The 53470-nt window shown below is 47.3% G+C and overlaps 1 protein-coding gene across 1 annotated transcript; it reads right to left on the bottom strand.

The window, feature by feature from the left end:
• Positions 1-10721: 10721 nt before the first annotated feature.
• EIF4EBP1 (eukaryotic translation initiation factor 4E binding protein 1) lies at positions 10722-32408 on the bottom strand. The gene is made up of 3 exons (XM_084879765.1): positions 32143-32408; positions 14060-14239; positions 10722-11168 (listed from the first exon to the last, which is right to left on the bottom strand). The coding sequence occupies exons 1-3, from the start codon at positions 32285-32287 to the stop codon at positions 11137-11139; spliced, it is 357 nt and encodes a 118-aa protein (XP_084735891.1). The 5' UTR covers positions 32288-32408; the 3' UTR covers positions 10722-11136.
• Positions 32409-53470: the final 21062 nt, after the last annotated feature.

Genomic DNA, 53470 nt, shown 5'->3' with positions numbered 1-53470 from the left:
CACTCGCCCTCTTGTTTAAGGAAAGAAGAGACTTTTTAAAAAATTATATTTTATTGATTTTTTTACAGAGAGGAAGGGAGAGAGTTAGAAACATCGATGAGAGTCATCAATCAGCTGCCTCTTGCACGCCCCCTACTGGGGACGTACCCGAAACCAAGGTACATGCTTTTGACTGGAATCGAACCCGGGACCCTTCAGTCTGCAGTCTGAAGCTCTATCCACTGAGCCAAACCGGTTTCGGCAATAGATTATTTGTTTAAAAAATGTTGGGCCCCGCCTGGGTAGCTCAGTTAGTTAGAGCTTCATCCTAATAAGCCAAAGTTGCAAGTCAGGGCACGTACAAGAATCAATGAATGAATGCATAGACAGATGTGTCATAGGCAGTTAGACAAGGGCCGAGTAAGGATGATGGGCCAGGGACAGAAGGTCACCAGGCTGAAAGGCCCTGGGTGCCAAAGGACAAATGCAGGGTGGGACCTTGCCCCCAGGGTAACCTTTCCTCCCCTAGCATACCGCTGGTCATGCAGTTTGGACCCCCTGGGGTCTGGCCGATGGGGACTGGACACGCCCTGGAGGCCTCCCACAGTCACTCCCCAGCCAGACAACTTCCTGGGGCCCCTCCCTGGCTGGCTGGCCCCAATTGGCCCAGATAGGGACTGTGCGAGACAGGCCATATATACCCTGGAGCCCTCCTGAGATTCCTCTTCAGCCCTGAACTTGCACTCTCCACAATCCAGGACCCCTTGGGTGAGGTTGGAGAGTGGTTTCTACCTGAACCTCACAGGACAGGCCAAGGGACCCCACTGGTGCATGAATCCATGCACTGGGCCTCTAGTATATTATAACTGGGTGTCCCCTCAAAATGTTAACAGCTGATAGTTCAATTTTGAAAATGAAATATATTTTAATAAAAACTACTTTTATAATATATTTTAATAAAAACTACTTTTATAATTATTCAAAGTGTGTGTATACATTTTTGAGAGGGAATCTATTGGTCTCCGGGGACTGGAGGAAAGCATGAGGAAGGAATAAGGATGTCATTTATCATTATTAAGGGGAAACAGGAGACCAAGGGAAAACATTGGTGGCTCACAGTGAAGGCCTGGCTGAACTCTGAGACTGTACATCTTTTGTGGCTCCAATTTATAACTTCCATGCTTCCTTCCAGCAGCACTAAGCTGCGTAACTATAATAGCAAAGATGAATGGGACATTCATCTTAGTTTTCAGTTCTGCCAGGCAAGTAAAATAAGGGCCAAGATCAAAAGCAACCAAAGCTGATAGTCAGAGAGAGTTCAGATGGTTAACCATGGCATGTGAGAGAGCAGAGGCACAGGAAAAACTGGAGAATTCAGCGTCCAGCAGTCCCGATGAGAAGGTAGGAACTGGGATGGAGAGAGGTTGAGGTAAGAGAAGAGAATATTTGAGTTTTGAGATTTTAGGCTAAGATAGAACCAGACCTCATTTCTGGGATGGGAAAGACAGGAAGACAGGTATCCATCCACCCAACGGGGCACCTTCTGAAGATAAGTTAATTGAAACCACTCATAGAGCACTGGGCAGGAAGTTTAGGATGGACAGTCAGGAGAAACATTCTTGGAAGCTCTCTGTCCCCAGCGGAGGACTCAGCTTGCCAGAAAGCTGACTGGATGCAGCTGACAGCTGCAAGCTAAATTATTTGCCTGGCTGGTGGTGAAAATACAGAGCCCATTCTCCTCTCACCCTCAAATATAGCATTCAAATGCTCACAGTTGTTATTCTTGAGTGGTGGGTTTATAAAGACTGCTTCTTATTCTTTCTCTATATTTTCCAAGTGTTCAACAGTGTACACGTGTTGCTCAAATGAGAAGTAAATAAAATCTTTCAAAAATTGTTCTTTGTCTTCTCCCTCACTTTTTGCTACCATTTTCACTTTTGTTTCTTTAAAAAAAATTTTTTTTTAAAGAGTTTATTTGAGCTAAACTGATGACATATGCCAGGGAGCAAGATCTTTAACTGCTCCCTCGCTGCTTCTCAGTTCTACTGCCTCGCACTATTTGTAGTTTTATCTCCTCACCAGGATTACCCAGTTAGGCTTTCCTACTCCAGTCCCTCCTGGCCAGTCCTTCGACACTTCCGCATCACCTCACCTTTAGGAAGTTCCTTATTGCCTTTCAGTGAGAACTCAGACTCAGCTCAGTGGTCAAGAGTGCCCAGCGAATGGCCTCCCATTCTCAGCACATCCCACCTCCTCCTCAGCTCCCTGGGTTTGGGCCTGCTTCCCCGCTTTTTCCCATCTGGATTGTGCCTCACTCCTTATACCCATCCATTATGTAGACCCCTTTAAAGTTACCTCCTAAGGAAACCATGTTTTGTACAGTTTTTATGTGAGTGTATAGGCTTCTGTAGTCCTCAGTTATAACTGAGAACTTTTTTCCCCCTGTAGACCCAGATGTCCATAATCCTATTTGGCTCACTTGTCTGAGGATGAATGCAGTCATCATTTCACTCATAACAAATCCTGATGCTTATTCGTAATACTAGAGGCCTGGTGCACAAAGTTTGTGCGCAAAGAGAGGGGTCCCCTCAGCCCACACTGCACCCTCTCCAATCCAGGACCACTTGGGGTATGTCTGACTACGTGTTTAGGCCCGATCCCCGGCAGTTGGACATCCCTCTCATAATCCAGGTCTGCTGTCTCCTAACTGCTCACCTGCCTGCCTGTCTGGTCACCCCTAACTGCCTCCCCCTGCCAGCCTGATCACGCCTAACTGCCTCCCCTGCTGGCCTGGTTGCCTCCAACTGTTCCTCCCCTCTGCTGTCCTGATCATCCCAACTGCCCTCCTGCTAGCCTGGTCGCCCCCAACTGCCCCCTGTCTGCCAGCCTGGTTGCCCCATGCAGCCTGCTGTTCACTTGTTTGGTTGTCCCTCACTAACATGCCCCCTGCCAGCCTGGTCACTCCACACAGCCTGCTGTTCAGTCGTTTGGTTGTCCCTCACTAACCCCCCTGCCGACCTTGTTGCCCCACATAGCCTATTGTTTTGATACATCTGGGTGTTTCAGTCATGACGGCCCTGGATTTTTATATATTAGGATACCTCTCTGAGAAGTTCAAAAGCAATCAGCTTCCTACTAAACACAGTGCACTTTTGCCTCATTTTCTTTGTGCTATTCTTTCTAGTAGTAGTGCTAACTTGTTCCTCTGTAGTTTGTGATCTCCCCAAACTAGGGCTGACTAGATAGAGGAGGTGGACCAGAGGGCATACACACATCACAAGGTGCCCACACACAAAACCTCTTTTGCCTCTGGGCAGCGCAAAAGAGCTGACCTGGGTTAGATGCCGTCTACAGAGGAAAGGAGAGATGGAGTCATGCTACTTCTCCCCCAAATCAGACCAGCACCACTAGAACTGAATTTATCAGTGAATTGAGTAAGAGTGGCAAAATTCGTCAGGCTTACAGAGTATTTTGGTGTCAATGCCGCTATGGAGGACATCGGAACGTTCCAGTACACTGTAAATGTCCCTTGTCTGCTGGGGAGCTGGGAAGCGCAGCTGTGGATGGGCTTCTTGGTGGTTCTTGAAGGGCTCAGAAGCTGCAACTATCCAGGAGTTGGGGGATTACCTAAGTGACTACATTCATAGCCATGATACCGATCAAATCTGAACCTACCCTATAGAAGCTAAGGGAGGCGTTTCTATCAGTTCAGAGCCCTCACAGTCCTTTAGGAAGGCAATCTTGCTTCTCCCATGATAGGGTGGAGTGACTAGGAAAAGATTTAAATGCAAAATTATGGTGGAAGTTTGAGTTGAGAAGAGCCCTAAAAGGGTAAACTCAGATGCTAGGTGGAGTTCTGTGGTGGATAGAGCCACTTGGTGAATTGAGGGTCAGAGGGCAGTATGGCCCTAGGCATGGCTGTTTGGCTGGAGGGAGGAGGCGGGGTTCTAATTGGCCTGACTCAAACCAGGAAGCAATGCAAGTGTTCTACGCCCTGGGTCTTCCTGCAATACCCCTCCGGCCACCCTGTCTGCAAAGCTCCCTCAGCATTCCTCTCAGAGATGAGGGTCCAGTTGCAAATCCTGAGAACATGCGGAGAAGTGTGCTCAGGTCTAGGATGCATGTGGCATCCTTCCCTTTCCTCCACCTAAACGTGTGGAGTGGAATAATTGTTTCTGAGATGTATGCTTCCTTCCTGGTTTTAAGCAATGCTTCCAGCAGGAGGCAGCACTACGTTGAGTATTCTAACTAGAAATCAACCTTCATTCCTCTTGAGAATTTAATAGTAAGGGGTTAAGGCTCAAAGGGCTTCCTTTATTTTATTTTAAAATATTTATTGATTTTAACACAGGTACATTCAGTTTGAAATTCATTTCAATTGTATTTCTTTGATTTGTGGACTTTTCTGTATGTTATGCTTCAATAAAAAATGTATTACTAAACAAACAAACCATATATATATATATATATATATATATTTTTTTAGAGAGTGAGGAAGACCACTTGCTGAGTCTATTAACAAATCCAGCTTTTCCTGAAGTATTGGGGGGGGGGGTAGAGAGAAACATGTATTTGTTGTTCCACTTATTTATGCCTTCATTGCTTCTTATATATGCCCTGACCAGGGATCAAACTTACAACCTTGGTGTATCAGGAGGATGTTCTAATCAACTGAGCTACTTGGCCAGAGTCAAAGGGCTTCCTTTAAAACTGGCTTCCCTAAGGGGAGTGGTGGATGCGGGAAGAGACTGAACATAAACTGTGCACCTATGGATGAGGACAATGGGGGGTGGGAGGGGTTGGAGGGTGGGGTGGGAACCGGTGGAGGGGGGAAGAAATGAGGAACCTTTGTAATAATATGAACAATAAAGATTGATTTAAGAATTAAAAAAATAAAAATAAAATTAAAAAAAATAAAACTGGCTTCCCTGTCCTAGGGTCTCTGAACAGCTGGGGAAGGAAAGATCGCCCTCCACGTTGGCAGGGGGGCATCCTCTCCCACTCTCCTTGTAAGATACGTTGAAGTCACACTCATTCAGGGAAACCTAATCTGTAGAGATTGAACTTTTCCCCAATTAACCTGCATGTCCTTATTTTCTCATGCATATTTAATCTATTGCATTTGAGGAGACTTTGCTCAAGTTATTTCCAGAAACAGGTGTTTGCTGCCTGTCAGAGCTCTTCTATGCAGGATTAATTGTCCCCACAGCAAGGAGCACATGTCCTCTGCTCAGTGGGGGCAGGGAGGGTTGGCCATGCTAAATTCTGAACTGCATTGTGAGGAGACCAGGTTTCTGATTTCAGCAATGAAAGCTGCATGCACAACATAGGAATCACACGCATGGCTTCAATTCTTAGAGATGTTACACCAGCTTCTGAAAGGCTTAGTTTTGCCCGCTGCTCTCTCTAGTGCATAAAACAGTGCTTGCCCATAGGCACATAGTAGGCACTAAATAGTGAGAAAATGCTATCACTCTTCTTTCATTCCTTTGTCTCCCTACGCCCCACCCCACTAAGTCTAAGCAACCCAATGAACATCTGAATGACTTTACTTTCTTCCTCCTGACTTACCTTAACCCCAATCTATTACTGCCTTGCTCTAATACCTGCAACCAACATCCGAGTTGCCTACAGCTCAGAATCCAAACAGCCCAGATCTCAGTTCCAACACATGTGGTATAATGAGGATGGACTTTCATATTGGACAGATAGAAGCTGGAATCCTAATTCTGATATACACTGACCGTGGACATGTGTAACGCAGGAGTAAAAACACCTACTTTAAGTGATGGGGCCATAAATAAGATGGTAGTAAAGCTCCAGAATACAGAAGGCATTCATTCAACCACATTTCAATAACCTAAACCTATATGGCACACTTCAGTCTCACCCACACTATTCATTCCAGACAGCACACCTTTGCTCTGGCAGTTTCCCCTACAGCCTCCATATCCTTTGCACTCTTCCACTGCTCCTCTCCTGCTGACCTGTCACACTCTCATGCCACTTAATCTGCCCTTAATCATGCCTCCTGGGATTATTTTTTTCTCAGGTGTTTGTCTTAAAATGCTCATGTGTTGCCTTAAGATCTAGCTTAGCATCATGCTGGGTGTGAAGAGGTTTAACAAAGGTTTGTTAAATCAGAATGAGTTTGGGTATATCTGGAAAAGACCGCTTGCTGAGTCTTTTAAAGAACTCAGGTTTTCTTGAAGTACTGGTTTCAGGCCTTGGGATTTCTTGGTTGGCTGCGTGTCCTTGAGCTTTCTTTGTTTCAACAATGATGAATAACGCACTAAAGGGTGCCAGTAAAAAGATGGCCTCCTCCATACCTCACCTGACTACCTGGGAGCTGGAGGGCTGCCCACAGCTGTGCCAACAGTAGTGTGGAGGTTGGAAAATTACTGGAAGTTCAGGTCCTATTTTGCACTCATGCTCACTGGGAGCATTCCCCAAAGTTTGTTTTTGGCCTTCCTACTGTTTACTCTGTGTAGCTCCCAAATTGGCATTTCTTTCTGACCTGTTTTCTGAGGCTCACAGACCAGAAATCTCTGACACATCTCTCCTCCTATCTCACCAAGTGCTGTTAAACCTCCTTTTCCAAAGTATCCTATTGCCATTTCTACCAACCTGGTTCAGCCTCTTCATTTATGTAGGGAAAACCCAACAGCTTTGACATTCCTCTAGCTCAGTGGTCGGCAAGCTCAGTCAACAGAGCCAAATATCAAAACAGTAGGATTGAAATTTCTTTTGAGAGCCAATTTTTTTAAAACGTCAACTTCTTCTAACGTCACTTCTTCAAAATAGACTCTCCCAGGCCGTGGTATTTTGTGGAAGAGCCACACTCAAGGGGCCAAAGAGCCGCATGTGGCTTGCGAGCCGCAGTTTGCCGACCACGGCTCTAGCTAAACTGTTCTTCTGGCCACTGTACCTCAGGCCGTTCCTGATCCAGGAAGGCACTCTCCAAATTAAAATCCTGCCAGCATCTGATTTTCTTCACTAGTGGCATCAACACAGCCTCCTAGCCTTGGACAATCACATATTGTCTTGTGACATTTCTGGGTGTCCTTTTACTATTCATAGAACCTTTCATCTCCAGATCAGGTTGTAAGCTCCTTGGGAACATAACATAGCTTAAAATACTTCTATTTCCTGGTTCATCACATGTGGCTGTCCCACAGACTGGGTTTCCTGACTGCAAACAGTGCGTTCACTGATGCCAGAGGGTGAGCAGGTCAAACTGATGGTTTTCTAGAGTATCTCTAGAGAAGCTTTAAGACTCCATACACTGGAACATAGGAGCCTTCTCTCCCTAAGATTTTCACTTCCTCAAGGACAAGGACTGTGTCATAGGTCTTTGTTATTCCACATGATCCAGTCAGAATAATACTCCAGAAATACCTGGGTTTCCTAGAGGATACTTAAAAAAAAAAAAAAAAAAAAAAAAAAAAAAAAAATATATATATATATATATATATATATATATATATATATATATATATATATTGGGTCGGCAGCTAAGTAATTGCGGGTTTCACACATATATGGCTTCAGTTGAATTTTTAGGTTTGCAGACGTAGTACAAATGTAAAACACATTTTGTTATTGATAGTTGGCTATTCAGCTGTTAATCAGTAAAAAAAGTTTTTTGATCTGTTTTGTAGTTTTCGTTTGGCGTTCGTTGAAAAATGGAAAATCAAAAGGAACATTTTCGTCATATTTTGCTTTTTTATTTCCGCAAAGGGAAAACGCATCGCAAGCTCATAAAAAGTTATGTGCTGTTTATGGTGACGAAGCCTTAAAAGAACGGCAGTGTCAAAATTGGTTTGCCAAATTTCGTTCTGGTGATTTTTCACTCAAAGATGAAAAACGCTCTGGTCGTCCAGTTGAAGTTGATGACGCCCTAATCAAAGCAATAATCAATTCGGACTGTCACAGTACAACACGTGAGATTGCAGAGAAGCTTCATGTATCACATACATGCATTGAAAATCACTTAAAACAACTTGGCTATGTTTTAAAACTCGATACATGGGTCCCTCACGAAATTAAAGAATCACAGTTAACGCAACGCATTAGCAGCTGCGATTTGCTAAAGAAACGTAATGAAAATGATCCATTTTTAAAACAACTGATAACTGGCGATGAAAAATGGGTTGTTTACAACAATATCAAGCGGAAAAGATCGTGGAGCAGGCCAGGTGAACCAACTCAAACAACATCAAAAGCTGATATTCATCAAAAGAAGGTTTTGTTATCAGTTTGGTGGGATTACAAAGGAATTGTCTACTTTGAACTCTTACCACCCAACCGAACGATCAATTCTGATGTCTACATTGAACAACTAACGAAATTAAACAATGCAGTTGAAGAAAAGCGGCCCGAATTGACAAATCGAAAAGGTGTTGTATTCCATCATGACAATGCAAGGCCACACACATCTTTGGTCACTCGGCAAAAATTAATGGAGCTTGGTTGGGATGTTTTGCCACATCCACCATATAGTCCTGACCTTGCACCATCTGATTACTTTTTGTTTTGATCTTTACAAAACTCCTTGAATGGTAAAAATTTCAATAATGATGATGATGTCAAATCGTACCTGATTCAGTTTTTTGCTAATAAAAACCAGAAGTTTTTTGAACGTGGGATTATGATGCTGCCTGAAAGATGGCAAAAGGTCATTGATCAAAATGGGCAATACATTACAGAATAAAGTTATTTAGTTCCATGAAAAAATTGTCTTTGATTTTCTTTAAAAAATCCGCAATTACTTAGCTGCCGACCCAATATATATATATATATATATATATATATATATATATTATTGATTTTTTACAGAGAGGAAGAGAGAGGGACAGAGAGCTAGAAACATCGATGAGAGAGAAACATCCATCAGCTGCCTCCTACACACCCCACACCGGGGATGTCCCCACAACCAAGGTACATGCCCTTGACCGGAATTGACCCGGAACCTTTCAGTTCGTAGGCTGACACTCTATATTCACTGAGCCTAACTGGTTTCGGCTGGAGGATACTTTCAATCAATGAGAAAGATACACAACTTGTGAACAATTTCCTTATTGTCAGAGAAGCTGATTTTTATTTTTATTTTTTATCTCTTGGATCCTGAAATGTAGCACCTGGAAGAGCGATGGATCTGATCATGCGGACTGTGGCCAAGACCTCCGGTTGGTCAGGAAGGGAGAGAGTAAGGTGCTTTCAATGAAAAGCTAAGGGATTGGAAAGGCTGATCAGATCTCATTTGATCCTAGTTGGAGCTTTAATTGTGCCTTGCTCTGATGGTGGTGGTCTCTCCATGGTTTCACTTCCTTTTTATATAAAAAGGGTATGCTGCCCTATCAGTGGATAGAGTGTCGGCCTGCGGACTGAAATGTCCCAGGTTCGATTGGTTGAGGGGACATCCCCAGTAGGAGATGTGCAGGAGGCAGCTGATCGGTTTCTTTCTATTCTTCTCCCTTCCTCTCTGTAAAAAAAAAAAAAAAAAAAAAAAAAAAAAAAAAGGATGCTGTGTGTCTAGTCAACAGGCCACTGTGGCTGGGTCCTTCCACATACCATCACCGTGCACATGGATTCCCACTGCAGGATGGGGACTCCAACTCAGCTACAGAAAAGGCCAGGCCAGGGACTTGGCCACTAAGGCCTGCTTCTCCCCAAAGAGCAGACTGACCAGAGCTACGAGCACAGAGCTTGTCAAGTCCATGTCAGTCACTGCCTCTTGGTCAGAGGCCATCACCCTCCCAGCCTATGATGAGAAACACCTTATTTCTCAGCAAAGACCCAGTTCAAACCCAGGCCCATCTCTCATTTACTAGTGTGTGACTCCCAACTTCTGAGCTGGTCTTCTGAGCTGTAAAATGAGGATGACACTTGCTCTACTTGTCACAGGATCAGCATGAGAATCGTAAACGAGATAATGTCTAGGAAAGTGCTTACAGAGCCAGATCGTTCAGAAGGGCTCCTCCATGTCTGCTTGGCCTTCAAGGCCCTTAGAGATCTGGCCTTTTTTGGACATTTATAAAAGCCATCTTCACTCACATAAATGGCCTGTTCTGGCCAAAGCAGGCAACTTGATGTCCTGTCCTTGCACACCCTGAATCCATAAGACCACCTGATTCCGGAAACACTGGGCCCGACTCTGCCCAGCCCGCTCTTTCTCAGGACAAATGTAATGTCACCTCCATTTGCATGGACCACTTGCTGGTTATTAATCCTATATAAGCTCTTTTGTACTACTTTTCTTAATGGGTAAATCGTATGCTTCAATGAAATGGTAAAGCAGATAGCTTGTGGAAAAAAAAAAAAAAAAGAGAGGGGGCTTGTCTCATGTGTGTATCCCTAAGGGATACATGGATCAAAGAGGCTCTACACTGGCTGAGGCTCAGCTCTTCCCTTTGATTCTTGCATGAATGAAGCACAGAGTGAAGGTGATAGGACACGTGCCAGGCTTAGGAAACTAAGCCCAGAAAAGAGGTGCCACCCACCACGGGAAAACAAGAGATGGAGAGTAGCACAGTTCAAGCCCAGCCCCACCACTCAGTTACTAGAGTGTGATTTTGACTTCTGAGCTGTAAAATGAGGAAGACATTTGCTCTACTTCCGTCACAGATCAGCATGAGAATCGAATGAGATAATGCATAGGAAAGTGCTTTACATGCACTGTGCAGAGTAGCTGGTGTTTTGCTATCCCCGTGGAGTAGAAAAAAGCTCAGACAGGGGCGAAGTTTTGGCCCAAGGGCAAAGGTGGCTTTTATTTCCTCTGCGGAGGAAGTAGGAGAGGGGGACTTCCCCAAGCACACCAACGTAAGGAAGGGGAGTGTGCCCTCAGAGGAAGAGAGCCGGTTGGTCATTCAGAAGGGCTCCTCCAAGTCCACTTCCTGGCCCAGGCTGTGGGGTGTGTGTGCTCTTGAGAGTCACTCCCCTTGGGGTGCCAGCTCTTGCACGAATGGAGGCACAAAGAGGTATCTGCTGGTGTTCACCAAAAGGAAGGGGGGACTGGTGCCCTGACTGAGGGAGCAGAGGACTGGGGTGGTCGGCCCCACACCCAGTGCTGCCCAGGATGGTAACTGGCGGTGTGACTCTTCTCCGGAGAAGGGCCAGAGAGACTCGGAGGCAATCCTCGATCTGGTGGCTGGTCCTTTAAATGTCCATCTCAAACTGTGACTCTTCACCTGGTGAGAGAAAGGACGGAGGGCCAGATGAGCAATGGGGACTGTTAGAACTGACATTTGCTTTATTTATTTTTTTAAAACATATTTTTATTGGTTTCAGAGAGGTAGGGAGAGGGAGAGAGAGACAGAAACATCAATGATGAGAGAGAATCATTGTTCATCTGCCTTTTGCATGCCTCCTACTGGGGATTGAGCCTGCAACCCGGGCATATGTCCTCGACAGGAATTGAGCCCGGGACCCTTCAGTCTGCAGGCCGACGCTCTATCCACTTGGCCAAACCAGCTAGGACTATTTTTATTTTTTTTAAAATATATTTTTATTGATTTCAGAGAGGAAAGGAAAGGGAGGGAGGGAGATAGAAACATCAATGATGAGAGAGAATCACAAATCAATTGGCTGCCTCCTGCACACCACCACTGGGGATCAAGCCTGCAACTCAGGCACAGCCTGACTGGGAATCGAACCGTGACCTCCTGGTTCCTAAGTCGACGCTCAACCACTAGAACTGACATTTTAGAAGCCAGGGAGATGTGTTATCTTTTCATTCTGGTGTTCCCACAAGAAGAGCAGAGGCCAGATTTAGATGCCAAGGAGAACGGAGGGAAGGCAGGACTACACTGGGTATTCCTGGAAACATCGATCTGAAGGTGCCTTATCCAGCTGTGCTCGCTTCCTCAACCCCAAAAGCACAGAGGCCAGGTCTCCCACAAGAGAGGTGATAGTCCTGGATTTTGTATATTTTTTATTATTTTTTTGTAAGAATGAATGATTACGTGTGAATTGACATAATATAATTTCATAGAAAAAAGTCCTTAATTATCCCATAGAGCTTTTTGGAGCATGTGTCCCAACTTCTAGTTAAGAAAATGATCCCAGCCGAAACCGGTTTGGCTCAATGGATAGAGCGTCAGCCTGCGGACTGAAAGGTCCCAGGTTTGATTCCGGTCAAGGGCATGTACCTTGGTTGTGGGCACATCCCCAGTGGGGGGTGTGCAAGAGGCAGCTGATCGATGATTCTCTCTCATCGATGTTTCTAACTCTCTATCCCTCTCTGTAACAAATCAATAAAATATATTAAAAAAGCAAAACAAAAAAACAACCCACCACCATTCTCCAGCATTGAATTCTGCTTCCTGGCAATTGGGGACAGTTAAAAAAAAAAAGAAAGAAAGAAAGAAAGAAAAAGATCCCAAAACCTACTCAGCATACTCTGATTGCCCATGGAATAAACTGACCCTGCAATAATTCAGCCACTCACCGCCCTCACTCCCGTTTCCACTAAAACTGCCAAGGCATTCATGCTGCAGGTTTTCTTTTGAATGGAACTGCCTCATTCAGCATCTCCTGGGCAAGGCCCAAGGTTTTCTAGCCCCACAGAGAAACCACTGGCCTCTTCTTCTGGTTATATTAACACAAATATGTGGGTCCAAGACCAGGAGCCTTGGCTTCTTACATCCAGTTCAGCAAAATGAAAAATGGTGTCCCTTCCTTACCATCACACCCGTCAACTGTGAGAAACTACTAGGTTATTATTGTGGGTAAAGTTGTTGCCGGGGCACCACTGGGCCAACCCTGCATTTGTTATGGCCAGAGCAGTTCTAGAAACTGGGAAGTGGGGACCAGGGACAGCCTTCAGATAGTGACTTAACAATTTCAGGAGTGCCCCAGCTTGCATGGCTCAGTGGTTTAGCTTCGACCTATGAACCAGGAGGTCAAGGTTCAATTCCTGATCAGAGCACATGCCCAGGTTGTGGGCTCAATCCCCAGTGTGGGGTGTGCAGGAGGCAGCCGATCAGTGATTCTCTCTCATTACTGATGTTTCTATCTCTCCCTCTCCCTTCCTCTCTGAAATTAATAAAAATATTTTTTAGAAACATTTCAGGAGTCTTTGATTGGAAGCAAAAAGGGTAGAAGGCACCGTGCCAACAGCCATGTGAATCTGTTCATCCTTCTCTCCATCCTTTGACACACCGCAGGAAACCCCGCTACCCAGTGCCGTCCTTATTGCTCTGTGTCTCCTCCCACCCTTCCACGGCTCTCCAAGCCTGAAAGGCAAGGCAACTGTCTTGGGCTGTGGGGTTCCCAAGGTAACTATGATTCATGGCCTGCAGGCTCCTGGGAGATGGATTCTGTTGCTGTCAGCAGAGCCAGCCCAGCCCGAGGTCTCAGCTGCTTCCTGTCTGGCCTGGTGTCCTGCCTTCCGGGTGAAGGGCCAGCGAGTTCCAGGCTGACTCGGTTTGTCTGCAAGTGCTTACACTGCAGCCTCCCACAGTGGAGAGCTCAGACATGCTGATGAGCCAGTCACAGTGCCACAAAGATTACATTCTCACGCTCCTCTGCCCGGGGGCCTGTTCTGATTATGTGGGGGGAAGGAAGGAGGGATAAGAAGGGCTTAGAGACCCCATGGCAAACCTGCAAATAACTGGTTGCATTTCTACTATTCATCAAGAATCCACTAATGGATGACACCCTGACATAAGGCATCCTGGAGGTCATGTACACCATGTCTTTGAAAAGTTGTCTCCTGCACATGAATATCGTGGATGTGTTTCTAGGGTTGTGGATACAAGGTACAGCTTTAGGAACAATTATATAAAGAGGCACACTTAGGAAAGTTGCTATGTGGGGCCTCTTCCATCTCAATCTCCCCACTTAGATTACCTGGTCAGGCCAAATCATCTTTTCTGTGGCTCTTGGGCCCCTTTTACGGGGAAAGTTCTCCCCACCATTCCCCCAATCCTCCCCCCCCTCCCCCCCTTTGGACTCTGACTGCTCCACAGGTGAGACAGTCACCATCAGTCCCTCCCTGGAACTCCCCCTAGTGGCTAGGACTCTCAGGCCACATACATTCCCACCCCAAAGAAGACCCTGGCCCAGCCCGGCCACTCACCGCCTGCTGGCTTATCTTCAGGGCTGTTCTGCAGGTGGTTCTGGCTGGCTTCAGTGGGGGGCTCGTCACTTATGGGGCTAGTGACCCCCGGAATGGTTGGCAGGTCCCGTGGGGGTGTTTTGGTCACAGGTGAATTCCGGCACTCCATCAGGAACTTCCGGTCATAGATGATCCTGGTACCTGGAAGGGAACAGGGACACTGGTAGAGCCACTTTGAACCCCCTGCCTGCTGATTTTTCCACATCTCTGAGGCGTGGCGCAGCACAGGCAGCAGGTTTTCCTGTAAAAGCCTGGCCCGTAGCCCTGGCTGGTTGGTCGAGTGGCATCCTGTGTACCGAAGGGATGGTGGTTTGATTACGGCCAGGGCATGTGCATGGGTTGTGGGCTTGATCCCCAATAGGGGTGTGCAGGAGGCAGCTGACTGATGTTTCTCACTCTCTCTTCCTCTCTAAAAATAAATTAAAAAAAACCAAAAAGCATATATATATATATATATATATATATATATATATATATATATATATATATATATGGCCGAAACCGGTTTGGCTCAGTGGATGGAGCGTTGGCTTGTGGACTGAAAGGTCCCAGGTTCGATTCCGGTTTAGGGGCATGTGCCTTGGTTGCGGGCACATCCCCAGCGGGGGGTGTGCAAGAGGCAGCTGATTGATGATTCTCTCTCATTGATGTTTCTAACTATCCCTTTCCCTTCCTCTCTGTAAAAAATCAATAAAATATACTAAACACACACACACACACACACACACACACACACACAAAGACAGCCGAAACCAGTTTGGCTCAGTGGATAGAGCATTGGCCTGTGGACTGAAAGGTCCCAGGTTCGATTCCAGTCAAGATGTTTCTCTCTCATCGATGTTTCTAACTCTCTATCCCTCTCCCTTCCTCTCTGTGAAAAAAAAAAAAAAAAATATATATATATATATATATATATATATATATATATATATATAAAGACAGACCTATAAAAGGTAGAATGAGATTTACTCAGGTGCCTAGGACTCTGCTGCCACCAAATTGCCCTGCTTCCCCATTACTCTGATGAAGAAGGGCCCCACTGGCCACCAGACTGCATCCCGTCTCCGCTCAGAGCACGGCACACCCTGTGCTCGCTCCTGGAAGCCCACCAATCCACTGACCTAACTGGAGCTCAGCATTACCACTTGGACAATCATGTCCCACAGGGGAAAAGGTATGTTTTTTACTCACTTTTCCATCCCATCCTTCCAGGATCCTCCTGGGGTATCCAGAATCTTTCACTCCCGTTTACAAATGTGTGGACAAAAAAACTAAGTCATTCCCCAACTAGTAAAAATGAGAACATCCCTGCCTGGGCTCTGTGGAGAGGAGTGACTCAGAGGCTCCACGGGCCCCCCAAAGGGTCTCTGGTTACGTCCATCTCCCCGTGCCACCCTGCTCTGTTCCTGGCACTGGCTTATCCGTTGCTCTGAGGCGTCACTGCACTTCAAGGTTTGTTAGATGGTCGGAATTCCATTCGTTTTCTTTTTGTTCTCCTGTCACAAGTGTCACCCCGGGGTGGGGACCAAAGTCTTACAGAATTAGTCACTATCCTAAAACAACACATAGACCCTGCTGTGATACTTAAAAGAGGGTGTTTTCTAAAGTACAGGACTCAGGGTCCTCATGGGAGACCCAGCTGATCCATCCAATGACAGTGAACAGTGAGCGGCTATTCCTGATCACCTCTGAGGTAATGTAACAGCTCACCAACATTTGCCAATTGCTCCCCTTTCAACCGAAAGCAGGCCTCGGGTTCAAAGCCTTCCGCAGGCAGGGGAATCCAGCTAGAATTTAAAACTGTCTTCTTGTCCTTTTATAGTTACTTTCTATTAATGGCAAGGGAATCTGGCTTTCCATATATAGTGGTGGTATCAAATTTCCTTTTATACATAACAGGATATAATTTACTACGAGGTGGAGCAAAAGCAAGCTTACAGTTGTTTGTATGGAAAACGATACAATAATTAATAAAAAATAATACATGAATGAACTGTTTCACGCACTCACAACTGTACACCTACTTTTGCCAAATCCTCATTGTGCTAATAAAATCCATAAACTAAGTGATGGCAGAGGCATCTAAGACACCCACCACAGGGGCATTTTAGCTGCGGAGGGTAAACAGTGGTGCCCAGAACGCCTGCTGACAAGGCACCGAGTGGGGAGGGAGAGAGAGACCACAGAGCCACCTCTGATTCGTTGGGAAGGGTGAGGACCGGAAGCTACAAATCAATGTGGTGGAAATGTTTCCTACAAAGCTCTTGGGCTTGTTAAGCCTTTTTCCTTCCATCCCTTAATGGGATTCACCACGACACAGCTTTGGTTAACAGTGATTTTCTGGTCGAAACCGGTTTGGCTCAGTAGATAAGAGCATCAGTCTGTGGACTGAAAGGTCCCAGGTTCGATTCTGGTCAAGGGCATGTACCTTGGTTGCAGGCACATCCCCGGTAGGGGGTATGCAGGAGGTAGCTGGTCGATGTTTCTCTCTCATTGATGTTTCTAGCTTTCTATCCCTCCCCCTTCCTCTGGGTAAAAAAAAAAAAAAAAAAAAAAAATCAATAACAAAACTAGTGATCTTCTGAAAACTCCCCTACACCTCCCAGAGATGAGGAAAACTTAACACACACACCACAGCTCCATATTGTCAAAAACAGGAACTCTTGGCTGGAAGGTTGCTGTGGCCTCCTGGTGCTGGGGACTTGGCCTGCCTTTAGGGGCAGGAAGTGGACACCAGGGAGATGCTAAGGTCCCTGCGAGGCGCTGAGCGGCAGTGCTGGAGGGTGCTGTCAGGTGAAGTCTGCTGGGGAGTGTGGCTATTACACCAGGCGGTCTCCACACAACCCGCTTTAGCCAAGGGCCTACTTCCTCTCTCCATATTTGGGAAAAGGACCCAACTCCACTAGATTCCTACAAATAAGAGTTTTGGAGGATCTAATAGGCTTCAGGATGGCAGAGCCCAGCAGTTTTCCTGCGGCTCCTCTCAAAAGTCATGTAAAACACCAAGAAACAGAAGCACAGGCTCCAACTCGGATGCAAGTGAGGCTCAAACTGTTCCCAAATCACAATATAGAAAGAGGGAAGGTGAATAAAGGAATGGTTCTAACAGAGAGGGAAAAGGTGACACCTAAATGCAGGGGTGGGGGTTATAACGTGAAGTGAAGCCCAGGGGGGTTCAGGGATTAGAAGGGGATGGGGGCTGGTAACACACAGGGCAGCCATGCCCTCCTCACCCCAGGAGGGAGGGGAAGTTAAGTTAAAGCTGACTTTCTGAATGCTGAGCCTCAAATCCCCTCCCCTGCTTCAGGATAATAAGTAAAGATAACAGATCTGGAGAGGAGTTCCCCAGGAGGAAAATCCTCAGCTAGCCACCAGTCTGCAGAAAGCTCAAGAGGCTTCCAGTCAGCTCTTGAGCATTTTACTCTTTTTTTTTAATTTAATAAATCTTTATTGCTCAGATTATTACAATTGTTTCTCCTCCCCCTACCCCCATAGCTCCCTTCTACCTGGTTCTCAACCCCACCCTCTGCCCTTACCTCCCCCATTGTTCATTTTACTCTTAAATATAAAGGTCCCTGTGAGGCACTGAGCGGCAGTGCTGGAGGGTGCTGTCAGGTGAAGTCTTCGCCAAATGCCTCCACACATTTCTGACAAAAAACTTACAACATTGAAAGAAGGATCTGGATAAATTAATAGGAGGAAACAATAAAGGAAGCAGAAGATTTTAAAGAACAGAAAGACAAAAAGATGAATAGGCAAAAAGATAAATTCAAGATTCAATACTGGATAACAGGAAGTCAGGAAAGAGAAGAAATTAATAAAAGGAATTTACTTAAATAGAAAAAAAAAGGATTTTCCTGAATTAAAAGAGCAGTTTCCTGAATTTCCTGAATGAAATGCCCATTGAGTATCCAGTACAATTAATTAAAAACACTAATTTACTGTTTATCGTGATACTTAACAATACCAAGGATAAAGCGAAAATCCTAAAATTTTGCCAGAAGGGGAAAAAAACAACAGGTGCAAACAAGGACTGAGAAAAAGAATGGCACAAACAATTTTAATGGCAACACTGGAAGCTTGCCATTGTGTCAAGCTTGAGGGAAAATTCATTTTGACTGAGTTTTATATCCAGCCAACAACTAATCAAATAAAGTAGAATAGAGATATTTTCAGAAAGTGATAGGAGGATGTATTCTTCCAAAATTAGAGAAGGAGGCTTCAGGGAATCCTATGTCCATAGCTGTGCGGCAGATTTAGAGAAGCCAAACTGAATTCGTTTGAAAAGAAGGGGGAAAAAATGGACTCATAAAATGAGAAGTGTGACTGTGTGTGTAAAGCCATAATAAGAGGTGCTAGAGCCCTAGCTGGTTCGGCTCAGTGGATAGAGCGTTGGCCTGCAGACTGAAAGGTCCCTGGTTTGATTCCCAGTCAAGGGCACATGCCTGGGTTTTAGGCTCAATCCCCAGTAGGGGGCGTGCAGGAGGCAGCCGATCAATGATTCTCATCATTGATGTTTCTATCTCTCTCTCCCTCCCCCTTTCTCTCTGTAATCAATAAAAAATATATTTTTAAAAAGAGGCACTAGAGGATATGGGAAGATTTACTGAATGAAAACTAAGCATATTTTTATTTATTTCAAAGATGAAGGGAGAAAGAAAGAGAGAAACATCAATGATGAGAGACAATTATTAATCAGCTGCCTCCTGCACACCTCACACTGGGGATTGAACCCACAACTTGGGCATGTGCCCTGACCGGGAATCGAATTTTGACCTTCTGGATTCATAGGTCAACGCTCAACCACTGAGCCATGCCAGCCAAGCAAAACTAAGCACATTTTTAAATGAAGCAATTTTTTTTAAGTTGTAAAAAATAGAAACTCCATACTTGGCTCATGGAGTCATAGCAATAAAAATTATGAATATGTGTTTTTAAAATTTTGTGACATAATTATATTGGAAGAATGGGAGGAGAGAAAGGGTGGTGTATACATGCTAATAAATTATCGTCTATCAAAAAAGCAAGTCAATTGATGAAAGAACTGAAAAATATTTTTTTCTTTAAAAATATATTTTATTGATTTTTTACAGAGAGGAAGGGAGAGGGATAGAGTGCTAGAAACATCGATGAGAGAGAATATCGACCAGCTGCCTCTTGCACACCCCCTACTGGGGATGTGCCCACAACCAAGGTACATGCCCTTGACTGGAATCAAACCTGGGACCTTTCAGTCTGCAGACCCACGCTCTATCCACTGAGCTCAACCGGTTTGTGAAAAATGTTGTTAGTTGTTTCTGAAGGGTGAGATGGGGGTGGGAGAGGCAAGAGGTTGCTGTTTTGTTAGAAGCCTTTTAGCACTTTTGAGTTTTAACTATTTACAAATATTAAGTATTTACATACAGTAAGTTTAAAATACTTTTATTATGAAAAAATTAAGCATATACAAAAGAAGACAGAATAATCCTACATAATAAAAGCCTAATATGCAAATTGTCCCCCCAACAGGGAGTTCCACCAGTGGGTGGGGCCGGCAGCAAGGGGTGAGAGCGGGAGGGGTAAGATCCCTCAGCCATCAGCTACTAGGGATCCTACCCATGCACAAACTTTGTGCACTGGGCCTCTAGTATAATTACACACACACACACACACACACAAACAAACAAAAACACACATACAAAAAAACCAAAACAAAAACCCAACACAAACAACTGAACATTTTACATTGAGTATTTTTAAAAAATACAAAATTCTAATAAGGATACAAGGACAACAGACAAGTAAGGATATAGGTTCTGAATTTCCTTTTCTAGTAAATCAAGTTAAAACTTTTTTGGTTAGTCCTGGCCAGTTCGGCTTGGTGGTTAGAGTGACGGCCCTCGGACTCTTGGGGTTTGATTCCCAGTCCAAGGCACATACCTGGGTTGCAGGCTTGATTTCTGGTTGGGGTGCACGCGGGAGGCAACCAATTGATATCTCTCTCTCCTCCCCCTCCTTACTCTCTCCACTCTCTCTAAAGAAATCAATTGAAAATATATCCTCCAGTGAGGATTAAAATAGGTAGACTCCCCCCAAAAGCCTGGGGGGCGGGGGAGGCTTCTGCAGAGCTGGAGAAGTGGCATGGTGAGCTCACCCTCTTGCACCTCTCTATGCTGGTGTATTCCTGGCCCCTGTGCACGCTAGACTTGACCCCCACACCCTGTATTCAAGGATGGGGACTATGTAACCCTCACCTACACATTATCAATCTTTGTTTAATCCTATGTCCCAAAAGTAGGAGTGCATTTATTACCCACAGAAGCCCTCTGTACCCTGCTAGTCGCTAGGGATACAAGTAAGTTAGCTCTAGTATTATTGACCTCAGACACCCGTAATTTAGTCAGAGAAAGATTATAAACAAATGAATACAGTCAACTGTGAAGTCTAAAAACAGAGGTGAGTATGTGGACCACAAAGGGAGAGGGGAGAGATCTACCCTGTGTGTGTCAGTGGGGACAGAGATACCAAGTCCCCATCAGCCCTGTCTTCCAGCTTCCAGGCAGCCTGAGCCAGAGAAACATCCATGTCACCCCAAAAAACCCACAATTCTGCACTGCCCCAAAGTGAGGGGGTTGTAGGGGAGGTGGCCAGGGGATAACCTAGACTGGAGAGACTGGAGGTGCAGAGCAGGGGAACCCAGAACCGTGTCCCCCAGCAGGGCAGGAGGGCAGAGTGGATTCCCCACCTTTCAAAGCATGTTTCAGATCCGTGTAGCGGGGATCCTCTTGTGGATGGGGTTCGAGGGAGGGCAGAGTTCAAGGTTTGGTCTTGAACTGCCTGAAGAGAAGAACTGAGGCTATTTTCTAGCTGAAAGGCTTTTAAAATGAATCCCTGTACAAGCCTGTGTGGGGGAAATACAAGTTCAGTGGCTGCAGGAGTTCCCTGACCTGTGGAGAGAGGGAGTGGGGGCAACATCTCAGGATGAATACTTGCTGCTCTTCCTACAGCCTGGTGGTTAGAAACCCAGCTCTCCTATGTGCTAGCTCTCACCACTCCGGGCAAGTTATTACTCAATCTCTTGGTGCCTCCATTTCTTCTTCTGTAGAATGGGGATGATGATGATGAGAGTGCCAACTTCAGGGGGTTATGGTGTGGATTAGAACAGTGGCAGACACAAACCCCCTAACACGTGAAATATGTCAAATAAAATGGTGAACTATGTCACCCGAAGCCATACAGGTCATAATAGCTAGGGCAGTGGTCGGCAAACCGCGGCTCGCAAGCCACATGCGGCCCTTTGGCCCCTTGAGTTTTTAGCAAAGGCCAGCTTAGGAGCACGCTAATTAAGTTAATAATAATGTACCTACCTATATAGTTTCCATTTAAAAAATTTGGCTCTCTAAAGAAATTTCAATGGTTGTACTGTTGATATTTGACTCTGTTGACTAATGAGTTTGCTGACCACTGGCCTAGATATTATGACCTGTATGGCTTCAGGTGATGTATTTCACCATTTATTTGGTCCCATGCACACCAGGAACCAATGGACAGTCAAAACTGGGACAAATCAAGGGAGAGGAAAACAATCCTGGGAAGAGACCTGTGGGGAGGGGAAGGCTTCCTCCATCCTTTAAAAAAAAAAAAAAAAAAAGATTTAGCCGAGACCAATTTGGCTCAATGGATAGAGCGTCAGCTTGGGGACTGAAGGGTCCCGGGTTCGATTCTGGTCAAGGGCATGTACCTTGGTTGCGGGCATATCCCCAGTAGGGGGTGTGCAAGAGGCAGCTGATCGATGTCTCTCTCTCATCAATGTTTCTAGCTTTCTATCCCTCTCTCTTCCTCTCTGTAAAAAATCAATAAAATATATTTTTTTAAAAATCAGTCAAAAACTATATAAAATTTAATAAATCTTTATTGTTCAGATTATTTCAATTGCCCCCCCCCCCCAGATAGCTCCCCTCTACCTGGTTCCCACCCTACCCTCTGCCCTTACTTGCCCCCTATGGTCCACATCCATAGGTGTATGATTTTTGTCCAGTCTTTTCCTGTGCACCCCACACAGACACCCCTTTCCCCCTGAGAATTATCAATCCCCTCACATTCTATGCCCCTGATTCTACTCCATCCACTCTGGGCCCACAGAGACATGCCTCGGGAACCACCGCTGGCTCTGGCATGTTTGGTAGCCAGTGTCTTTTGGGACTTTCAACTCCAGATGTGCACCACATACAAGAAGGGCATGTTTTCCAAGACATTCTTGCTGGTGAGGACAGTTTGCTTGAAGGTATATAGTGACTTAGGACCCCCCCCCCCCAGGGTCTGGTTTCCTCACCTGTAAACAAGGGCTGTGGACTAGGCTCACGGAGCTATTTTTAAAGCACGCACCCCGAGCCAGGCTTTCTCGGTAATCTCTAGGGTCTGTTCCAGCTCTGCTACGCTGCCATGTATTTTTAGGACCTCCTCGTTGGCAGGTGCTTAAAGTGGCACAAACAGCATGAGGCCTGGAGGCAGCGGTTCTGTGCACCAGCCCCTTGACCCCGAGGGCAGACTCATTCCTCAGCTCTGAGAGGAGGTGACTAACAAAATCCACAGCTCGCAGGAGCGCCCTGAAGATGAAGTAAGGTAATGAATGTCTTGACTCCTTGGAGAACAAACCATTTGTGAGAATAAACCACACCACTGCTGTGGAAAGAAAATCAGCGAGAGGAGAGCGCACACACACACACACACACACACACACACAGACACACACACACACACACACACACACACGCACACGCACACGCACACACGCAGGCCAGAAGCTGTGTGGCGGCCAAGGAGCATTTCCTGACGGCCCCTGAGGCCAGTACAGTATTGCATACACGAATGCTAAGCTTTTCAGGTGAGGTGACCACAGCTACCACCCCCAGTCATCGCCGCCTGCCTGTGAGCCAGACCCTGCACTCACAGCCTGCCGTGCTGGGTCTCAGCGTCCCCCAGAGAGGGAGATACATTCCCCTCCACCCACAGGCAGGAAACTGAGACTTAGAAAGGTTCCCCCCACCCCACCCCGTCAGTCACCCAGACATCCAGAGGCAGGCCTCGCCTGTCTTATCTCCAGCCCTAGACACAAACCTGTTTAAAGTCAGCAAGGCAGTCGTCAGTCGCACTGGCAACTGAAAAAACTACATGGGTCTTCAGACTTTTTATTTCTTCGGAGTGTTTGGCCAGAACAGGATGTTCCCTGAGACAGACCTGCCTTCATTCCTCCTCCATCTCCCCACAGCACCCGCACGGGTTCCAAGGGCTGCTGGATGCGACGCCTGTAAACTGAGACCAGCTCATCCCTCACTTCCCCCTGGGCCTCCCCTGGCAGGAGCATTCTTCCCCCGAGCAGGACATGAGGCCCGGCAGAAGCACAAGAATGGAATTCCTAGAACTGCTGTTCCCATTCCAGGGAAAGGGAGAGCATTTCACAACAGGGTCAGGGGAGGTTTGAATGCCTGTGCTCAGAAGCCAGCCAGCCAGCCAGCAGCCCGAGGACAAAGTAATCCGGGCAGTTTTACATCCAGCTCTCACCAGCTCTGGATCAGCCTGGAGGCCAGGGCACAGCCGAGCCAGGGTCTACCAGGGGTCGCCCACCACCATGACCCCCAGGCAGGAACCCCGAGTGTCTGGGCAGCGTTCCTGGCTGAGCTGTCTGTTTGGCAAGCGGAGCTGACTTGCCAGGGAGAAAGTCATGGTGAGAGAAGCATCGTGTGCTCAGTCCAAGCTCTTCCTTCACCTCTGCCCCCACCAGCTCTGCAAAGAGAACCGAGACCCAGGCGTTTCTCGGGTGCCGGGCACCTCAGGAAGCTCCAAGAACACCAACTAGCGGTGATCATCGAGCGGCAAAGGCCCCTTGGTTAGTCCCTCTCTCCTAAGGAATCCCCTGGGAGGGAAGTAGGGCCAGTTTATTTGAAAATTAAACAGGAAGAACAAGGCTTTTTCAGAGGCTTTCAGAACAAAATAGCTAAAATAATTATTTACTCCCCCAAACACTTCAAAGTGCCGCACAGAGCAGGGTGGAGGGACCCCAGAAATTCATGACTATCAGGGAGAGTGCCCTTCTGAAATGCCTCCATTACACAGAAATGGGAGGGGCCTTGTTTTGTGTGTGAATCGTGTCCCCCCGAATTCACAGGTTGAGGTCCCAACCTCTAGTCCCTCAATGTACTTGGAGATAAGGTCTCTCAAGAGGCCATTCAGTTAAAAGGAAGGCAATGGGGTGGGGCCTTAATTCAACATGCTGGTGTCCTGAGAGAGAGAGAGAGGGAGAGAGAGAGAGAAAGAGAGAGAGAGAGAGAGAGAGAGAGAGAGAGAGAGAGAGAGAGAGAGAGAGAGGGAGGCACCACAGAGGAACAAACCATGGCCACAACCACGACCATGCGAAGCAGCGGTAAGAGAGAGCCTGTCTGCAAGCCAAGGACAGGGGTCTCCGGAGAAACCAACCCTGCCTGCATTTTGATCTTGGACTTCCAGCCTCCAAAACAGTGAGAAAATACATTTCTACTGTTTAAGCTACCCAGTTTGTGGTATTTCGTTATGGCAGCTCTGGCAAAGTAATATAGGCTGGCTTTATTTACCCTTTTACTCTGAGGAGCTTAGAAGAGAAATTCATTTTCTTCTCTCTCTCTCTCTCTCTGTCTCTCTCTCTAAGACAAAAGACCTGGTTCTTAACTTCCGCACTATATGTATCACCAGGAAACCAAAGGGAGTTCAGAACTCGCCTGTACCTCCTGGTATTCTTACTCTCACCCACTTTTAGACTGCTGGGCTCAAAAACTCGACTCCATCCTATGGCCAGAAAATCAAGGATGTTCAAATGGGATGTCCCCAAAGCCCGGCCACTTGAAGGGAAAGAGAAGGTAATGGAGAGTACGGGGAGGCATGACAGGAAGTGGAATGCATTGCCCAGTGGTCTGGCATCATGGCCCCATCTGTATGGTTTGCTTTGTGGAGCTGGACACAAGGCCTTGGAAATGGGGCCTGGGATCGATGACTCAGTGTTTTCTGGAAGGTGTCCTCTGTTCTTAAATCCAGGGCGGATTCACAGGCTTATGATTCTGGTTTGCTTCTACCCCTGGCCTTGGCTCTGCTGGCCAGTTAAGTTCCCTCAGAGACCATTTTTTGAGCTTTGGCTCTTATGGAAAATGGTCTGAAAACATGGGCCCCATAACTCCACCGATCCGTAGTCACACACGTGGCTTCCCTCATTCGAAGGCAGTTATTCCCACCCACCCCCCTTTTTAAAAATATATCTTTATTGCCGAAACCGGTTTGGCTCAGTGGTAGAGCGTCGGTCTGCGGGCTGAAAGGTCCCGGGTTCGATTCCGGTCAAGGGCATGTACCTTGGTTGCGGGCACATCCCCGGTAGGGGGTGTGCAAGAGGCAGCTGGTCGATGTTTCTCTCTCATCGACGTTTCTAGCTCTCTCCCTTCCTCTCTGTAAAATATCAATAAAATATATTTAAAAAATAAAAAAAGAGAAATATTAAAAAAAATATATCTTTATTGATTTCAGAGAGGAAGGGAGAGGGAGAGAGAAAGATAGAAACATCAATGATAATAGAGAATCATTGATTGGCTGTCTCCTGCATGCCCCCTACTGGAGATTTACCCTACAACCCAGGCATATGCCCTTGACTGGGAATCAAACCTGGGACCTTTCAGTCTGCAGGCCGATGCTCTATCCACTGAGCCAAACCAGCTAGGGCTCTAGCACTTCTTATTATGGCTTTACACACACAGACTTCTCAATTTACGAGTCCATTTTTTCCCCTTCTTTTCAAACTAATCCAGTTTGGCATATGCCCTTGGCCAGAATCAAACCAGGGACCCTTCAGTCTGCAGGCTGACGCTCTATCCACTGAGCCAAACTGACGAGGGCTCCCCTCTCTTTGAATCTGGGCTAGCCCTGTGTCTTGCTTTGACCAACAGAATACAGTGTAAGTGATGATATGTGACTTCTAAGCCTGAGCCCTAAGAGACCTTGAAAACTGCCAACTAAATAAGTCAGGTTAGTCTCTTGAAGAAGACACAGAGAGCTCCCAGCCTTGTCTCCAGCAAAGCCCCAGATATGTGGGTAAGGCCATCTTGGACCTTCTAGCCAAGGGCAATCGAGCTGTCAACTGTATGAAGCCAGATGAGAGTGTAGGCAAAATCACCAAGGAAAGCTCAAGGAATGTTGCTGAAGTTACTAGCTTTGTGATGGCTTGTTAGACAGCAATAGCCAAGTGATACGGCCATTCTCATCAACACAAGTTTCTCTGGGCAGCTGGTGATAATCAAGGCCTGATCTCTGGGCCTCTCATGAACGCCCATGGGCACAGACATTGGATTACAAGGCCCCCTTTGAGATGACATCTGCCCATGTCTTTCAGCACCCAAATGCCCTGGGCGATGTCACCTGCTCCTGCCCAATCAGTGATGCTGGTTGCAAACATGTAAATAAGGAGCGTTGATTCCAGCGTCTGAGGCCCCTGGCCCCAAAACTAACTTCTTCAGTGTAAAAAAAGTCACTTCCTTCTACTTTCTGCTCAATAATAACAGAGGAAAGTAATATCAAGAATACTATTATCTGTAACACTGAAATCAGTGGGAAAGTTCAGAAAGTTTCTGCCCATTGGACATTCCAATATAAACAATTATACCCTATAAATGTTATTGTTAAGCCAGCTCAGACCCAGGCCTGGTGGTAAAGAAAGTAGGTTACCCTGATTAATGCTTTATTATTTAAAAATGTTTTTATTGATTTGAGAGAGAGAGGGTGAGGGAGAGAGACACATTGATGTGAGAGAGAAACATTGATCAGTTGCCTCCGGCATATACCCAACCAGGGACCAAAGTGGCAACCTGTGTATGTGCCCTGATCAGGAACTGAACCGGTGCCCCTTTGGTGCACATGACAACACTCAAGCACTGGCCAGGGTCTGAGAATAGTTTCATTCCAGGCCTCTTCTCAACTCTTCACATCCTAAACACCAGACCTGGCACTCACTTGTGGAGACACAGAGATGAGTAAGACAGCTCTGAGAGAGCTCCCGGGCCAACCTAGGGCACAAACACGTAAACAAATACACATGATTCATTTATTATGAATCATAATCGAGAAAAAACACTGGCATGGATTGAGGGAAGACCAGAAAGTAACACATTTTTCATTTGTCTGAGCATGCAAGAATCTATGTGTACAAACGAACCACTTTCATTAAAAACTTTCCTTGGGAAACAATCCATTTTTTCAGTACAATCCCCTTCCTAACTCCTCTTCTGGAAGGACTGATTAAAACCCCCTACGAGAAAATGCCCCACTACCAACGGATAAAGATGGTACCACCCTGCTGGCCCTTTCACCAAATTTGGTAATATAAAACCTTTTGCCGAAACCGGTTTGGCTCAGTGGATAGAGCGTCAGCCTTTGGACTGAAGGGTCCCAGGTTCGATTCCGGTCAGGGGCATGTGCCTTGGTTGCGGGCACATCCCCGGTAGGGGGTGTGTAGGAGGCAGCTGGTCGATGTTTCTCTCTCATTGATGTTTCTAGCTCTCTATCCCTCTTCCCTTCCTCTCTGTAAAAAAAAAAAAAAAATCAATAAAATATATTTAAAAATAAAAAATAAATAAAACCTTTTGTTCTTTCAGGAAAAAGAAAATCACACTCCTCTTACGAACAGTAAGCCCCACCACCTTTGAGGATAATTGGAAAAAAAATATGTAAACCTTTGAATGCAATTACCACCCAACAGCTCCGTCTGCACTGTCAGAATGTGAGGCTTACCAGGGTGACAGCTCTAAGTGGGCATTTCTCACCTGAGTATCATACAAGTTCTACTGGTCACAGGGTTGGGGGGAAGGGGGCTGTCTGTCTAATTGCTTCATTCTACAGATACAACTTGGATGCTTAGAATTCTACTCCAAGTATGTCTTCATCTTCTTCAACTAGAAAGCCAATCCCCTTGAGGTCAGACTAATTTCAATTCTGGATGTGGTAAATGTCTCAAAGACAGGGAGGTTCGTGGGGATTGAAGCGAGTTTGGGATGCTCTACAATCAAGACCCCATCAAAGTCTCTAAGAAGGACATAGTGAGGGATGTTCTAAATGCTTTAAAAGGAAGCTCAGGTCGGTGTGGAGAGAGGCCCATCTTGTGCTGCGGGTGGGAGCGGGCTGGGAGAGGTCAATGGGGGGAAAAGGAGACATGTAATACTTTCAACAATAAAGAATTAAATAAAATAAAAAATTTAATCAATGGAAAAAAATAAATTAAGAAAGAAAAGAGGCTTATTGTATTTCCCTCACTGCCTTAATGTCCAACTACTTTTTAAAAATATATATATTTTATTGTTTTTTTTACAGAGAGGAAGGGAGAGGGATAGAGAGCTAGTAACATCGATGAGAGAGAAACATGGACCAGCTGCCTCCTACACACCCCCCACCGGGGATGTGCCTACAACCAAGGTACATGCCCTTGACCGGAAATGAATCTGGGACCTTTCAGTCTACAGACCGACCCTCTATCCACTGAGCCAAACCGGTTTCGGCAATGTCCAACTACTTTTAACCTGTCCTTAACAGTGAGATGTAGTGTCCTCTGTGTGACTAAGGCCCCGGGACACCGGGACTCCAGCCTCAGTGCCCGGTGACCTCCCCCTCTTCCCGGCACTCTGTTCCATAACCGAACGCTTGGGAGCCGCTCCAAGGTAAGCTTCCTGGGCACACAGTCTGTCTAACCAAACAAGGTGTCATTAACACCTGCAGCCCTACCTGCTGACCTCTGGTGAAGTTTATCCAGGCATAGGGCTTACGTATGACTCCTACCCAAGCAACCCCCTGTCGGCTTTGGGGTCCTATGTCTAACATGGAACTGGGAACATGGAGGGGGATTAGGGAGGGGTGGAACAGAGGAAAGCTTCTGACCCATTCCAAACGTTCTGCTGGTCTGTGGTGCTCCGGAGATTTTCACGACTCCATGGGCTCAAATATTCATAAACCATACTCCCTTCAGCAAATTCCTCTTATGTTCTCCAGACATTTAACTTCAGATCAGTGGCTCAGCTCGTGTGTGTGTGTGTGTGTGTGTGTGTGTGTGTGTGTGTGTATGTATGTTGATAGTGGTGATCAATGACCCTGGAAAGTAAACTGGAGTCACTGGAATGAAGATGGCCACCCCTTTTTCCCCCAGGGACAAACACGGCGGTACCATATTCACCAAGAGTGACTGCGGGTCACTTCCTTCAATAGCTCCTGGCATCTCCTGTGAGTGAGTGCAGGCCCCCACGCAGGCTCTCTCTCCAGACCCTGGTTTAAAGATTGATGCCACACCCGACTTCAAGAAAAGTTTACCTGGATAGAAGCATCATTTTTTTTCTTCCAGACCCCAAGGTGTGAAAAAGTGAGGAAGTCTTGTTTCACTAATTTCTGAGTACAGTAGCCCCCTGTTATGGGACACACACACACACACACACACACACACACATCCCAAGACCTCTAGTGATGCCTGAAACCCCGGACAGTACCAAACCCTAAGTGACGGCCGGGCGGATGGCATGTTCAGCGTGCATATGCTGGACAAAGGGATGATTCCCTACCCGGGGGGCACAGAGAAGGATGCCATAAAATTTCATTGTGATCTGAAAGAGGTGCAATGTAAAACCTACTTTTTTTATTTCTGGAATTTCCCACTAAATCTTTTTGGACCAGGGATCACAGAAACCAAGATAAGTGAAGCCATGGATAAGGAAGGGACGATTGTGTGGCGTTTAAAGCAATCCCCGGGAGCTAATTAGGAATGCAGAATCTCAGACCCTACCCCAGAACCTACAGAATCAGAATCTGCATTTAAATGAGGTCCCAGTAACTCAACTGCCTGCGCCTGGAAGACTGAAAACAGCATGAAACAGAAGGACCCTTTCTCATTAGTTCCAGCTTCTCTGCCCTCTGGCAAAGGGGTTAGGGTAAAGTGTGTTTTGGAGGAAGATTTCACACCGTGGCTAACGGAGGCAGAGGCAAGCAGGCTTCTCCAGTTACTGACTGTGAGCTGTGTCTGCCCCACTGGATACCCCAGACAAGAAAGACTGGTATTTAGGCTCCTGGCCCTGCTGGCTTTTCTGGTTACACTCCGAGGCAGAAGCCTCGTCCTCTCTCTAAAGACCCTCAAAGAAAGGAGGGTTTGCTGTGGCCTGCCAAAAAACACCCATTTCCCAGTCCAAAGCAGAAGCGGAGAGTTCCCTATGAACAGCACTGCTGGGTACTGCTTCCAGTCTGATCTTCCCCCTTCTGGCACTAAAGGGCCTCCTGAGCCTTCAGGCCTGCCTCAGTGTCCACCCTGAGCCGCAGACTCACACCCTCACCCGAGGAAATCCCCCAAACTGTTGGGCGAGGCCCTGAAAGACACATCAGGACCCAGACAAAGCACAGCAGCTTGGACTACAAACATAAGGGCGGGCCGGGAAAGGAATTTGAGTCAAGAGTGGCAGGAAGAGTCCCTGGGAACTTTTCCTGGGGTCATTTTTAAAAATATATATTTTATTGATTTTACACAGAGAGGAATTGAGAGGGATAGAGTTAGAAACGTCAATGAGAGAGAAACATCGACCAGCTGCCTCCTGCACACCCCCCACCGGGGATGTGCCTACAACCAAGGTGCGTGCCCCTGGACCTTTCAGTAGAATAGAAGCATCATTTTTTAGCAGTCCGACGCTCTATCCACTGAGCCAAACCGGTTTCGGCTCCTGGGGTCATTTTTAAAAGGAGAGAGAGCAGCTTTCTCACTCTGCATATGGCTGCTATTTCTTGCTCAGCTTGGGAAAAGTGTAAAATTGGACAATGGACACGTGTTCTTAAGCTTTGGGGCCTCGGTGCCGTGGTCTGTGGAAGAAGGTGGCATCTAAGATGCCCTAACGATTCTAACTTTGCATGTTTTGTATCCAACTGCCCCAGCGCTGGCTGGTGGAGGGACAGCTGCCTGGAAAAATGAGCCTGTGGCCCCGAACGCTGGCAGATGCGGCTGCGCCCCGCCCCCGCCCGCCCGCCCGCACCCTGGTCTCAGCGCCGCCTAGGATCTGTGGCCGTTTTCTAGCAGTTTGGGCAGAAACAGCAGAAAGGGGGTGAAAAGGGGGGTGTAGGAGGAGGAAGGGCAAAAGAGGTGAGGGCAACAGGAGGATGGGAGGGACGTGAGCCACGAGGAGGAGGATTTCATTATGCAAACAAGCGGGCAGGTTTCATCAGCGCCTCCGCGCCGGGGCTCCGGGGCTGGGAGGGAATGCCTGGCTGCGGAGGGCAGCCCAAAGCTGGCACCAGCCCGTGCCAACTCAGCTTCCTCTTCCTCATCCACTCTTAGGGAGGTCACACGGGTCCCCCTCCCCCTCGGAGGGAGGGACGTGTTTGTCTGCACAGCCCTGCCCGCACCCCGGGTCCCTCGGCGGAGCTCCCACACACGTAGGTGGGCAATCTGCCACAGGTGGCGGCGAGGCTGCCGGAGCAGGCGGGCAGCCTCAGCCCCCAACCTCCGGACGCAAAACTGGGGGGACCTCGGGAAGGAAAAAAGAACTCTACATGAGGCATGTATCCCAACAGAGAACCTCCCACCTGCCCCCCCCCCCCCAAAAAAAAACACCCAATCCCCAGGCCAGTCCTCTTCCTTGATCCGTGGGCACCCTGATCCCAACGCCTGCGAACTGCCCCCAGCACCCACAAGGCGCATGCAGCACGCCTCGGCCAGTGGCAATCCTGGCAGCCTGCCTGTCTGATTGGGTGGGGGGCGCGCGGCCATCTCCCGGAAGGAGGGACCTCATGGGGCGGTTTGCAACCCCAAGCTCTGCAGGACGCGCCCGGAGAGCAGCAGAAAACGGGACGCGGCCACCGGCTCGCTCCCCAGGGTCCTCTCCGTGTCCCGCGCTGCGCCCCCCAAACCCCTTCCCCGTGCTTCCCAGCCCCCGCGCCCCTGCGCCGGCTCGCCCGTCCAACGGGCGGTGGTCGACCCCAAGCCCCGCTCGTACCGTCCTCCGCACCCCCAGCCCGCCCGCCCGGACCCCCGAGCCGGCGCCTACCTCCCGGGGTGGTGCTGAAGAGCGTGCCGCCGGGGGTGGTGCTGTAGTCCCCGGGCGGGAGCTGCACGCCGTCGCTGAGGACCACGCGGTGGGTGGCGGGGATGGCCCGGCTCGGGGTCTGGCTGCAGCTGCTGCCCCCGGACATGGTCTTCCTGGAGTGCCAGCAGCCAGAACGTGGCCCTGCCGCCCTGCAGCCGCGATCCGCCCGCCCCAGCCCGGCCCGCCCCCGGCCGTCCCGCCCCCGGCCGTCCCTTCCGCCTCTCTCTCCGCCGCCCCTGGGACTTGTAGTTCCGGCTGCGCCGCCGCCCCTCCTGCCGCCGAGCGGCTCCTGGCAGGTTGTTGCCTCCGCGTCCCAAGCTGGGAGGCCCCCTGTTGACCGTCTCCTGCGCGCACGTGCCCCTTTTTCCCCCGCCCCGTGCGCCCCTGGGTCTGGCCCGGCCACGCTGGCGGGGAGGGGCGTGGAGATGGAGGGGCTTGGGGGGTGGAGGGGCTTGGGGGTGAGACGCATGGGGGGTGCAGAGGCTTGGGGGGTGGAGAGGCTTGGGGGGTGGAGGGGCTTGGGGGTAGAGAAGCTTGGGGTGGGGGTGGAGAGGCTGGCGGGGAGGGGCATGGGGGTGCAGAGGCTTGGGGGGTGCAGAGGCTTGGGGGGGTGGAGAGGCTTGGGGGGTGCAGAGGCTTGGGGGGTGGAGAGGCTTGGGGGGTGGAGAGGCTTGGGGGGTGGAGAGGCTTGGGGGGTGCAGAGGTTTGGGGGGTGCAGAGGCTTGGGGGGGTGGAGAGGCTGGGGGGTGAGAGGCTGGGGGGGTGAGAGGCTGGGGGGGTGCAGAGGCTTGGGGGTGCAGAGGCTTGGGGGTGGGGAGAGGCTTGGGGGGGTGGAGAGGCTTGGGGGGTGCAGAGGCTTGGGGGGTGCAGAGGTTTGGGGGGGTGGAGAGGCTGGGGGGTGAGAGGCTGGGGGGGTGAGAGGCTTGGGGGGTGCAGAGGCTTGGGGGTGCAGAGGCTTGGGGGGTGGGGAGAGGCTTGGGGGGTGCAGAGGTTTGGGGGTGCAGAGGCTTGGGGGGTGGAGAGGCTTGGGGGGTGGGGAGAGGCTGGGGGGTGAGAGGCTGGGGGGTGGGGAGGCTGGCGGGGAGGGGCGTGGGGGTGGAAAGGCTTTGGGGTGGGGAGAGGCTTGGGTGGAGGGGCTGGGGGGGAAGGGCTTAGGGGGTGCAGAGGCTTGGGGGGTGGGGAGAGGCTTGGGGGGGTGGAGAGGCTTGGGGGGTGGAGAGGCTTGCTTGGTTAGGGCCTCGCGGGGTCGGGGGCGTGTCTCCTCGTTCTGCCCGGGGTGTGTGTGTGTGTCTCCTAGGCGCCCCGCGCCTTTCTGGGAAGACTTGCACGAGGCTTTCAGACCGGATGTTCCCTTCACCCATCCTGGTTTCGTGCTTCAGTTCCCCAGATGAGAATGTCGGGGTTGACTGGTCATGCCCCCTCCTTGGTTTATGGAGCATTCACGGGGTGACAGGCGCCGAAGAAATGGCCAAGAATGCTCGCTCCCAGGCACCGGGAGAAGGACACGTGAACAAACCACCCAGCCAGCTGGGCGCTTGGCTAAGCCCACGAGGTGGACGAGGCGGAGCGGGGTGGGATTGGACTGGAGGCTGGGGGAGGTGGGGATAAGAGTTCATCATAGAGGGTTCCTTGTAGCTCTCTGAGTTGGGTCCAAAGCCCCGCAGGCTGCCTGACCTTTAGTAGGCGCTCCTTGAGTGAAGGAATGTATCTTCCAGGAGATCCCTAAGTGGAGAGAGAAAAATGCGCGGAGGAGGGAAAAGCCTGTTGGGTGAGAGAACAGTTTCTGCCCTTGTGGCCGCAACGTGGAAAGAAAAAGGAGGGAAGAGAACAGTTTAAAAGGAAATTTGGGGCTGGATTGTGAAGGTTCTTTTTCAGTTTTGCCAGGGTGTTCAGAATTTGTCCTGTGAAGGCTTGTAATATCAGAGATCTTTTAAGCTGGGGAGTGTTAGGTTGAGGCAGGGGAAGCCCAGAGCCCATGCAAGCATGTGCAAGGTAGATGCTGACAAAGATAGCTGGCGCCTTCTTAGACCCCTGGCCCAGGCAGGAATTCCACACGTCTCCTGCCCTTCACCCTCCCCTCACCAAACAGCTGTATAAAAGAAGTACCTATGCCGCTTTTTTGGCGAGAACTTCCCTGGCCCACCCTCGGACCAGCGAGTTTCGCTCCCAGGAGCTCAAGATTAAAACTTACCCCCTTGCCGAAACCGGTTTGGCTCAGTGGATAGAGATTCGGACTGAAAGGTCCCAGGTTCGATTTCGGTCAAGGGCATGTACCTTGGTTGCAGGCACATCCCCCTTGAGGGGTGTGCAGGAGGCAGCTGGTGGATATTTCTCTCTCATGGATGTTTCTAGCTCTCTATCCCTCTCACTTCCTCTCTGTGAAAAATCAATAAAAATATATATTTTAAAAATAAATAAATAAATAAAAACCTACCCCCTTTTTAATCGCCTGGACTCTGTGTCTTGCTTCTGTGTCGCAAACCTCTCAGCTGGTGTCTTACAGGGAGCGACATGATTTAGTGTTTGTTTGTTTTTTGAATATATTTTATTGATTTTTTTTTTTTTTCCACAGAGGAAGGGAGAGGGCTAGAGAATTAGAAACATTGATGAGAGAGAAACATAGATCAGCTGCCTCCTGCACACCTCCCTCTGGGGATGTACCCGCAACCAAGGTACATGCCCTTGACCAGAACTGAACTTGGGACCTCTCAGTCCACAGGCCAATGCTCTCCCCACTGAGCCAAACCGATTAGTTATTTTCTTTACAAAGAAAATTGGTGGGCTTTGGAGTTAGAATGGACCGCAGGAGGGTGAGGCCCCAGGTCACTCCTGAGCTAGTGCTACACTGTCTATTCAGGTAGCCACCGGCCACGTGTGTTTGGGAAGCACTTGACCTATGGCTAGTCCACATTCACAACAGTAAAATACACACTAGACTTCAAAGACTTAGTGTGAAAAAAATAATTAAAATATCTCAACAATTTGTTTTATATTGATTACATGTTGAAATAATATTTTGACTATATTAAATAAAATATATTATTAAAGTTAATTTCACCTGTTCTTTTAGTGGGACTGGAAGAAATATTATATACATGTTATATACATATGGCTTGTAATATATTCCTGTCGGATGAGTGCAGCTCTAGAATGAGGTGATATGAAAGCAATCCCAAAGGTCTTCCCAGAACTTTCCTCCCAGAAAACTACGGAATTGCCAAATTTTAGCCAAATCCAGGTCCAGGTGCCTTATAGGTCACCTAGGACAGTATTCACCTCCATCTTATTAAAAAATAAAAACAAAAACTGGAGGCCCAGAGAGGAGCAGGGGTTTGTCCAAGAACACACAGCTGTGAAAAGCCTGAGGCAGGACTGAGAACCCAGTCTCAGTTCCCTGCCAGGCCAGTCTTTTTCTGGCCACACTTGAAAGCAAAGTAGCCCGTTCTCCCCTGGAAGGACCTGTTTTGAAAGGGGGTTTGCTCTGGCGCCTCCTTGGATGGGCATGCTTGGGTGGCTGAGATTGCTGGGAAGGGGCCTGCTTCAAAAGCTCAACACTCGGTGAGAGGGGCAATAGCCTGGGATGAGGGGTGTGGTGCAGCTAAGTAGCTGTTCAGTCTTGGACAAGTCCTTTCCTCTCTGTGGGCCTCAATTTCATCTTCTGTCAGATGAGAAGGGTGGATCGGAAGATGTCAGAGAACCCTCAGCAGTGGCAATTTATTTTTCTTTCATAATTAACATTTTATTGGATTTTAAAAAAATGTTTTGATTGACTTTTGAGAGAGAGGGAGAAGGACAGAGAAACATTGATGTGAGAGAGATAAATCAATCGGCTGCCTCCTGAATTTACCCCTGACACACCCCGACCAGGGATTGAGCCCAAAACCATGGCATGTGCCCTTTTTACAGGATTCCAGGACAGACGGAATAAGAAATCTGAGACAGGAAAGTTAAAACAAGGCCAGACAGTGTGGGCAATTTGCAGCCAGCTTGTAACTAACAAGCCGTTATCTTTCCCAGCCAAGGACATAGAGCAAACGGTTAAAATCCTCCCCAATGAGAGAATGCAGAAAAGGAGGGGGAAAGGGAAAAGAAAGAAAGAATGAATGAAAGAAAGAAAAAAGAGGCAATTTAAGGGCCTTCTAAGCAGAGAAGCCAGCAGTCTCAAGGCTTGGCAAGATTAAGTTACCAGGTGTTTTTCATGAATTCTGGGAAGACCACACAAAATTTAAAAAGGGACCTTGAGAATTAGTCTATATACCAAAATAGTCAGCAGAGAAATTGTGAGGCCTATAGACAGGAAGGTATATAACGCCTCAGACCCCACCCAACTTGCTCTTCAGATTGGCTGAGAGCCGGTCGGTGCTTCATAAGTCAGATATACAGGTTTGCTTGCTTTGCTTTTGCTTTTTTTTTTTCAACAAAAATGCATGCTTTAATGAATTGGCTTTTCACAACTCAGTCAGGGTCTCTTGTATAAATTCATTTGTATGAGAAGACAAGGATCAAGGTTGGGGACAGCCCTCTCCACTGACTCAGGGGCCTGTCCTATCTGGTATCACCTCTGAGCCACACTGGCCAAAATGTATTGATTTGAAGCAGTGACATTTTATGTCTTTGACAGACTCACTGATGAATTGTTTTCTGTCCAGCCTTTTTGTCTATGGTGGTTTCTACCTCTTTATAGAGCAGGGACTCATTCATGTCAAGTCCCTAAGCATGTACCAGCTCCTGTAAGGCAGGCACACGATGAGAGTTGCCTTTTAGACAGATAGCTGGTGGCTCCAATGGCATGTGGAAGCCATTGATGATACTTTTGAGTGCTTAGCTGCCCAGAGCCAGATTCACTTATTTCTGTTTTCTTTTCAAGGCTCTTTCAAATATTTTTAGCTTATGTTTTAACATAACATGGTAGCTGTAGGTCCGCAGAACAAAAGCAGAATGAGTGGAGGAATGTTTTCCAGAAGAAAGATAAGGAGGGGGATGCAGAGTGAATAGTTTCCATCCCACCTTGTTCTACTTGCTCTGTAGGCAGGGAGGGGAAGGGGCTGATTTTTATCATTTTAAGTGGAGTTTATCTGGGTAGCCAGCCAGGCACACAGTCTAAGAATAGCCCTGAGCGGTCACTGGCCCTCTCTGGTGTTTGTCTCAGGACAGCTGAGCTGGGCCTGTGTGGGGAAGAAGTGCCATGAGAGGGTCCCCAGGAGTGGCTGCTGGGAAGGAAGTAGCAGGAGCCATTGCTTTCAGATTCACTGAGTTACACTAAAGTGGAAACTGACTTCTGAAGCCCTCAGGCTAAGAAGGGATGGGGGGGGGAGGAGGGTGGATAGGGGAGATGGGGGAGCGGGAGAGAAGTGACCTGGTGTGTGTGTTTTAATCCTTTCCTAATGTTATTGATGATGACCGACCGCGTTCCCCCTTCAACATTGGGAGTCCTTCACATTAGCTATTAGTCCTGCCACCGTGGCCTGTGGAGGTTCCTGTGCTTTCTTCCTTTTTCTTTCTTCTTTTTTTTTTTTTTTTTAAATATATTTTATTGATTTTTTACAGAGAGGAAGGGAGAGAGAGAGTTAGAAACATCAATGAGAGTCATCGATCAGCTGCCTCTTGCACACCCCCTACTGGGGATATGCCCAAAACCAAGGTACATGCCCTTGAGCAGAATCGAACCCAGGACCCTTCAATCCCCAAGCCAACGCTCTATCCATTGAGCCAAACCAGTCCCGGCTCCTGTGCTTTCTTGTGTGATAAGGATTGTTCTGCCATTTGATCTATTTGTTAGTTACAAGCTGGCTGCAAATTTTTTCCTGCCTCTGGTATCGACTGAGCCTTTCTTCTGGAGCTCTGGTCTCCATTCCAGATGGACTGGCAGTCTCACTGCGTGCAGTCTCACTCTCCATCGCCCTCAGGCATGCAGGCCTGGTCTCCCGGCAGGAAGTGCTTTGCGAGGTTAATTGATATGATTGGAATGAAGGTGCCCCAGGCAGGCCTGGAGAGGCCTGTTGTGCTTGGGTTATGGCTTTGGGGTCCCTGTCCATCTGGATCCTGGTTAACATGTTTGTCTTCTTGTTCTCTCTCTGCTATTTTTTGTTTTGTTTTGTTTTTCTCTTTGCTATTTGGTCTTTTTGGATAGTCCTGCTTGCAAACCCAAGATGTTGGCTGATAAATACCTCCACTCTGTACCTTTAGGCCTCCCAACATTCAGCCCTTTGGTGCTCATCAGTGGTGACACCATAACTCTCAATTCTGCTCTGCTTCCCATAAACTCAATGGCAAGGCTGTTTCTCACTATAAGAGCTGTTGTCCCGCCCCCCCCCCCCCCAACCATATTGTTATTCTTTAGTCTTGGAGAATGTGCCTGTTTTCCTTAACACGTCTTTTATAAATACTAGAGACCCAGTGCACAAATTTGATGCCCAGGTGGAGTCCCTCTGGGTGGCCTGCAGGGATCTGCTGAAATCTTCAGTCCAACAATGCCTGCAGCTCCTACCTGCCCCTCCTGCTCATCTGGGCCCCACTGTGCCTGCCGAGGGTTCTCGCCCAATCAGGCCCCATTGGGGAGAGGCTTGTGCTGCTGCAGCAGCACATACTAGCCATGAGCCCTGCATCTGGTGCCCTCCCAAGGGGAGTGGCTTGCAGGATCTGACTGAAACCAGCTCTCTGACATCCCCCCAGGGATCCTGGATTGCGAGAGGGTGCAGGCCAGGCTGCGGGACACCACTGGTGCATGATCAGGCTGTGGAGCATCTGTCCCCTGGTGGTCAGTGCACGTCATAGCGAGCAGTTAGTATATCATTAGCATATTATGCTTTGATTGGTTGTTCGGTTGTTCTGCCATTTGATCTATTTGCATTACCCTTTTATTATATGGGATTGAATCTTGATCTGGGGCAGAAAATACAGGAATCTTTCGTCATACAAAAACAAAACAAAACAAAAAACAAACAAACCACAGGCGCCTCTGAAGATCATGGGGTGATGATGATGGGACATATGAGCTAACATGAAGATTCCCATTGGTGGAGTTCATGTTTTAATATGGCTCCTGGGCTCAAGGGCTTATAAAAAAATTTTATTGCCTCAGAGTAGGGCCTGCACTCTTTACCTGGACCTCAAGAGCAGGTTCTTAGGCTAAATTCCTTGCTAATCATCTTCTTCCCCTCCCAGGAACAGCACAATGGAGCTGGAGAGTGGTGGGAATGCCGTTGAGGCGATTCACCTGGGGTTGCCCTTCTGCAGATGGCCCTGGGTGTGTCCACCTGAGATGTCTTAGAAGGTATTGTGTGGTGGCCAGGAGAGCGAAACAACAAAGAGATCCTTTGGTGGCAACTGAAGAACAGTAGCACTGTAGTCACCAGGGACCAGCAGGATGCCAGCTTCTTGGACCTAACCAGCCGTCATGGATGGTCAGGCAGTGTCACTCAAATTAGGTAATTTGAGGAGGTTTAATGAAGAGACAATTTCTAAAGGTGTGGGCTAGAGATAGGAAAATCATAAGGGAAACCTTGGTATTTGGGGCAGACTGGGCCCGAAGGAACAAGGGGAGTGTGGTTACTGGAATTCAGGGGTTGGGGAAGGGAATGAGGAAGAGAGGGAGGGACGAAGGGAAGGGAGAGAGGGAAGGAGGAAAGGAGGAAAGAGCAGGAACCTGTGGAGAGGCACCATATGGAGCTGCCACCATATGGCTGGCACATAGGAAGTAGAAACTCAGGCTCCGCTGGCCTCCTGCCCTCTGCTCTCCTGCCCAGCTCCCTGGTGCCCTAATCCAGCAGGAGGACAAAGGACAAGGCAGCCCATTGATGCTGCCTTAGAGTCCAACTTCCCGGGGCACAGAGCAGGGCAGAGAAGGGTGGAGAGTGAATCTTAAGAGGCAGCAGAAGATGCCAGCACAAGTGGATTAGAGGAAAAATCGGGAGGGTGTGTGTGAAAGCAATCCCAAGCGAATCCTAGTTCTGAGCGGATCCACCCAGCGCAGGCAGTGTGTTGGGGCCTTTTTCTTGCTTTGGGGTGAGGATTGTGACTCGTGTCCACAATCCCTTATACTTACTGTGACTCATCAAGGTCCTCAGTCCCCACATGTTCTTCCCCATCCCCAACCCCAAATACCTCTTCTACTCCCAAGTTGATGCCTGATAATCTCCTATCTGAACTTTTCTCTTCAAATGGAAAAGTTCTGCTAACTGTAAACTATCTTTGGCATTCCCTACAAGTAAGGAAGAAAGGAAACAAACACCTCCTGAGGCCCAACTCTGTGCCTGCACCACGTGCAAGAGGTTTGACTGGCAAACATCACTAAAATCGCACCACAATCTAGACGAGTATTACTCTCTGCATTTCACATAAGAGGAAAATGAAGCAGGGGAAAGGGGGAATTAGCTTGCCCATATTCAGAATCCCAATTTAAATAATTTTATAACCTACGTAGTCCAAGGCCCATACTTCATCACCCCAGTCATTCCCAAACTTCAGAGTGCTTCAAGTTAGCTGAGGAGCTTGTGAACAAATGGGATTTATCTGAGAGCAGCTTTTTTTTTTTTTTTAATATATTTTATTGATTTTTTTACAGAGAGGAAGAGAGAGGAATAGAGAGTCAGAAACATCGATGAGAGAGAATCATCGATCAGCCGCCTCCTGCATATGCCCCACCGGGGATGTGCCCACAACCAAGGCATACGCCCTCGTTCGGAATCGAACCCGGGACCCCTCAGTCTGCAGACCGACGCTCTATCCACTGAGTCAAACCGGTCTTGGCTGAGAGCAGCTTTTATTTTTTTAATTATTTTTTTAAAATAAATTTTTATTGTTCATATTATTACATATGTTCCTTCCCCCACCCCTCCATTGCTCTCCTCCACCAGGTTTCCACCCCACCCTCTGCCCTTTCCCCACCCCCCATTGTCCTCATCCATAGGTGCACAGTTTATGTTCAGTCTCTTCCCACATTCCCCTCTCCCCTTTTCCCCAAGAATCGTCAGTTCACTCCCCTTCCATACCTCTGATTCTATTATATTCAACAGTTAATATTGTTCATCAGATTTTTTTTTAATTTCTTTGGTTTTTAGATTCACTTGTTGATAGTTACGTATTTGTGGTTCATAATTTTTATCTTTATTTACTTTCTCTTCTGAAAGAACCCCCTTCAGCAATTCATATAATTCTGGTTTGGTGGTGGTGAACTCCTTCAGCTTTTTTTTATTAGTGAAGCTCTTTATCTGACCTTCGATTCTGAGTGATAGCTTTGCTGGGTAGATTATCTTTGGCTGTAGGTTCTTACTATTCATCACCTTGAATATTTCTTGCCATTCCCGTCTGGCCTGCATGGTTTCTGTTGAGAAATCAGCTGACAATCATATAGGTGCTCCTTTATAGGTAACTACCTGCTTTGCTCTTGCTGCTTTTAATATTCTCTTTGTCTTTTGCTCTTGGAATTTTAATTATGATTTGTCTTGGTGTGGTCCTCTTTGGATTCCTTTTGTTTGGAGTTCTGTGGGCTTCTTGGACTTGTAAGTCTAATTCTTTCACCAGGTGGGGGAAGTTTTCTGTCACTATTTCTTTCAGTATGTTTTCAATATCTTGCTCTCTCTCATCTTCTGGGACCCCCATAATTCTGATGTTGGTTCGCTTGAAGTTGTCCCAGAGGTTTCTTACATTATCTTCAATTTTCTGGATTCTCTTGCCTTCTTGCTTCTGCGGAGGAGTGTGTTCTGGCTCTTTATGTTCCAAATCTTTGACTTGATTCTTGTGATCTTCCATTCTGTTTTTAGGACTCTGTATAATATTTTTTATTTCAGACAATGTATTCTTTATTTCTTGTTGATCCCTTATCATTTCTCGTTGATTCCTTATTAATTCTAGTTGATCCCTTTTCATATCCTCATAGGTCTTATCAACCTTTTCTAGGAAATTCTTGAAAAACCTTATAAGTGTAGATTTGAACTCTATATCCAGTCCCTTTTTGTCCTCCATTTCTTTCGTTTGTGATCTATTTTGTTGTCGCATTTTCGCAGCTTCCCTGATGGGGCGGAGTTTAAGGGTGGAGCCTGCAGCCTTGGCCTCGCCCTATGGAGTTCCTGAGTCTCAGTAATCCCCAGGGTCCTTCAGTACTCGCTGCAAGCACCTCTGAGAGAAGGTGCCCTCAATTTTCGCCTGCTACCAAACAGTCTAGGCTCTTCCCCCAATGAGCCTGGAACTGGGGTTCAGTTCAGTTGGAAGTGGGATTGGAGGTGGCGTTCAGAGCAGTCTGGAGTCCCAGTCTCCTTCCCGCCAGGGCAATCCCGCGGCATAGCCAACTGTCCCTTCTCTGCGCGCAATGTGCGCGCCTCCGGGACCTCCTTTCGCTGCTTCCCCGGGTTCCGCCTTACAGCCCAGCTCCCTATGGGTGAGCCTGGGTCCCTGGGGTCTGGCCTAGAACTGGGGTTCAGAGAAGTCAGAACTGGGGCCCAGCACAGTCGGAGTTTTATCTCCTTCCCGCTAGGGAATGCCAGCCAGGCACTCAGCCTCCCTCCTCTCCAGCTCTGTCCTCTCCGCGAGCCGTGTGTCTCTGTACCTTAGGCTTTTACAGCTCCTCCGCTCTTCCTTCTGGTTTTCTCCTTGCTTCTCGTTGTAGAATTTCCAGTCAGTCGACTTTCCTGTAGTTCTGGGTAATGTCCATTTTATATTTTAGTTGTATTTTATTGAAATTGTTGTGTGCAGCTGTGGCTAGGTATTTACCTGTGCAGCCATCTTGGATTCTCCCTGAGAGCAGCTTTTAATGTGAGAAGGGCGGGGGTGACGTTGCCCTCTCCAATCCCCCAAGAAGAGCTCCAATATACCACTGTCCCTTTCCCTTCCCCTGACTCCAGCTGAACCCCAACATTCAATCTGCTAGCCTCACTGGCTCTCACAGAAAGCATGAATGCTCTCAATAGTGACATATTTGAACTCAAAGCTGATGGTATAGTGTTAATTCCATGGGCTTTGTAGACAAAATGTCCTTGGTTCAAAATCTGCTTATGACCTATGTGACCCTTGATAAGCACTCTGAAAGTCAATTTTTGTTTTCTATAATAATAAAAGTATAATATGCTAATTAGACCGGACAACCTGGGTCCCGGGTGTCTGTGAAGCCCGGGTTCGGGGTGCCAGAAGGAAGCTAGTGCTGGCAGCCGGAGGAAGAAAGGCCTACTCTTGCATGAATTTTGTGCATTGGACCTCTAGTTTACCTATAAAACTTATAGCACAATGTTAAGGACCTGATGAACTGACAGTGAATATAAAGAACTGTCTAGAAATGCACCTCCTGATTCCAGGCCTAGCCTTCTGCCTGTGACATTCTATTTCCTTTATTTGAGGCACAAAATGTAACAATATTTATTAAGTGTTCCAGCATGCAGGCTCCTTGCTCTGCACATAGATAGCCTGCAATCCTACCCTCTGGATCAGAGGGTTGACTTGTACACATGAGAAAACATATACACAAAAGAGGAAAGACCTGGGGGTGTGATGTGAAGGGAGGTGGCTAGGATTTACTCTCCTGGAGCCACCGTGGAGTGTGGGAAGTATTAGGGGAATCCTGAGATTCTCGCATTGGGGTGAGTGCTTTTACTTGGCGCTGTTCCCCAGCCTGTTAGCTACTGGGCTGGAGCGCCCTCTAGTGGTCCTCTCGCTAAGTCTGTAGGCTTTGCTTGGTCAATTTTTCTTTTTTAAATGTTTTTGTTGATTTTAGAGAGAGAAAGGGAGAGGGAGAGAGAGATAGAAACATCACTGATGAGAGAGAATCACTGATTGGCCATCTCCTGCATGCCCTATTATTAAGAATCAAGCCCGAAACACGGCATGTGCCCTGACCTCCTGGTTCATTGGTCGATGCTCAACTGCTGATCCACACTGGCCAGGCATCTTTTTTTTTTTTTTTTCTTCCTTTTTAATAAGTTCTTTTGACAGTCTGTTATTCAAAGTTTTACTGAGAGTTTTTTTGCCAGGGGATAGTCCAGGCTCTGGGGATATAGTGGTATTGAAAATTCCTGCAATGTTCTTTTTAAAAACTAATTCAGTACCTGGTTAGTAACTTATATTTGGATCCCTGAAGCATATAATTTACCCCATCTTATGTATTGCCAAAGTGAATTTTTAAAAATTAGCTCTAGCTGGTTTGGCTCAGTGGATAAAGTGTCAGCCTACGGACTGAAGAGTCCCAGGTTCCATTCCACCAAGGGCACATGCCCAGCTTGTGGGCTCGATTCCCAGTAGGGGGAATGCAGGAGGCAACCAATAAAAGATTCTCATTATTGATATTTCTGTCTCTCTCTCTCTCCCTCTCTTTTCCTCTCCGAAAGAAAATATATATAATATGTATTTTAAATTAGCATGCATAGAGCCCAAATAAAATACTTCTTTCCTTTTTTTTTTTTTTTTTTTTAAATCTCACCTGAGGACATGCTTATTGATTTTAGAGAGAGGGGAAAGGAAAGAGAGAGAGAGAGAAAGGAAAGAAAAAGAGAGAGAATGAAATAGCAATGTGAGAGAGAAATGTTGATTGGTTGCCTTCCTGAATGTGCCTTGACCAGGAATCAAACCTGCAATGTAGGTATGTGCCCTGATCTGAAATTGAACCCACAACCTTTTGGTGTACAGGACAAGGCTGCAACCAACTGAGCCATATCAGACAGGGCTGTGCTTCTTTCCTTTATTATAGATTATACTTCTGATTTTCAGATTTGTCCATGAATGTATTTCCTGCATCCAGGAGTTCCTCTAGTTCTGTGCTGCCAAATACAGTAACCACTAGTCACACATGACTATTTAAATTAATTAAAATGAAATAAAATAAAAAAATTTAAATAAAAAATTTAGTTCTTTAGTTGCACTATTAACATTTCCAGTGCTCTATACCCACGTATGGCTATCTTGTTGGACAGCCATCACAAAAGGTTCTACGGAACAACAGTTGTGATAGAAGGAATCAGGGTCTGGGAATGTTGCATTATGTGTGCATGGAGGTGTAATCCATTCCCTCCTTTTTTCTACCTTCTAACCTGCAGTTCAGAAACTGGATTCCAGCTGGTACTATGAGGAAAAGAGAGGGTGTGTGAGCAGGAAAACTAACTTCCTGCTGTTTTCTGACTCCACTGGGAAAGGTGCCTACCTTAGTGTTCTCCCTTGGCCCATCTGATCATCCAAATGTGCATCAGACCAACAGAGGGTGCTGGTTCCCAGGCCGCTCAGACCTGTGGCAGCTTCTTCCATGGGAGAGTTTGTTGCCAAAGCTTTGCCTCTCCCTGATGTCAGTCAAAATATATTTTAAAAAACAACACACACAGACACATACACACACACACACACACACACACACAAACAAACAAAACAAAAACAAAATTTTTGCACAAAATTACAAAATGCTGATGAAACAAACAAACAAACAAAAAAACCCACAAACCCACACATGAATAAATGGAGAGATATATTATGGGCATGGATTGGCAGAAATGTCAATTCTTTTCAAATTCATCTATAGGTTTAATATAACTTCTATCAAAAGCCCAGCAAGGTATTTTTGTAGACATAGACACACTTATTCTAAGATTTAGATAGAAGAGCACAGGTTCTAGAATAATTACAACAATCTTGAAAAAAGAACAGACAGAGTAATTATTTGACCTTATATTAAAACTAGAGGCCTGGTGCATAGATTCATGTACATAGAAAGGAAATTATTTAGAAGGTGGCCAGCAGGGTGAGACTGGGTGAGATAGGCCAGACATGCCCTGGAGCCGACCTCCCCTGGTCCCTCCCTGGGGTGGTGCTGGGGCTCAAAGGGCATCTGCAGAATGAGTGGGGTCTCTCCGGCAGGTGGAGTCCCTTGACTGGCCTGTGGGGATCAGGCCGAAACCGGCAGTCTGACATCCCCCAAGGGGTCCTGGAGTGCAAGAGGGCACTCTGCAAAGTTGCTTGGCAGCTCCTGTTTTGAATGTCTGTCCCCTGGTGGTCAGTGTGCATCATAGCTACTGGACTGTCAGCTGGTTGCTTAGGCTTTTACTAGTATATCTCTACAAGAGGCCCAGTGCATGACATTCATGCACTGAAGTGGAGGGTGGAGGCGTCCCCTCAGCCCAGCCTGTGCCCTCTCGCAGTCTGAGACCCCTTGGGGGATGTCCGCCTGCTGGCTTAGGCTCACTCCCCGCAGCTGGACATCCCCCGAGGGGTCCTTAGTGCTGCCATGGAAGTAGCTGCTGCACTCACCAGTTGTGAGCCTGACTTCTGATTGAGCAGTGCGCCCCCTGTGGGAGTGCACTGACCACCAGGGGGCAGCTTCTGCATTGAGCTTCTGCCCCCTAGTGTTTAGTGAGCATCATGGCAACTGGTTGTTCTGTTGTTCAGTCAATATGCATATTAGGGTTTTATATATAGTATATATAGAAGCCTAAGTGACCATTACAACCAGTCGACCAGTGACTATGATGATGCACTGACCACCAGGGGGCAGACACTCAACACAGGAGCTACCCCGTGGTGGTCAGTGTGCTCCCACAGCCAACTTACTGCAGTCCCTCCCCCCTGTTGGCCAGTCAACCTCCCATGGTTCCTCCCCCTGGCCTGCCGGCACTGATTGGCCCTGATCGCAGGCCAGGCCGAGGGACCCCACCTGTGCAAGAATTTGTGCACCGGGCCTCTAGTATATAGATAAAACAGGAGACCAGAATGAAAGAAAAGGGGGATCAAATCCTGGTCAGCCTTTTCCTGAGAGAGTAGAGATGGAACCTCAGAAGGCTTCTCTTCAGCTGATAGCTGAAGCAATGATGATCACAGGGACACTAGAAGGCCATAAGGGACACAGGAAGTCCTACTTCCCAGAGAAAACTCCCAATCCTCTTTGAACTCCTTCATGAATGGCAGGGACTTTAGTGAGAGGCATTCGTGGTGCTTGGGAGGGAGACTGAAATGCTGCTGGTTTCTTGGGGTGACTCATGGGGGAGTCACAGGTTCTAATTCTTTCTGCAGGTACATCCATAATTTGAAGGAAGACTGGTATTTTCTTGTTCCTGGTTAATAGTTGTTTGCTAGACCTGATCCTGAACATACCATTTGCTTGTTTGCCTTCTGTGAACTCTCACTTTATTTATTTATTTATTTATTTTTCTCTAAATATATTTTATTGATTTTTCTTACAGAGAGGAAGGGAGAGGGATAGAGAGCCAGAAACGTCGATGAGAGAGAAACATCGACCAGCTGCCTCTTGCAACCCCCTACCGGGGATGCGTCCACAACCAATGTACATGCCCTTGACCAGAATCGAACCTGGGACCTTTCAGTCTGCAGACCGACGCTCCACCGCTGAGCCAAACCGGTTTCGGCGAACTCTCACTTTAATAGGAGAAAGAAGAGGCTTAGAGTCTGTTTCAAAATTAAGTTGAGAGGCAGGACTGAAAATTTCCCATTTTTTTCATTCCAGGCTCTATTTTGTTATCTCTTTAAGTAACCCTTTTTTAAAAAAATGTATTTTATTGATTTTTTACAGAGAGGAAGAGAGAGGGATAGAGAGTTAGAAACTCCACAAGAGAGGAGAGAGAATCATCGACCAGCTGCCTCTTGCACACCCCCTACTGGGGATGTGCCCACAACCAAGGTACATGCCCTTGATCGGAATCGAACCAGAGACCCTTCAGTCCGCAGGCCGACGCTCTATCCACTGAACCAAACCAGTTTTGGCTCTTTAGTAACTTTTAACATGCTTGTTTTTGTAGTGTCTTTTCTAATCAGATGCCAATCATCCGATTCCATGTGTCTACTCAGCATTCTTCAGGTGGTTCATTTTTGTTTTTGTGGTTTCTGGTTTTTATTATGTCCTCATTTCTATCTAGGATTCTTCTATTTTTCAGTGACAGTGTTCTAGAAGTAAAGCATTTTGCATTCACTTTTGCTGGAGCCCCAGGGTTGAACAGAGCCTAGATCAACTTTTATGTGAATTTCTTGGTCTACAATTTTCATTATCATTGGGCAGGTAGTAGAAATTTAGATCCACACAGCATAAACTTGATTTGGTAATTTCTTATAGGAGAGTTTCCCTCCTACCACCCCCTCTCCCCCAACCCCCATCTTGAGTTCTGAGACACAGAAATCTTGCCTTCTGTTTCTCTGTTCTGCTGGGAAGGGTTTTTTGAGTCCATTTTGGGCATCTTTACACAAGGCTCTCAGTTTCAGCGGACACCAGGCCCAGTTCCCACCCCCTCCCTGACTGCCACATCAGGCTCATGTGACAGCTCTCTCTGCCTGTGAGTTCCCTCTTTGGTTCTAAAACATGATGATTTCTCTTTCCCTTCCCTTTTTTTAAAAACCATGTATATGTATATGTATATGTATATGTATATGTATATGTATATGTATATGCATATGCATATGCATATGCATATGCATATGTATCGATATATGTATATGTATATGTATATGTATATGTATATGTATCGATCTTACCTATCTATCATCTATCTATCTATCTATCTATCTATCATCTATTTATAGTGATATGGTTTACCCACATTTATGTATTTGTAGGGTCACGGGGCACATTCCCATTAGCCCAGTCCTACACGCTATAGGAACCTCTTGTCCTCTGAGGAATTTATTTAGCAAAATAACTTAAAGAATATTCACAATATGTCTTGGGGGAAATATAAAATCATCCCAGAATTCTTTAAAAAAAATATATTTTTATTGATTTCAGAGAGGAAGGGAGAGGGGGAGAGATAGAAATATCCATGATGAGAGAGAATTATTGATCAGCTGCTTCTTGCACATCCCTCACTGGGAATCAAGCCCACAATCTAGGCATGTACCCTGACTGAGGAATTGAAACATGACATCCTAGGTCATAGGTCTATGCTCAACCACTGAGCCACACCAGCTGGGCTGTATTCCTAGTTTTAAGGCATGTATTCAATAATCTATAATAATATGGGGCTTAGTGAGAGCATTATTGTGTCTTCCACTTTTATGCATATGGTTATTTTGCAGACAGATCAGATGCATATCCTTTGTTCTACCCTTTTCCCCCCTTTTTATTGAATTTATTGGGGTGACACTGGTTAACAAAATTATACAAGTTTCAGGTGCATAATTCTGCAACACATCATCTGTACACTGTGTTGTGTGTTCACCACCCCAACTCAAGTCCCTGTCTTTGTCCTACTTTTCCCAGGGCCTCCTGGTTTCCACTGCCACCTTGCCTTCAGAAGGCATCAGCAACTCAGGATCCACTTCAAGAACTCAGAAGTTTCATCTCTTCCCAGTACCAGCTGCTGAGCCCAATACCCAGAGCTGGGCAGGGGGAGCCCAGGCCTCTTGAATAGCGGTGCCATCAAGTCAGCCCTCCTTCTCCCAGCCAAGCTCTGCTTTGGAGCCCGCGCGGTGACCAGGCCCCCAGTCCTGCTGGCATTTCCTCTTGTACCCAGTGGCTCATTTCCTCTTGTACCCAGTGGGGTGGAGGGCTTGGGTGGGGGCCAGGAGAAAAGGGAACAGCTACTGGATTGAAAGGCAGGCGCCAGTGACTCTTTGGTTTCCAGGCTGGAGGCAGTTGTAGAGAGGCAGCACGTCGTTTTCATATTGGGAGGTGGGAGAGGTCATGGCAGGATTGCATTGGAGGCATTTCCTTCCTGCAGCCTGCAGAGAGGAGCCCAGACCCTAGCTACCGGTAGAAGCAGCTCAAAAGACAACCTCCCGCCCTGTGTGGTATGAGGTTCCCCATTCCATGGGTCCTATTCTATTTTCCCCGGCAATCACAGATGGTGTCTGCACACTCTCCCTGCTCCCTCTAAGCCCAGGAATTCCTTACACCCACCACACCATCTGGAATGCCTTCCTGGCTATGGGGACTGCCTTTGGTGGTCAACAGCATCATGGCATTGGAATTGCTTTCTAATCTGGGGGTGGATGGGAGTGGAAAGTAAGGTAAGCCAAACCAAGCAAAGAAGCACAAGTAAGAAATGAACCCTAAATGATGCCTAATTTTGCTCAAGCAAGACCTGGGTGGATATGGTCCAGCATGGTACGGCATGGGTCTGAGTGGGCCACTTCTGCACAGGTCTTCCCTCTGCCTGTGTCGTCCACAGCTCACACTCCCTGTTGCCTTACAAGGTCCCTGGTCCGTGCCTCCACACTACCTCCACAGCTCCCATAGGTGGGGCAGCTTAGCCTTAGGTGCCTAGAGAAGACTCCCCACCAATGTCTGAACAGTTGCTGGTATTGAAGGTGGCTTCTCTTCCACCATTCAACTTATCCGCTTCTCACAGCCCTTACACAGGGCTCCGGAAGTGGGGTGGGCAGCTCATACCTTGATTTCCCACCCCTTTTCCACTGTCAGGCCTCCTCCTTCATCCTAGGGGACCTGAGAGAACAGAGAGGAGGGGTGGTCCCTAGAGGAGACCTCCCCAGTGGGGCAGAGGTTGTCTGCTGGCCTCAAATTTGGGAGGTAGTGGGGACAGGCAGTGGGCCTGTGTTTCTGTGTTGTGCCCTCTCTTTTTAAAAAAATGTACTTGGGACACTGGGAGAAGTGGGGGGGAAAGTGCAGACAGAAAAGGGGGGGTTGGAAACAACCCAAAACGCAGCAACTGTCCATCTGCTTGCTGCATTCCTAATGTCGGACTCATTCTAGTCTGCTCCCAATAGCAAAGGAGAGAGGAGGGGCATTGCTGGCAGCCTCAAAGACTCCAGATAGACTATTCAGTCCTGGGCCTTTGGGGTGAGGAGGGGGGTGGCAATGGCCCAAAGGAACCTGCACAAATTTGATTTGTTACACAGAGCCCGGGGACTTTTAAGAGCCTCCTCCCTCCCATTGACCTACATTTCCCTGGCAGGGATAGTCAACCCCAAAGAGGTCCCCTCCTGGTCCAGAATGACTTTGGCATATAAACACCAATGTAGTTGTAAAAGGGTTAACATTCTGTAAACAACCCTGGTTGAATTAGCAGGTTAGTCTCATGGGTTCAGAAACCTCCAAGCCTTACAAGGACGTTTGGGAGCAAGCCCTGCCTTTGCCTCTACCACTATGGTGTCAAAGCAGCCCTGAGTCTGAGCGTGGCTGTCTTCCAATCAAACTATCTTCCAATGATGTAGCAACACTTAAATTTGAATTTCAGATGATTTTCATGTGTCACGAAATGTGACCATCCTTTTCTTGACTGTTCTTTTAAAAATTATTGTTATTATGGTAAGAATACATCATGAAATCCACCCTTTTAACAAGTTTTTAAAAAAATATATATTTTATTGATTTTTTACAGAGAGGAAGGGAGAGATAAAGAGTTAGAAACATCGATGAGAGAGTCATCTATCAGCTGCCTCTTGCACGCCCCCTACTGGGGATGTGCCCGCAAGGTACATGCCCTTGACTGGAATCAAACCCGGGACCCTTCAGTGGGCAGGCTGACACCATCCACTGAGCCAAACCGGTTTTGGCCCTTTTAACAAGTTTTAAGTGTACGGTACATTATTGCATTATTGTCCAGTGTAGGTCTTCTCATTGCTTTTTTTTTTTTTTTTTTTTTTTAACACTTTAAAAAAATGTAAAAGCTATTCTTAGTTCTCAAGCCATGAAAAATGAATGGTGGGCCAGAATTGGCCCGTGGGCTGTAGTTTGCCCGCTTCTGGTCTAGAAAACTTGGTCAAGGGCAGCCAGCTTGGAAGATTCTGTGGCAGCATTAGCTGCCAAGCAGCAAGGACAATAAAACCTGTGTCTGTGAACCAAGAGTTCCCAGAGAGGAATCCCTAATCATTTCTGTTCTTTCTCACTCTGTCAATAAAGGCCCCCCTTTTTGTAGTCCCACATGAAAAGAGTCAGTGAAGTTCCGTTGTGTTTTGTGAAAGAGTGCAGGAGAAGTGTACCAGCTATTTTATGACAGGCAGAGCAGTGCCAAGAGAAGACGCTGGGAACCAACAGCCTTGAAGCTGTTCAGGGCAGAGTCAGGTCCTACCATTTCACAGAAGGCAGTTTTCCAATCTGCCGTGGTGCTCACTGAGGCAGGAGGATGGGTCCTTGCTCAGGAAGGAGACCAGCATTTGGTCTTCATACATCTGCCTGCCCTTTAGGAAGAAATCCTCTTGTATACTCAATCCCATCTTCTCTGCTCTCTGTAGGCACCAGTGGTTTCCAACATGGCACCATGAGCCTTGAGTTCCTTTTGGGCACACATTTCCTGACCTCAGAACCTTGAGTCCTTTTCCTCCAAGAAGATAAGGCCATCCATTGCAAAGCAGATTTGAGATGGAGACCTCCCTTTATCTTTTCTACCGTGACCTGTTGGCTCCTCAACTTCCACTGGTTTCAGAGGCTGGCATCCTCCAAACAGACCCATGCAGCTGGTCTGCACCTTGAGCAGATTTGCATTACTGGGTTCAGCTCCATGTTATTAGGAGTCCCTTTGGAAATGGTTGGCTGGTCGCCACTGAGCTGCTTGAATTTCCATCAATGACATACCTGTATAGAGAATCCTAGCTGATAGGAGGGAGGGAGGGATTGGGCCTGTGAACACCTGGGGCTTGAACTTCCTGCAACCCCTCAGATGCTCTTCCATGTGGACAAACAGGTGTTCTTGTGGGCAGGAGCCTCATAGCTCAGGTTTGTTTGTTTCTTTACAGTTGTTCTTGGCATGCCTAGACCAACTCAACAGCCACCCCCCACTTTAAAAAATATATTTTATTGATTTTTTACAGAGAGGAAGGGAGAGGGAGAGAGAGCTAGAAACGTCGATGAGAGAGAAACATCGACCAGCTGCCTCTTGCACACCCCCCACCGGGTCTATACATGTCACAAATGACAAGATTTCATTCATTTTATGGCTGAATAATAATTCATTATATATATATATATATATATATATATATATATATATATATATATATACACACACACACACACACACACACACACACCATAATTTCTTTTTACTTTATTTTATTCTTTAAATATATTTTATTGATTTTTTTACAGAGAGGAAGGGAGAGAGATAGAGAGCTAGAAACGTCGATGAGAGAGAAACATCGACCAGCTGCCTCCTGCACATCCCCCACCGGGGATGTGCCCGCAACCAATGTACATGCCCTTGACCAGAATCGAACCTGGGACCTTTCAGTCTGCAGACCTACGCTCTACCACTGAGCCAAACCGGTTTCAGCTACTTTATTTATTTTAGATAGAGAGGAGGGGGGAGAGAGAAACATTGATTTGTTGTTCTACTTATGTATGCACTCATTGGTTGATTCTTGTATGAGGCTATTGTAAGTGGAATTATTTTCTCTCTTTTGAGAAAATAATTATTATTTAATT

This window comes from Pipistrellus hanaki (assembly GCF_964339955.1).
Source record: "Pipistrellus hanaki genome assembly, chromosome: 3".
NCBI classification, from domain to species: domain Eukaryota; kingdom Metazoa; phylum Chordata; class Mammalia; order Chiroptera; family Vespertilionidae; genus Pipistrellus; species Pipistrellus hanaki.
The sequence above is the reverse complement of the archived record's forward strand: the minus strand, read 5'-3'. Positions and strand labels throughout refer to the sequence as shown.

What these genes read in the sequence shown, in the direction of transcription:
- EIF4EBP1 (XM_084879765.1), bottom strand. Translation starts at nt 32,287, where the DNA reads ATGTCCGGGGGCAGCAGCTGCAGCCAGACCCCGAGCCGGGCCATCCCC. An exon ending in CTTCAGCACCACCCCGGGAG is followed by an intron (nt 14,240 to 32,142) that starts GTAGGCGCCGGC and finishes GTTCCCTTCCAG; the next exon opens with GTACCAGGATCATCTATGAC. An exon ending in TGAAGATAAGCCAGCAGGCG is followed by an intron (nt 11,169 to 14,059) that starts GTGAGTGGCCGG and finishes TTCTCTCACCAG; the next exon opens with GTGAAGAGTCACAGTTTGAG.